This window comes from Eucyclogobius newberryi, unplaced genomic scaffold (assembly GCF_026437365.1).
Source record: "Eucyclogobius newberryi isolate DKJ021-1_F unplaced genomic scaffold, fEucNew1.0.hap1 SCAF_17, whole genome shotgun sequence".
Lineage (NCBI taxonomy): Eukaryota > Metazoa > Chordata > Actinopteri > Gobiiformes > Gobiidae > Eucyclogobius > Eucyclogobius newberryi.
In genome coordinates this window covers 18,194,192-18,265,315 of record NW_027315801.1, presented here as the reverse complement: position 1 = coordinate 18,265,315, position 71,124 = coordinate 18,194,192, and the positions used below count along the sequence as shown (strand labels likewise).

Sequence of the window (71,124 nt, the reverse complement as noted above, 5' to 3'; positions counted from 1 at the left end):
GGTGCCGGGGGGAAAGGGGGGGGGGGGGAGGAGTTGACCTGGCATCCCGGTGCCGAGGGGGGAAATAAAGTAGACCTGGCATCCCGGTGCCGAGGGGGGAAATAAAGTAGACCTGGCATCCCGGTGCCGAGGGGGGAAATAAAGTAGACCTGGCATCCCGGTGCCGAGGGGGGAAGGGGGGGGAAAGACAGTCGACCTGGCATCCTGGTGCCGAGGGGGGAAAGAAAGTAGACCTGGCATCCCGGTGCAGAGGGGGGAAAGAAAGTAGACCTGGCATCCCGGTGCCGAGGGGAGAAGGGGGGGAAAGAAAGTCGACCTGGCATCCCGGTGCCGAGGGGGGGGGTTAGAAATGGGGGAAATAAGAGACCTGGCAACCCGGTGTCAGGAAAGCATGAGAGACTGAGGGGGGGGAGGAGATCTGGCATCCCGGTGCCGAGGGGGAGGGGTTTGGAAATGGAGGGAATAGAAAGACCTGGCATCCCGGTGTCATAAGAGAGGGCATGAGGTAGAGATGTTTAGTAAAAGGTAGTGTTCATTGTTAGGGGGAAGGGCGAAAAGGAGATCTGGCATCCCGGTGCCTGAGGGGGAGATATTTAGTAAAGGTAGTATTGACGGTTAGGGAGAAGGGCAAAAAGGAGGTCTGGCATCCCGGTGCCTGAGGGAGAAATATTTAGTAAAGGTAGAGTTCATGGTTAGGGGGAGGACGAGGAGGAGATCTGGCATCCCGGTGCCTGGGGGAGAGAGCATGAGGGGGTAGAGAGCGAGCATGAAAGAGGGGGCATGGAGAAGAGACATACTTGTTCGGATTTGGTTTAATCTAGAAATAAATGAGAAAAAGTGAGGCCTAGTGATCCAGGAAGAGAAGATTGCAACCTTTCGCTGGATGAGAGCGGGGCCTGGCATGAACCCGGCGAGAGGGAGGTAGAAGGAGGAAGGGGGAGAAAGAGAGCGCGGGTGAGCGAGAGCGAGGGTAAAGGACGGGAGGAAAAGGAATGGAAGGAATGAGGCTGGAACCTGGCGACGTAAAGCCAGAGGATAAAACGCTAGAACCTGGCGACGTAAAGCCAGAGATGAAACGCTAGAACCTGGCGACGTAAAGCCAGAGATGAAACGCTAGAACCTGGCAACGTAAAGCCAGAGATGAAACGCTGGAACCTGGCGACATAAAGCCAGAGGATAAAACGCCGGAACCTAGCGACGCAAAGCCAGAGGATAAAACGCCGGAACCTGGCGACGCGGTGCCCGAGGATGAAACGCCGGAACGTGGCAACGCGGTGCCCGAGGATAAAATGCCGGAACGCCCGAGGATAAAATGCCGGAATGTGGCAACGCGGTGCCCGAGGATAAAATGCCGGAACGCCCGAGGATAAAATGCGGGAACGTGGCAACGCGGTGCCCGAGGATAAAATGCTGGAACCTGGCACGCCAAGCCAGAGGATAAAATGCTGGAACCTGGCACGCCAAGCCAGAGGATAAACCGCAGGAACCTGGCGACGTAGCCAGAGGATAAAACGCAGGAACCTGGCGACGCAGTGCCAGAGGATAAAACGCAGGAACCTGGCGACGCAGTGCCAGAGGATAAAATGCTGGAACCTGGCACGCCAAGCCAGAGGATAAACCGCAGGAACCTGGCGACGTAGCCACAGGATAAAACGCAGGAACCTGGCGACGCAGTGCCGGAGGATAAAACGCAGGAACCTGGCGACGCGGTGCCAGAGGATACAACGCAGGAACCTGGCGACGCAGTGCCAGAGGATAAACCGCAGGAACCTGGCGACGCAGTGCCAGAGGATAAACCGCAGGAACCTGGCGACGCAGTGCCAGAGGATAAACCGCAGGAACCTGGCGACGCAGTGCCAGAGGATAAACCGCAGGAACCTGGCCAGGCAGTGCCAGAGGATAAAACGCAGGAACCTGGCGACGCAGTGTCGGAGGTTAAAACGCAGAACCTGGCAACGCAGTGCTAGAGGATAAAACGCAGAACCTGGCAACGCAGTGCCAGAGGATAAACCGCAGGAACCTGGCAACGCAGTGCTAGAGGATAAAACGCAGAACCTGGCAACGCAGTGTCGGAGGATAAAACGCAGAACCTGCCGGAACGTGGCAACGCGGTAAAACTATGTAACTTGGCGACACGGTGCCAGAAGATTAACGATGAGGAAGGAGAGGAGGGGGGAGAGATGGCAGGGTAAGTTTTTTTTTTTAATGTACGTTTTCATTATTATTTTATAATATACATACATACGTTGTATTTATTTATTGTTATTTTGAGCGATGCGGGAGGGGTGAGCGAGTAAGGTGAATTAATTACTTGAAAGAGGTGAGAGAGTCTGGCTCCAAGGCTGGAGTGATGGGCAGCTCGGTGCGGGAGGAAGGAGACAACGGAGGAGGAAGGAAACGACGGAGGAGGAAGGAGACGAGGGTGAGGATACTTTACCTGGAGGAGCCGCTCCTGCCCGCGAAAGTGGGCGGGGCAGAGCGCGCTCCGCAGTGGAACGAGAGTTAACGGGAATTGTGAGCGCAAAAGAGAAGTTTAAAACATCATGATTTGATGACGGTGCCGTGGTCTGGAGACCTGCCGCCGTCCACACGGACGGTCAATGTAGAGAGAAATGACGAGCGCGTGCGGTGGGCGCTTAACGAGCGAGGCCGCGGGATGAGCGCTGGGATGATGCGGGCGCTGGAAAGACCGGAGCGCTGGGAGGAGGGCGCAGGACGTACGGCGATCTCAATACCGGACTAGCAGAAGTGATGCGAGGTGGGACGCCGGTCTGCTGACGGGAGCCTGGCCGTGAGCGAGAGCTGAGCCTGTGAGAACAGCTGATGGGACCGGACCGGTCCTAGTGGGACGCCAGTGGAGGATGGCCCGGTGTGGCTCGCCTGTGCTGGGCCGATGCATTGAAAGGAACGATGTCGAGTTGATCCATAGAAAGGTCGGGAACAAGTGTGTTTTCGAGCGAGGCTCCCGCCGCCATGGAGCGTGTGCACGAAAATCACGAACACAGGTGTGTGTGATCTGGATGATTAAGTAGTGTAGCCGCAGGAAGGGGCGTAGGAAGGGGCGTGGTCCTGCTCCCGAACTTAAGATAACAAACTTATCTTCATTTTATGGCGGTTGGCATCAGAGTGTTGCATTACCGCCAGACTTTATTCCTTAGACTGTTGTTGCTGTTGTTATTGTTTTATGGCAGTCGACAGCCGAGTGTCGCATTACCGCCAGACTTTATTCCCCAGACTTTGTTGTTGTTGTTGTTGTTTTATGGCGGTTGGCATCCAATTGTTGTTGTTGTTGTTGTTTTATGGCGGTTGGCATCCAATTGTTGCATTACCGCCAGACTTTACCGCCAGACTTTATTCCTCAGGCTTTGGAAGTACAAAGCCCATGAGGTCATGGGACGTCTTTGTTGTTTTACAAAGCCCATGAGGTCATGGGACGTCTTTGTCGTTTTATCCTTTAGAAGTCCTTCTTCCATCACTCTGTCGTTTCTAGGCCCATGAAGTCAAAGCGCGTTAGAACATCCTCTTGCTCCTCATCCTCGGCTCAGTCTCCAACACCCCCCACCTCTATAAACGTTTACCCAGCCCTGTGCTACATAAGTAAGCAACCACAGCCTGACACCAGTCTGAGGAAGAACAAGCCCTGGACTAAAACTGTGAGGAGACCTTGCTCAACACCCGGTCTGGAGAGACGGGAGATGGCGGAGGAGAGTGGATCGGTGGTCGAAGACGTTCTGGACGGCGTGGAGGAGCAGCCTTTTCTGCCTGCACGTGCCCGGAAACGTAAAAAGTCCCTTAGCTCGTCCGAGGGTTCTGGGAATGAGCAGCAGGATGAGGCTGAAGCTATTGATATCCGGGGTGAGAGCAAAGAGTGTAAGGTGATCATAAAGCTTGCACAGGATAGTGCATCCTTTAAGGAGTGGAATTCAGTGGCATTGTCAAAGAGCCTAACTGTAGCTGTGGGAGTGATCAAGAGTGCGAGTGTCCTTAGAGATGGCTCGCTGCTGGTCGTGTGCAAGGACGCGGCTCAGCAACGGAAGGCGATTGGAACTAAACGTCTGGGTGGAAAGGACATTCTTGTGTCTGATGCTGAAAGAAACACGGTCAGAGGAGTTATCGTAGGTGTCCCTACGGCGACGTCTGTGGATGAAGTTAAGGAGAATTTGACTGGAGTTACGGTGGTGGACGCTAGGCGTTTGAAGGTGACCCGGTTTGGGGTAAGATGTGACAGCTTGTCGGTAATGGTAACACTTGAAGGGAGGTGCCTGCCTAGTAAGGTGTTCATTGGGTACATGTGCTATAGCGTCAGGCCATATGTTCCGCCGCCCCTGCGTTGCTTTAAGTGCCAGCGCTTTGGGCATATTGCAGCGGTCTGTAGAGGGAAGCAAAGATGTGGTAAATGTGCAGGAGACCACGAGTATGGGAAGTGTGACGTGGGTGCAAAACTGAAGTGCTGTAACTGTGGGGAAGAACATAGCTCTGCCTTCGGGGGATGCAGGTTTAGCAAAAGAGCTGCTGAGGTGCAGAAAATAAAGGTCTCTCAAGGTATATCCTATGCAGATGCAGTCAAGAAAGTTTCAAGTAACGAGTTTAGAGTAAATACAGAGAGGGGAGCCAGCGCTGCTCCCAGCCAGGGCGAAATGAGAAAGGCCAGCGTGGCTCCCAAGAAGTGTGAAGGTTTCAAGAGTGGAGGTCCCAAGTGTGCAGGTTCCAGAATTAATGAGAATACCCTGGTTGTGGATAGAGAGGATTTTGTACTCTTTATGGTGGATGTTGTAAACTGTGCTGCTCAGACTCAAAGCAGAACTGAAAGGATCAGGATCATTGCTAAAGCTGCAGGGAGATTCCTTGGAACAAAGGAGCTTGATTGGGCAGATATAGAAAACAGGCTAAAGGCGCTAAATGGGAGTCGGAGTGATGGGGGTCTGCTTTTGGGGAGTCAGAGTGATCAGAGTGACGAGATGGGGGTGGGGGTGGTCTCCTGTCCTCGCCCAGTCTCGTAGACGCACGGCTACCAAGCAGCGACATCAGTGGACATATTAAAGCCTATAGAATGAAGCCTAAAGAATAAAGCTGTACGGTGGAAGCACCGAACGTCAAAGAAGGAGAGGAAGATGAAGAAGAGTCTCCCTGGAATAAAGCCGGTTGTTGTTGTTGTTGTTGTTGTTGTTGTTGTTGTTGTTGTTTTATGGCGGTTGGCATCCAAGTGTTGCATTACCGCCAGACTTTATTCCTCAGACTTTGTCGTAGTCCTCAGACTCTGTCGTAGTCCGTAAAAGTACTCCTTCCATTGCTTTGGTGTTACAAAGCCCATGAGGTCATGATATGTCTTTGTGACTAGAATAGTTGTTGTTGTTTCAGAGACCAACCGGCTTTATTCCAGGGAGAAACAACAACAACTATTCTAGTCACAAAGACATATCATGACCTCATGGGCTTTGTAACACCAAAGCAATGGAAGGAGTACTTTTACGGACTACGACAGAGTCTGAGGACTACGACAAAGTCTGAGGAATACAGTCTGGCGGTAATGCAACACTTGGATGCCAACCGCCATAAAACAACAACAACAACAACAACAACAACAACACAAACCCTGTGACTGGATCGCCAGAACGTTCCGCAGATTGAACTCCCGCCCATTATTCCGAAACCACAAGGCCAACCCGGCCCTTTCTCTATCATAAGCCTCACAGCAAATCAGCACATGCTCGACAGTCTCTGGCACCCGACAGTGACCACACAGACCGGTCGGATGTTTGCCTATCCTACTCAGTGACCAATTGAGTCCAGTATGGCCAATCCTCATGCGGGCGAAGGCCCTTTCCTCCCACGCGTTCCTGCCCATAGACCCGCAAGGACCCACACTACCCTGTATGTGATAGAGATGCCGTCCAGTAACACAGTGGCTCCAAAATTCCTGCCAAAGGCCGACCACATGACTCTTGATAACGGGCTTGATTTCAGATTTGCTTAACTCAACCGCCACATCAATTGATGGCCGCCTAAGGGAACCTTTTGCCAGTGTATCAGCCATTTCGTTACCATCCACCCCCACATGCGCAGGGACCCAAATGAAGGAAACCCTCACATCCTTCCTGGACAGGGAGAGCATCAGACAGAAGATGCCATTCAACACATCCTGTCTGCAATCCGATTTCCCAGAATTAATGCTTTGCAATGCAGAAAGGCTGTCAGAGGCCACCACAATGCCGCAACACTGCAAAGCAGATTCCGCCCATTCCAATGCCAACCGTATCGCTATGAGTTCCGACGTGAAAACAGAAAGGCGATCTGTCAACCTCTTCTTGACCGCCAGCCCCAGGTCAGGCACAAAATAAGCGGCGCCAGTACGCCCACTCTCAGGATCCCTAGACCCGTCGGTATAAATAAACACATCACCTGAGTGCTTATCGATGAGCGCTTGAACGGCAAACTGCGGTGCCCTCCCAGCGACTCCTCTAAGCTTGCCATGCAAGCTAACATCAACAGGAGCCGGGACAAACTTCCACGGAGCTATAGCAGACAAAGCCAACGACGGGCTCACACGCAGATCACCTGGCATTTCCTACCTGGCTAAAAACCATACTGCCAGCCTCATTCTGCCCCCCATCAACCCTGAGAAAGTCCCTCACCGGGTGAGAGCTCGTATGACCTTGCACATTCACCCAGTAAGCCAACAGAAGTTCTAGCCTCCGGAGCCGTAACGGCAATTCCCCCAACTCAACCTGCAGCGCCGAGACAGGGGAGGTCCTAAAAGCCCTACAGCAGATGCGCAAGGCCTGGGCTTGCTCCACATCAAGCTTCTTTAAGTTAGTCTCAGCCGCAGACATGTAGGCTATACAGCCATAATCAATAGCCGCCCTCATGATGGCCCGATAAATACCCAGAAGCGACCTTCTGCTGGCCCCCCAGTCCTGGCCGGATAGACAACGAAGCAAGTTATTCACCCTTTTGCATTTACCACTGACCTCATCAATGTGCTGACGCCAACTAAGCCTCTCGTCAAAGGTGACCCCCAAGAACCTCACCTCCCTGACCTGTTCGAGTACCTGCCCATGCAGTCGAAGGGAGACGTCCCTATGCCCATTGAAGAAACAGATCACTTGAGACTTCCGTACGGACAGTTTAAACCCCCACTTCAGGGTCCACTGCTCCACCTGCTGTATTGCCCTTTGCAGTTTCGCCTCGTAAAACCGGAGATTCCTCCCTCTCACCCATAGAGCGCCATCATCAGCATAAAGGCTCCTCCCAACAGACCCATCCACGTCGTCAAAGATGTCCTTAATCATAACATTGAACAAGATAGGGCTACACACACTCCCCTGCGGGATCCCATTCTCTACCTCATAGACCCCAGAGTAAGCAGCGCCCACTCTGGTTTGAATACGCCGGCCAGACAGAAAGCTCCGGACCCAGTTAAACAGTTTACCCTTCACACCACACTTCCGCAGCTTAATGAGGAGCCCATCCTTCCAAACCATATCGTACGCCTTCTCCACATCAAAGAGCACCGCAATAACCTTTTATTTCTGAGCCCTGGCCAGCTGGATATCAGATTCCAAACACAACACGGAATCCATGGTGTTCCTGCCCCTACGGAAACCACTCTGGTGCGCGGGAAGCAAACCCTGACTCTCCAAGAAGTAATCCAAACGCTCGGTAACCATGCGATCCATCGTTTTCCCGAGCTGCGACGTCAAGGCAATCGGCCTATAACTTGAAGGGTCAGACGCTGGCCTACCCGGCTTCAGAACCGGCACCACCGTAGACTGTTTCCACGCAGATGGAACACAACCTGAATCCCAAACACGGTTGAAAAGACCCAGGACTAGCCCAAGCGTGTCATCAGTCAAATGAGAGAGCATGTCATAGCACACCTCATCTTTACCCGGAGCTGTCTGTTTCGCCTTAGAAAGTGCTCTCCTTAGCTCAAACAAACTAAACGGAAGGTCAAGGTCATCTTGAGTCGAAGGCTGGTGCCCAATCAGCTCAGAATTCTGGGCCAAAGTACTCTCCCTGTAGTGCCTTTCCGCAGGTGAGAGATTGTCAGAGCTGTGCACCGACACAAAGGTGCTGGCCAACAGTTCAGCTTTGTCAACGTTGCTGACTGCTTCAACACCATTCTGTATTAGGACCGGGGTCCCGTGACGGCGCTCAACTCCATGCATCCGCTTAATCATCCCCCAAACATCCCCGAGACGCGTTTTTCTCCCAATTTTGGAACAATACCGCCTCCAACAGGCACTCTTGGCCGTTCTTACAGTTTTCCGCACAACAGCGCGGGCCCTCTTGTAGTCAATGAGGGCACCCTCAGTGTGGGTAACCCTTAGCCGGCGAAACGCCGCATTTCTTGCCCTAACAGCATAACCACATGCGTCATTCCACCACGGCACCCGCTTCCTATGTCCACAACCACCACTCTTAGGAATCGTGCCTACCGCCGACTGCGTGATGAGCGAGACAATTGCACAATTGAGATCATCCACCTGAGTCAATCCTCCTTCCTGCAGAACCCTAGAACCATCATCAGCTTTCCTTAGGAAAGCCCCCCAGTTCGCCCTTGCCAACTGCCACCTCTGGATCTTCGTCCCCCTGACCACACAGCTCCCAAAGCCAATCTCGGTGCGGACTAGATAGTGATCGCTACCAAAAGAAAGATTACCAAGAACCTCCCAACTACAAACACCAGCTAACTCCTTGGACACAAGCGTAAGATCTATTGCACTTTCCGTACCGGTCCCCATATCATAGCGGGTCCCACTCCCATCATTCAGACAAACCAACTCCCTTTGATTGATAAAACCCTCTACCACCTGCCCATTCCTATCGGTACCACTACCGCCCCATAAAGCGCTATGCGCATTAAAAGACCCTCACCGCCAGAGCCTCCGGCGCTTTACTCACACTGACAACAACGTAATTTAGGTCATCTCGGACAAACACAGCCACACCTCCGCCTCTACCCTGCTCCCTATCATTCCTAACACACACATACCCTTGTATCCCAAAAACCCACCTAGGTTGTAACCAAGTCTCCTGCACGCACATAACGTGAGGCTTGTTCAACAAGGTAGAGACAAAATGCTTAAATTCCTGGCCATTAGCACGAAGACTACGCGCATTCCATTGCAAGACAACCACCGCCATTATGAGCCCCCGGAACCTGACGGCGCATCGGGAGCCCCCCCCACTCCGACTGCCAGAATGGGGCGGGGTGCCTTCCCGCAGCGCATCCTATATCTCCGCCCACTCAGGACCCCCAGCTCCAAAGTACTTCCCTGCACCCTCAGCGATGATCCTAGTCTTTTCGAATTTCCTCTCGGTTTGACCAGTACAGTTAATCACTTCCAACATAAAGAGGAAGAAATCTTTCCTCTTCACAACCAGTACATCCTCCGCACCCACAGGGCCTCTGCCCGTGGAAGCCACACTCACAGGGATCCCAGTGGGGACCTCCCCCTGGCCGCGGGCAACGCTGCCCCCTCCCCTGTCGCCTAGGTCACCAGCAGCACTGGCAGCCCGCACTGCATCCACCTTCACCTGACTACCAGACACCTTCTTGACCGTATCCGCGTAGGATATGCCTTGAGAGGCTCTAACTTTTTGCACCTCAGCAGCCCTCTTGCTGAACACGCATCCCCCGTAGGCATTCTCCCCCACAGTTACAGCACTTGAGTTTTGCTCCTTCGTCACACTTCCCATACTCGTGGTCTCCTGCACATTTACCACACCTCTGCTTCCCTCTACAGACCGCTGCAATATGCCCAAAGCGCTGGCACTTGAAGCAACGCAGGGGCGGCGGAACATATGGGCGTACGCCATAGCGCATGTACCCAACGCACACCACACGAGGCAGGATCTCACCTTCGAATCTAATCATTATCGACAGGCTGTCACACCATACCCCATCCCGGGTCACCTTCAACCGCCTAGCATCCACCACCTTAGCTCCAGTCAAATTCTCCTTTATGTCATCCACAGATGTCGTCGTAGGGACGCCTACGATAACTCCCCTGACCGTGCCTCTTACAGCATCAGACACAAGAATGTCCTTCCCACCCAGACATTTAGCTTGTCAGAGCAATTAATGAGCCGCGGCCCTCAAATCAATGCGCCAGCGGGACAACTGTATACTCACCGGAAGAGAACGCGCTTTGAACTCATGGGCCTAGAAACGCCAAAGTGATGGAAGAAGGACTTCTAAAGGATAAAACAACAAAGACGTCCCATGACCTCATGGGCTTTGTAAAACAACAAAGACGTCCCATGACCTCATGGGCTTTGTACTTCCAAAGCAATGGAATAAGATTTTTTAAGGACTACAACAAAGTCTGAGGGGAGGAAGAACTTCTATAGGATACAATGTTAAGATAAGATAAGATAATCCTTTATTGTCCCACATGGGGAAATTTCATTGGTGCAACGCATTGTTGTTTTATGGCGGTTGGCATCCAAGTGTTGCATTACCGCCAGACTTTATTCCTCAGACTTTGTCCACAAGCAGAGCTGCTTTAAAGTCTCTTCTCTGAGCCACAGGGGGCAGTGCAGAGACCTGAGAACAGGACTAATGTGATTGTACTTCCTGGTTCTGGTCAGGACCCGAGCAGCAGCGTTCTGGATGTACTGCAGCTGTTTTACAGCTCGTTCGGAGAGGCCAGTGATCGGCCGTTACAGTCTAATCTGCTGGAGACAAATGCATGGATAAGTCTCTCCAAGTTTTTAGATGGTAAAAAGCTGCTGATGTTATTGATTTGATGTGGCTGTTAAAGTTAATAAACACACGTGTAGCAACGAGTGCACATGCGAAATTCCGCTTGAGTTCTCAAATTGGCGAAAAATCCTCCATTATTTCTTTAAACAAAGGGTAATTTAGCAGGCTGGTATTGAACCTCCAAAGAGTGTCCTCCAAGTCTTCTTTAATGTAGATAGAAACATGGTCACTTAAGTCTATTGTGCCAATATCTGCCTCAGTGATTTCTGATCTGTCTGTATGTAAAATAAAGAAAAAATATTTTCTGGAGTAGATTGTATGCTTGAATTAGAAAAAGGGGTGTACTGGTGTGCACTGGGGTTCATCAGTCATATATTCCTCATAAATTCACGGAATTTGCCATTTATTGTTCCTCCAGTGCCTCTTGAATTTGATATGTCTAATGTAGGTTGAATGTGAAGATTCAAATTGCCGCCACAAAATCCCTCAGAGTGGTTTGCAATCAGGTCTGTAATATTGGTATAGAAGGTGGCACTCTCTGGTGGAGCATAGACATTTACTAAAGTAAAAACATTCCATTAATAGTTCCTTTAACCAGTACATATCTGACAATGACAAAGGCATCTCATGACCTCTTGGGCTTTGTCAAAGCACTGGAAGTCAAAGCACTGGAAGAACAACTTTTAGGACTACGACAAAGTCTGGGGAATAAAGTCTGGCGGTAATGCGACACTCGGCTGTCGACTGCCATAAAACAATAACAACAGCAACAACGGTCTAAGGAATAAAGTCAGGCGGTAATGCAACACTCGGATGCCAACCGCCATAAAACAACAACAACAACAACAACTTCTATAGGATACAATAACAAAGGCATCTCATGACCTCTTGGGCTTTGTCAAAGCACTGGAAGTCAAGGCACTGGAAGAAGAACTTTTAGGACTACGACAAAGTATAAGGAATAAAGTCTGGCGGTAATGCAACACTTGGATGCCAACCGCCATTAAAAAAACAACAACAACAAAATGAAGTCGAAAGAATAAAGTCTGGCGGTAATGCAACACTTGGATGCCAACCGCCATAAAACAACAAATAGCCCAGCAGTTTCACCGAGCAAGCTCCCTGAAGGCCACAGCAAAGATTCACCGTTACGCAGACACGCAGACACGTCTAGCAATATAGGTGATCAGCTGCAGACTTCCATCTCTGCAGGACCTGTACGTCTCCAGGGCTCTGGGACGAGCAGGTCAGATCACAGCCGACCCTTCTCACCCTGGACACGTCTATTTGAGCCACTCCCCTCAGGCAGGAGGCTACGGTCCATTCGGACCAGAACCTCTCACAAAAACAGTTTCTTTCCCTCTGACATTGGAATCATGCACTTAATACCTGCCACACCTTCAACATTTAATTAATCAATATTTTTTTTTCGCACAATTTCGACCAACAATTGTGTATATTATTCAGACCAAGACGTTTTATATCTTATTTGCAAACTCTAAATTGAATGCATGATCTTTATATATTTTGCTTATTCATTGTTGTATGTTGCACCTTAATACCAAAGGAAGTTCCTCGTTTGTAATTTCTTTTCCCCGACAATGGCAATAAACCCCTTTTCACTTATCGGCCTCTGAGGACCTCAGGGGGCGGCCTCCTCCTGGTGCCCAGAGCCAAGACCAGACACGGAGAATCTGCGTTCCAGTTCTATGGGGCAAAGGTCTGGAATAGCCTTCCAGAAGTTACCCCAGCTGTGTTTAAATCTAAGCTAAAGAATGTTTTGTTTAGCCGGGCCAAGACATACTTTTACCTGGGTTTTAATAGTTTAAATACCACAATAATTTGTTTTTATGTTTTTAATTTATCCATTTTGACATACACTGTTCTATATTCTTATAAATTACATTGTTTTTATTTTTTTAAAGTGTCTCAACATTATAACGTACTTTGAATTGCGCTTTGTATGAATTGTGCTTTATAAATAAGTTTGATTGATTGAGACATCAGTTGTTTGTTTCAATAGAGAAATATCAGGCCTTTTTGTGCCACAATTGTTTATTAAAAATACTCACATTTGAGAGCTGCCAAGAGCTCTTAGAATTCACCAGAATGCAGGAAATATTGTCTGCTCTTTTACACTTTTCCTGGGGAAGCACAAATGTTGAAATACAATAATCAGCCTTTAAAATGCCATAAGGCATGCTGCCCAGTGTCATTGACCAAAAATCTACTTATTTAGCGTCAGATAAAGATCATATTTTAAATAGAATGTTTTCTACAGAGGGCAATTATTAACATGTGGAGGGTAAAATAGTATTAAATTATGATCGCCAATGTCAGAATAATTTTTACCAAATTCCATAATCCAGTCAAGTGTTTGCATGGACACATCTGAACTTAGTTATACAGCTGTACTTCAAACAGTAGTACACCTGAAACAAGACCACATGAAATGGAAATGCATTTAAATTAGATGTTATGTATACAACTAGTGGTTGAACTGACAGAATACGGCGACTGCCATGTCTTAAATCACACTGGTGGCACTTTAAATTCATTTTACACAAGCATATCGTCAAATTTTTAACCACCCAAATCCCAGGCTTGAAAAAAGAAACAAGACAACGTTTTACTTAGATATTGAGTATATCAACTGTGAAAGGCTTCGGTGGTTATGACGCTTATGACGTGCAGTGAGAAGCCCCCCATCTATCTGTACAGTCGAGGAAAAGGATGGACTGTACTCTTAAAAACTGCAGGAAATAAAAAAAAACAACTTGGGCACATGAGGCACCAATTGCACTGTAAGGTCAAAAGCTCTGAAGTAGATTTTCCATGATATGGGACATTTAAGTTGAATTCTTTCTCTGAAATCTTTAACTTTCCCATAGGCTTTTTATGGAGAAATGAATTAGAATTCTATATCAGTTTATAGACTGAATAATATTTCTGCTGTAGCAGGTGAACGGTTTGAGACGGAACCAATCTAGGGTTCTGTGTGGAGTTTGCATATTCTCCCCATGTCCGGGTGGGTTTCCTCCAGGCACTCCGGTTTCCCACATCAACTACTCCAGCTAAAGTCCTGGCACAAAGATCTGGAGATAGGCCACTGCTCCTGAGGAGATGCCCCAGCGGCAGTGAAAGGGGGGGGTCTAACGCTGAGGACAAATTTACCCGGAAAATAAAGTATACAGGTAGGTTTTATACAAGGACATTTACAAACAAGCCACAGGTCACTTCACATTAGCATTTATTAAAAGTCAAATGGAAACACTGTAAAATACACAATTTTACTTAAAAAAAAGGGGGGAAATACAATTTTTAAGATTTACATGCGGAAGCGGTCAGAGAAGTTGGGTGACTGGGGGACAGTGAGTGGCATCTCGCTCTTCTTCACCTTCACACATCTGTAGTGTTTGATGGGCTTTGCCTTGTGCACCTGGAGAACACAAACATAGAATTCAGTTAAGCCCAGAGACAAATTGAACTGTATCTTGAATCACTTCAGAGTATGGATCTTGAAGTTAGACTTTCCTCTCCTGGCTGGCTTTGTTATTCATTTAATATATTTTTTCCAAGCCAAATTTTAAATTACAGATATTCTCTTCAAAATGAAAATTCATGTCAACTAAAAGTACATTTCTGGAGGCAGAAAATCACCTGCATGATTCCATGGAAATAGAAAGTTCAAACAATACTTCAGAATGTTTATAGAGGAAGGTACGTTTTATGCAATACTGTTGAATATTTCCACAGAAACTACCAGAAACTGAGTCAGGTTTGTTGGGGGGCACAGGGCAAACATGTCTGATCAGAAGAAAATTAAACTTGATAAGTGTAGGTTTGAAAAGCTGGTAGAGACAAACTCCAAAAAGGACTTTCAGCTGTAATTGTAGTGAAACAAAAAAACAAAAGTGCTTTGTATAAAATGGAAATCATGTATAATTCTTGTCTGCTGCTTTATGTTGCCCTTTCACAAAAAAAATGACAATCCAACTTATTTAAGGGTGTTTTGGTCAAACACTGGGGTTTCATTACAAGTCAGAAATCTACAGATTTTTTCCAGTTCCAAAGAACATGCGACTAGTTCAGTTACCTGCTCCTGCCGCATCCTGGTGATCTCATCCTTCTCCCGCTCAGTCTCCTCCTTGCGCTGCTGCTCCTCCATGAGTGCCCTTAGAGCCTCCTTTTCACACACCAAACGGTCAAACTCCTGGCGCTCCTGGGCCCTGCGCTCAGTCAGCAGCTGGAAGCCTGTGGCTGTGGTGCAGGCTGAAGAGAGACAGGACAGTCAGAATCTCATCACATCATTTCAGGCACAACTGGAACACGTGTTGGACTTTTATCATCCTAAAACAGGCATCATATTAGATCTGGAAAAAAAAAAAAAAAAAAAGACAAATTTGACAGCATTTTTAAAATGGCTCACATGTCTCTGCGCGGTCCTCCTTCTTGGGTTTGAACGGTTCTTTGTGTGTGACCACATTGGGTCTGGCTTTAAAATGTGTGGCTTCTTCCTGCTGTTTCTTCTCTCCTTGGACCTGCATAAACAAGATTATATTTGTGACAAGCAATTAGACTCCAAAGGCCTTGTTTACGCGACACTAAACTTACTAAATCTGCATCGTCTTGTCCACACAGGTGTTTTTAAGAGTCTAAAAACTTAACTATTTGAAACCAGGTCACAGTGCAGAGATTTGAAAATGCCGGTTTGGCGTCTCCCCTATATACAAAAAAACCCAAAATGTGTCTGAATAAAAAGCAGTAGGTCTACTCTACCCTTTTAGACCACCAGATGGCGCACAATCACCAACAGTATCAGATCTATAATTTACACATCACTGGTACAGGGCCCACACACAGTACGCACCATGCTCTCCCAGCGGCTCGTCTTTTCCACTCCTCGTGCGTCTATCAGCAGGTTAAACGGCTCAGGCTTTGTGGGCTCCAGCCTCTTCTTCTCTGGAAGCACCACTGTGCTGAAGTCTGGAAGTGGCTGGGCCTTGAACTTTGGAGCCTGAACACAGGATTTAAAAATTATATTTATAGCAAAGAGCAAATGAAAACACATTTGCAGTCTGATTCAGTCACAATCAAAAAATATAGCAAATTCTTACACACTTTCTAAGATGCATGCAATAATCAGTTTAATATTTAAGCACCTTTGCCAATGTTTTAAAGCTGTTCAATTACAATTACAATTATTTTTGCAACACCCAAAATCACAACAGACGTTTCCACGCAGGGCTGAAGAAAAGGTTGATTTGAAACAATGGAGAAAGTACGAGTCAAGATTGTACGTACTAAGCTGTGAAGAGCAGCCGGAGTTGGTAATCAGTTATTTAGCTAATGGTCAACTAATTTAGTATGGTAATCAAATAATTATTTGAACAATGCACACTTTAAGCCATAAAACTTCATTTTTAAAAGCATATGACAAGAATTACAATGGAAAGACAAACATTTACATTAGGCATTTCGGGTACTTGAATATACTCGATCATGATGTACTCAGTTTTTTTTTACCTAACCGGACCCAAACAAAGCTAAACATTGTATCAATTAATTGGAAAGAATAATTGAAAGCTGATCTTCAAAAATCTCCTTTGAAAGCTCCCATTATTTGATCAAAGTACAGGTGTTTAAGGCAAAATTTAACCAGGTTTACAGCAATAATTAGTACAAAAAAACACCAAAAAAAACCCTAGTATGTGGGGGTCTGGCGCACACTGTTATTGTATGAGTAAAATTAAATAAAACTCACATCTTCATTTCTCAACTGCTCCAGCTTCTTCTCCTTCAGCGCCCGCCTCTCTTGCTCTCGTTTGTCGAAGGAGAATGGACACACCTCCATGTGGTGGTGATCTGGGAGTTTGGGCTGGAAAGGCAGCGCGAAGTGAGGAACAGGCGGAGCCTTGACGGGGGAGGGAGGAGTCACCTGTGGGTTCAGATCAGCACAGGTAAGAACATGGTACCGAGGATGAGGCCTAAAACTAACCTACAACATGTCATGATTTAGTCTTCCACGTTGGACATGGATAGTAGGACCACTGTTTGAAAATGGTGAAAAACATTTCCATTCCGCTGGATTTCAGAACTATGCATGTGGGCGTCAGGACTCCTGCCATGGATAAAACCACCCGATATCGCTGGAGCATCCTCCTGGCTGCAGCAAAAAAGGCCCTCTCAAAAAAAAAAAAAAAAAAAAGACACAAAATGTACCAACAATCATGGACTGGACTAACATAATGGGGGAAAAATACATTTGGACTATAGATAAATTTAACAGACTTTGGACTAAATGGGCAAATTCCACTTTAGAATTCTCTAGGCCATGATTTTTTTCAATTATTGGTTGGATGTTAGCTGTTATTTTGCGTTTACTCTCTCTGGTCATGGTTCCCCTTCTACGAGTTTGTTTTTTATGTGTTCTAACATTCAAAAATAAAAATAATCTAATTTAGAAATAAATGGGCAGACTGCATCTGACAAGGCAAGTCAACTTGATAGCCTTTCAGCCTCTGTTCTGCTAAGACAGCTTTGTCTATAGCCCCATTGCGCACCACAGTGCATTTACAAAACGTCCATCACGTACAGCAGTGGGGGGAGTGAATGCGTGCCGTTGCAACAACGTTAAAAGCTCATTAAAGAGGATTTTACATGCATGCACAAGTGTATGTGAAAGCAGGACTCACCTGGACCCGAGCAGGCTCCATCCGCACCCTCTTCTTCAAAGCAAACGCAGGTGACTCTGGGACAGTCAGAGTGGGAAGTTTCTTCTCTGGAACGCCCTGTGAACACAGATGCTTTTAGGACCTGTAGTAGGTCAACTCTCTGCAGACTCCACATGTCACAGGACATTTCTACACTGCAGTCATGTGGTATCTGAGAGAAACATTAGCTCAACAGTGTCATCTTCATTATAGTCTAAAAAAAAATAAATTCCCTCTCATAATTTTCTAACAAATACTTTAATAATTTTGCTTTTGTCTTTGCACTTTACCTACAATTAAAAGAATGCATTTTGATTGATCATTCTTCATTCATAGTAATGGTCATGAAATAAAAAGTCCATACGGTGTAGTAACACAATATGCATTAATTGACTTTAAAAAGTACTTTGTATTTACTGCAAATGTGTAAATTGTATGCATTTTCAATTCCATGTAAAAAGCTTTGATTTGTCTGTGTGCATGAAAAGTGTTATACAAATAAAATTGACTTGACATACAGTAGTTCAGGTCTGCATAAAATGAAGACCAGGGCAGTGTTTGAGTAAATATTCAAGAGCCGTCTAAGGGTTCGGGTTGAAGCATTGAACACCAGGACACCAGCTGGTCCACCTCCCTTCTGTAGACAAACTCAACCCCCCCCCCTGCAGGTGGAGTAGTCAGTGCTCAAAGGGCCAATTCTGCAGCAGATGCCAAAAAACTGTTGTGGTTCTGATGGATAAGCCCTCTTCGCGGGTGTAAGAGCACCCTGACACACAATTTACAAAGAAGCACCGAAACAGCCTTCAGCGGCGCCATCTTGATCATCATCAAGATTTATTTGGAAAGGGTGTTTATTGAAGTAGTTAGTGCTCACCACAACTCCCTCTAGGATCTTCTTGGAAACTGGGTGAGACTTGAAGTTGTGTGGAGGCTCCTCTTCCTCCACTACAGCGGGCTTTTTGGCCCGTCTGTCCTGGAGCCTCTTCTCAATCTGCAGGTGGAAGCCTTCAGGGATAGTGGGCTCCTTCACAGTGGGCTTGTGGAGAGCGCTCTTCTCTGGAGACGGGCCTGAGGACAGAGGAAGTCAGACCTGATCTCCAGATAGTGGCTTTATGGCCTCACCTCTCTCGTGCGTCTGTCGGCTGGGCCGGTGGAAGCGGTCGGGGGTCTTCTTCTGGAACTGCTGAATCTGCTGGGCCATGGGCACATAAGGCTCGTGCTCCTCCCCCTTCCTCTTTCTGCCGGTCGACAGGTTGAAAGGTTTGGGCACAGTGGTTCCTCTCACCGCCTTTGACTGAAAAATGGAGGAAAGAATCCGCATTTGTACACTTTACAGGAAAACCTGTCAGCAACCCAGATCTTGAGTCCAGAATGGCCGAACTTGGAGGATAAGCATGTTATGAGTGTTTTAAAATGACACCGCCACACACTCCCAATCTCGTGAGATCTTGGAAGCCAAGCAGGGATGGGCCTGGCTAGTACTTGAATGCGATCACTGTAATGTCAGGAACCACAGGGAGGCAGTAGTGCACACGTCGTTGTGTCATTGGGCAAGACCCTTCAGCCGCCTGCTCTCCAGTGTCCAAGCATGATGGTGTATGAGAGTGTGCAGGACAACGTGTAACTAACCATGGCTACAAGCCGACCAAAGGAAAAAAAAAAAAAAAACACTAATGATATAAATTGCCAAAAAGATTCACCATTACTACCTTAAAAAACAGGCATGAAATGCCAGCAAACTATTTTTTCTCATGTTAAAAGCACTTCTATTAGATCAGAAGGAAGTATTTCTTATTTGAATATAGGCTTGGGCAATATTAACTAAATTAAACCATCTTTTGGCATATCCTGATAATAATATTCAGATAGTCAAAAGTAAATGCAACAGAATTGTAAGTCTCAGAACAGTGTATATAGACTATAGTTGCAAAATTGGAATATTGTGCATTCATTCCAAATAACGTTCACTCCATTATGACACATATTGCCCACCATCATCTGAATATCAAGCTTTTAGCGCATGTTTAAGTGTGAACCCAGAGCCAGGCTGCAGAGCGACATACTCACGGGGGAGCCGGGTTTGCGCAGCTGATCTACGAAGTTGACATCTTTGGCGACGTTGCTGGAGGAGGTTGAATTAATACGCGAATCAGTCTCGAAAGTAAATTCTCTGGGCACTGTTGTGGTGAAGGCCACACTCTTTGCTGGTGGATCTAAAAAAAAAAAAAAGGGTCAACGGCAAATACAGCATATAGGTTCCATTCATGTGACATAAAAACATTCTAGAATCCTAGTTTAAAACTGAGCTGGAGGGGAAGCCGTTTCACATTCGCATCTCTCATAGCCAAGACTATCCACATGAAACAAAAACGGGTTGTTCAGCATTGATGAAAAGGGAAATGTTTTGTTCACATTAACCATGGAAAGTGGTGCCATTATTCAACTCCAAAAAGGTGTGATTACTGCCAATCGAATGAATTCAAGAACTGAGATTAATATGACAAGTCTCCAGAGCCAATCCCAAACAAACAAGGGCTTAATGGATTTTCAATAAGGAGATTGCTCATTGGATATTTCTTCCAAAAACTGAGGGGTTTTAGCATGGCGGCCCACCATGCAACAGCTGGTCACAGCCATGCCCAAAAGATATCGCCAGGTATTAAGATCACGGCACGTAGGCGCTCGCTGCGCAATGTCATACTCTGGGAGTATGACATCACATTCTAGAGTCTGAAAACCACCAAGTGACTATTCTCAGAGACATTTGTACTGTACTTTGTAAGTCACGGGATCAGGGATGAGGGTGAGAATGGGCCATCATCCAGGATTATGACCATTCAATTCTGGAATGTGAACGCCAGCAGCCCCATTACCACAGGTGACCGGTTTAAGTACAAAGAAAACACTCACTCCCAGCCAAAGCCGCTTTGTAACTGGCCTCATTTTTCTTTCGGTGCAGCGCTACCTCCTTCTGCAGTTTCTTCATCCTCTCCAGCTCCAGTTCTTCAGACGATGGCCTGAGACAATAATCACACGGGCCCAAACAAACGAGTCAGAACCATTCTAACCACGTGACAATTGACAAACCAATCCTTCAATAAGGTTGACTGACTACATCATCACACCTTTGTATGCAATTGTTCAAATATTAAGGAACAAAACTGTGGGGTGCATGAAGGCATGGGTTACATAAACGATCGGAGCATTAATGAAAAAATGAATATTGCAAATGCTGCTTTGAAGAGAAAAGTTAGAATATCAAGTCTAGTCTCTCTGGTGGGAGGTCTGAGGAAAGTGTTCATCCATTCCCAGATTTTAACTTGAAGTTTTCCATAGCAATTTCCCAACATTCCACAACCTTGAATAACTTATTCACGCAAAATGTTCAATTAGCTGTGAGTATTTATTAGCGGACCAGCTAGTATTCCAGATTCTATTGCACTATTCAGACCATCTTTAAATTGTGTATATACACTCAAAGTTTAGTTTAATAGTTAAGGGAGTGTCTGCAGAGCCGCGGCGCGCGGCCGAAACTGCCATGTTATTTTTGTGCCAGCAGCGCCTCCTGAAACTGCGCCGCTATTTGACCGCATTTTAGACCGCGCCGGGTTAAGGTTAGCCATGAGGCTATAAGGGAAATGCCGCAGTCCCTGAAACTGTGCGCCTATTTGACCGCGCCGCGGCTCTCCAGCCACAGCCATTAGTTAATGTTATGCATGCACCATTTGATACATTTAGCTGAAATTGTTCCATGTTGCTCTGGGTGGAGTCTGCATGTCCTCCCCGTGTTACCGTGGGTTCTCTGGCTTCCTCCCACCGTCCAAAGACAAGCATGTGTTAGGTAAAATTGGTAACTCTAAATTGGCCCTAGTGAATGAATGTGAGAGTGAATGTAATGTCCATGTCTTTGTGTTAACCCTGCGACGAGTTGGCCACTGTCCTGAGTGTACCCCGCCTAAGGCCCGAAGTCACTGGGATAGGCTCCAGTCACCCGCGACCCCGAAAGGGAACAAGCGGTAGAAAATGGATGGATGTTCCATGTTGCACCTTAATGCCAAAGCAAGTGCATAGTTTGAGAATTTTGTTCAAATGGCAATAAACTTTTTTCCCGATTCTGATTGAGTGCACACAATTGTTTACAGATTTCTAAACACAGAACAGCAAATGTTTTTTTTTTTTTTTAATGGAAATGACAATGAAAAATGTGTATTTTAAAAACAGATTTCGTTACAACTATTTTTGAATATTACTATGATTTCATTGTAGAGCTGGATAGGGGGTCCTTGGAATATTTCATACTGAGAAGGGCTGCAGCCCTGACGTAAACAGCCAGAAATGAAAGCTTTTTATATATGTGATGGTGTGGATAGTTTTTAATCAAATTGGCAGCAGGTGTCACTCCTCGTCCTCTGTATAAAACCCCCCCTCTATCACTTCTTCCTCTGCTGTTCCCACTTCCGCTTCAGATTGGGCCGTCATAGACGCCCTGTTCTCCTGTCCCAAGTGCCGTGGTAAGGCTCACACCCCATGACACGCCGCGCTATGGGTTACTCCTGGATTGTGCTTAGACGACTAGTAGTTCTGGAAATGCGTGTGTAGCCGGCTGAACTAGCCACATCCGCTGCCCGTCAAGGGTGCGCAGCAGAAGTTTCACAGCAGTAGGTAAAAGGAAAGCTGCATTTTAGACCCATCTCATCTGTACCGCTCTTTAAAATTAGATCTTTAACTTTTAGGTCACGGGGGATGGGACAAGCATGCTCCTTCACCTTACCTTTTTCTTAACCTCAACGGGATTGTTTTTATAGACAATGTTTAATTTCACAGAGACCTGTTTTTATTAAAAGAACTTATCGTTCATAGAAATACATTTATAAATAAATCATATTCTGTATTAAAAACGTCTCTTGTCAACAACGAATCAGTGCGCCCATCTTTTAATGTGTTCAATATGGTCCTGGGCCCATCAATGTCCAGGTGGTGTTGTTGGTCCTTTAATTGGGTTTTAACAGGAACAGCTAAAGTTAATACAGCCCTGACATGCCACACATCATCCATCCATCCATTTTCTACCGCTTGTTCCCTTTTTTGGGGTCGAATTTTTAGTTGTAACAATTATTTGAGCTCCTACATAGACAGACACGATTCACCGAATAATCTCGACATCCTCATTACCAGCAAGCATGCATTTTAAACAAACAGCAATTGTGGTGATCTTGTTCCCATACACATTATTCATTTGTAGCTTTTGTGCAATATTGTACCAAAAATAGAAGCTAGTTATAGGGCTGTTTTGGTTTGGTAGATCATCGATTAATTGCCAGATAGTCATCGTCCGTATCCAAAAACCGATTTGTGGATTCCGTTTTTATCATTATAGTTTTTTTTGCAGAACTCCCTCCGGGGAAGCTTTGTGGAGGCTGGACGCACTGATGCGACTTGATTTTTTTTGGACTCCTACAGAAGCTTAGCCGCTCAGAAAAGCGAGTCGCATAGAAACCACCCGATGGCCCGGCCGCCGTACAATGCCACCTACTTTTTCTGCTTCTTCACTGGAGGTCCACATGTCTCCATCTTCCGTTTAGTAACCCTAAAAAAATAAAATAAAAAAAACACATAGAATTAATTACAGTGGGGCAGAGCACTTAGATCCCCTAACATGTTTAACCCTTAGAGGACCACCCACTGTTGGCAGGTCATTTGCAGTTACAGAACTCAGTGCACTATGTAAAGTTCCTCGTGGAGGTCTGCCACCTGCTGGTCTCTTGAAAACGTTGTAGCTTTGCTTGGAATAGTTTAAATGTTCAAGCTTTTCATATATTCATTTATTGAATTGCAGACGTGTTTTCTGCAGAAAGATTCTCTGTATGGTAACCTGCTGGTCAACTTTCATGCCATTTTGTTGAAGATTACAGGCAAAACAGTCTACGACTTGCCTGAAACCTGTTCTCATAAGCCAGGAAAACAGGCACTTCAGTAGTATTACTACAAGTACAGTAGAACTGGGCAATACAGAACTTGCCAATACATCAAACTGGAAAGCTACTCTTCTACAGTAATTCCAATATGACAAAAGGTCCAGAAGAAACCCCTGTACCCTCTAAATCAGAGGGGTCAGAGATGCACCCTGCAAAGCATTAACACCGCAAAAACTGTTCCAAGTTATGTTTATTCATTTTCAAATCAATATACACTATTTTAACTGCTAGAACTGAGTAAGTGTGGAGACCATTTATGGACTTTAGAGCTGTGGTAAAAGTGGCACTAATGTGAATTTGACATCTACAAGCAAGTATAATAAAGCATTAACATGCGAGTGAAGCTGCAGTGTCCACACTAATGTTGACAACGTTGAAGAGCTGCAGTACGTAGTCGACTAAGCTTAAACTTAAACTGCAGATTTGAGCAAAACTGTGTCCAAAAATATCAATTATTATTCAAAGCTATTCTATGTTTTTCATATGACCTTCTGTCCGGCCCTCAGCTCATGAGTGGACACCTCTGCTCTAAAGGAAGGCCTCTGTGCAGAGCATACCTGCGGGGCTGGGTACAGACCGTGGTGGCTTTGGGGTCGCCCCACGTCGTGACAATTTTTGAAGGAGGAGCGGTATCTGAAACAGAACAGTTAAAACAAAGCCAGCATGCGAATGCATAATTTCCATATTCAACAAACCTTTTTCCACTTGTGGACAAGGTTCTTCGTGTGGAGCTTCGGTGAACACTTCATTCAAAGATGAGCAGAAGCTTCCACTCTCCCGTTTCTCTGTACAACAAACACCAACAACTCTCAGTTTAAGAGCAAGAGGCCTCGACCACGTTACAAAAAGAGTATTAAACTGTATAAACAGCCAGTATTACGTATTACTGTATTTCAGCTGCATTCACTCAAGAAAAACAGGATGTGACTTCCCAGTTTCAGGCCCATGTGCTGAGCCTCTTGGATAGGCTCACTGGCTAGTGCAGTAAACGATCACATGAGTTTTGTTACAGGGGTAGGAAAAAACAACTAGAGGAAAGAGATCCTCCGGTCTCTGAGTGATTCAGACATAGTCTTGGTCTGGCATATGAACTGATCAAATCTATACATAAAAGGCTGGAGCACGTAACAGTTGACTGCATGAGCCTCGAGTTTAACCATGTTATAAAGCAGCACTGGTGTTGAGTTGGTGAATGATCGGTCCGAGGCCTTTACCAAACCAGTCGTCCTCGCACGGAGCGTTGTGGAACTCGGCCAGGTCCACCACTTGGCTCGGGGCGTCGAATACATAGCGGTCCGACGTGTCCGGCTCGTTCTGGTCCATAGCCGTTGGTCGAAATAAACCTAATCCAGTAGCGCCAAGTCTGCCAAACGGACTGCGAGCCTCACCGTAAACAAAGCTCACGAGCGCAGACTAAATCAAATCGTTGTGGGCCGTGTTTAGGTTAATCCAGATGAAACTGCTAAATATCAGTCTGCCCTAAACACTGCGCGCTGAGCTAGTCCGCTCCGCTGCGATGTAGCGGTTCAAATGAATTCCCTCTTGTTCCCTCGGTTTAAATGGGCCAATGGCAGAGCACGCAGGACGGCTCTGCCACCGCTGATTGGACCAAAGGTGCCGCGTCACATCACATTTCCGGTGGTACGTGACATGCCCGGATGTGAAGTACAAATCCAATAACAATGCCGCTGGTTCGTACAATGTAACTTCTGTGTCCATATCAAATAAATCATTCAAATAAGTGATGAAAAATGGAGAGATACCGAAGTATTTTAGAAAAGTAGTAGTTAGATAAGTAACAGGCAAATGCCAATAGATTGCACTGGACATTTAGTAAAGATGACAAGAGGGCAAGAAGAAAGAGTGTGGGAATTAATATTGGGCTTTTAGAGCAGTGGCTAACAACTGTGAATCGATTATAGTTTCCACGCTCCTAACATGTTTTGTCACCAAAGTGTTGTCCCCGGGCTTCTGGTTGGGAAACACTGAGAGGATATGACCAGAGCTGTTAGACTGACCAAAATGTGTACTGAACTAAACAAGAAATACTCAAGGAGTAAAAAAGGATTTGGAGAATGACCCAGTGATGGGGCGGGAAAAACAGCCTGGAATCTCCTGGAATTAGGCTGCCCCCATGTTGTGTCTGCATAAGCCGCAGTAGGCCTACCATTTTTAACCAACCAGAGTGGACAAACAGTGTCAATAATAGACCTGTTTAAGCAAAGATCAGTCTCTGGGCTCGAAACATGTGTACGACCATCACTAGAGAGAACATAAAAATCTGTTTGGGCATTGCAAGAAGAGACTTTACAAGGAGAGAGGAGCACGAGGAGAGGAGGGAGGAGACTATTGTTGTTACTTCTAGACATTTTCTTCACCCGGTATGTAAAACGAAATAGACCAAACAGCAAATAATGGTGTAGTAGTCTGAGTTTATTATGATGCGTTTAGGTCATTTTGTAAGTTCGGTCAACAGTTAACAGGACATTGTTGATTCAAAGAGTGATCATAGTCGAGTTATTTGACATGATAAATCTAAATGGCAGCGCTGAACTCTTGCCGTTTGGGGGTATATGACATTTCACACACACACAATGCTTCATGTCACTCCCAAGGATGCTATAGTTGGTGTAGTCCAGTCACAAATTCCTGATAGAACGGTTCTGAAAAATACAATTTACAGTATCAATTTAAACATGTAAGCAACAATTCTCATTCAATCAATTTGGGATCTGGAGATATTTGACTTTAATATTTAAGTTCTAAATTCAAAATGGGACATAAAATGTCCCACCCACATTGTAGCCACCTTGGGTTCCAAACATAAATTTCTCATTAATAAAAAAAAAATTGGCATTGCAAAAGAAAACTATGCGTTAGTGTCAAAATAACATACACAATTCTAAAGTTTTCATATACATATATGATGTGTATACACATACTATTTTCATTTTGTATTTACAAATACAAACAGTAACAATAGTGATGATAAGAACAAAAACAGCACAGACGTTAGACAAATAGAGGGACAACAGTACTCAGAAACTTCCGAGGGGTGATTGTGTGGGTGTGTCTCTATACACACACACACACACACACACACACACACACACACACACACACACACACACACACACACACACACACACACACACACACACACACACACACACACACACACACACACACACACACACACACACACACACACACACACACACACACACACACACACACACACACGCGTAGACAGGGTGATTATTCAGTTTTCATCAATATTACTATTATATTATTGTGAAATTAAAGCTAATCAACAATAACATTTCTGGATGTGTTATTGCACTATGCATTAAGGGGTGATTCCACTGCATGTCTGCACTAAGCATTTAACTTGTACAAGTCCAATCAAAGTGTTCTCATATCTGTGTTTCTGTGATGTAGAGTGAGAGGTGACAGCCAACTGAGTCCAAATAAAAAAGTAGCAATACCCAACACGATAAATTAAAATGAAAATAAAGATTGTTCGGAGTGTATTTACTTCCGGATGCACGTAAATACACTCCTTTTGTGTGTTTGTGCATTGTGATCTGTGGAATTTGATCTGTGTGGACTTTGCCATAAAAAATAAATAAAAAGACTTAACAGACCTAATTTTGTCAGAGGGCGGAGCAGTGGCTGAGCACCAGCATGCGCAGGAACTGCTCTCATTCACTGCAATGGGAGTACAATTACTTTTAGGCATGTAAGCACAGCGGAGCTGCTCAGCCCATTGAAAATTAGCTTACAGTCACAAGTTGGCTGCCACCATTGCCATGGCAACAGTGTGCATGATGTCCCTATTTTATAACCAATTATACACCTTTGGAGTGAAACAAACTGCTTGTTTGAGATGGTGCAGAATCAGAGATTGGGACATTTAAAAACTATTAAACATCCAATGTCATTATAAAATGTCAGTCCGTTTCATCATTGGACATCATAAAAATGATAAAGACCTTTATCTGGGTGGATGAAAGAATGGCGGATGAGAAAGTCCAGCACCACCATGGCAGAATTTGGTTTGAAGTCATCTGTGGCCAGCAGATCTTGAACCTGAAAGATTTAGGCTCATTAGCATTCAAAGTACGTCCCAAAGTACATTCAGGGTCTTCTATCAGTGTGAGGACCACAACACACAGAACACACAGTCTGACCTCATTGATGGGTAGGAGGTAGAATTCTTGCACTTCTCCATCACCTACGGCTGGTGTGAAGTCATGAGGAAGCTCCAAATCAAAGACAAACTGGCTCTCAGCAAACACGCCCTCCTCATCTTCATATGTATAACTGGAAAGTAGAAAAATGTCAACTTCTTTATTGATAACAGTGATACACGGCCATCACAATTTGGGCAGAGACTGTAGTTTTATTCTTTTATCTGTTTACCAAATATTATTCAAGCAGCAAGCAAGAAAAAAAAAAAACACATACTTACTGTAGGACTAGTAAGAATAAAGTCTAAAGAATAAAGTAGATGGCAGTAAATGCAACAGCTGCCATTAAAAGCAACAAGAACAACAACAAACTAGAGTGTTTTCAGATCTAAAATAGGCAGGAGTGTAGAAATGTCACTTATGTTGCTTAACAATTTCAACAGGAAAATACCATTTGTGTTTCAGGTTTAGAAAAATATAATGTGTAGTAAAATATGCAATATATTTAGATAGAATAACAACTATGGTGTTCGTCCAATCTAAAAATCAGGATTGTGTGTCATAATCTCCTATGACATAAACTTTGATATCACTCACATGTAGAGCCGTTTTCATTTGCCAAAGCTACATCAATTTTAATATTTTGTCAGTTTTCTGTGGTTAATCATAGTTTTCACCTTAAGAACCACTTCATTCTTGCCTGCATTCTGGAATTTAGCATATTTGGCTTACAAACTCAAAGTGCATATACTATTCAAGGCTTACCTGACCGTGCTCACCGGCTGAGCCTTCAGAGCCAGCTCCTCTGGGACACATGCCTCCTCCGCACACTCTTTGACAGCCGTATGTTGGATGGCCACACCAGCGGCTACGCCCCCCGCTGCCTTTGGACAACACAACTGTCAGAATGGGGCCTCTCGGTCCTCTCTCTCGGCCCTCTCTCTCTGTCCTCTCTCTCTCGGTTCTCTGGGTCCTCTCTCTCTCGGTTCTCTGGGCCCTCTCTCTCTCTCTGGGTCCTCTCTCTCTCTCTGGGTCCTCTCTCTCTCTCTGGGTCCTCTCTCTCTCTCTGGGTCCTCTCTCTCTCTCTGTCCTCTCTCTCTCTCTGTCCTCTCTCTCTCTCTGTCCTCTCTCTCTCTCTGTCCTCTCTCTCTCTGTCCTCTCTCTCTCTCTGTCCTCTCTCTCTCCCTGTCCTCTCTCTCTCTCTCCCTGTCCTCTCTCTCTCTCCCTGTCCTCTCTCTCTCTCCCTGTCCTCTCTCTCTCTCCCTGTCCTCTCTCTCTCTCCCTGTCCTCTCTCTCTCTCCCTGTCCTCTCTCTCTCTCCCTGTCCTCTCTCTCTCTCCCTGTCCTCTCTCTCTCCCTGTCCTCTCTCTCTCCCCCTGTCCTCTCTCTCTCTCCCTGTCCTCTCTCTCTCTCTGTCCTCTCTCTCTCGGTCCTCTCTTTCGGAGGTCCTCACAATCGCATTGTAATTTGGGAAAGGACAAACCTAAACCAAATGGCCGCGCCGACGTTTTTGTCCTTGTGTATTTGTGGACGGGGAACAAGTCTATGCTTTTCTCTGACTTGATTTAACAAGAGTTTGATTTCTCAGCTTGTTCATGTTGTTGTGACGTTTTGACCAATTAGATTAAAATATTTGACATGACGTTATGCTCTTTCCCGACTGCTTTCAGCGAGAGCCTTTCCGGATTGATATTGTGTAGAACTCAATTCAGAGTTATACACTTACCGGTAGTCTGGCAGAGCCAGTTTACCTCACCATGTTGTCCAGGAGTCCAGCGTAGGTTTGCTTTGTGGGCGAGCGCCGTGCCAGCCACATTCTGACCTCTCCGCTGGCACCGACTGTGTAGCCGTTGATGTGCACCCCGTACCGCTTCACCCCGAACAGACCTAAGACACAGGAGATGGAGTCCAGCAGTGTCCAGGCCGTTATTCATTTTCAGGAATTGTCAAAATAACCATTGACATAGAATTATAGTTTCGATTTTTGTTATAGATTTGAACTATTTAGGTTTTGAATGAACATGATTGAGTAAAAAATATCTCTGTCACGTTTAATAGCGCAACATGAATCGGAAATCGGAATGGGCTAGCACTGCTGAGTGCCACAGCGCATTAAGGGAAGGGTATGTAGCCTGCTTTAGAAAAAATAACTACTGCCGAGTACCTTAACCAGCATTTAGCGGACCGTTTTTCTAATTGTCAGTATATGGACAGGCAAGGGATGGCCACCTTTTTTCCAGGGTTAAAATTCAACCTGACCCACAAGGCCCAAAACCATTACACAAAATTGTGACCCCACTGCTGCTGGTCGTGATAACTGTGGCTCTATGGTGTCATGTGGTAAAATGACGGTTTTACAATAACAGTCAAACTTAAGGAAATGGCACAAATCTTTTCAGATATCATGAAATACATAATGTAAACACACCAGATTAGCCATGGACCATTGTTTAATATGTCTCACAACACTCTCATTCATACACCAGCGTACATGTTTTCAGAGGAACCCTAAGCAGACACGGGGAGAACAAGCAAACTTTACACAGAAAAGCCCAGCACCACCCGGTAATCGATCCCAGAACCTTCTTGCTGTGAGCAAGAGCACTAACATGACACACATAACGTGACATTCGGTGCCTCTAATGCTGGAGCATCCTTTGAGAAGTCAAGATGTTTTAAGACTTTATTGTTAACATGCCTGCCCTGGTTGCAGACCATGCATTTTTTTTCTCTTCTCTCATTTTTCATTGAATGTATAAATGAAGTTTCCCTATTTGCATGGTTAAACACATGTAATTACAAAATTCCTGTGCCCTAGATTGTTAAACAGGGCTACAGAACAACTAATAGCGGAGACTTATGGTGCTGACTTGCAACATGTTCTTCTCATTGAGCAATCCGACCCAATCCATCCCAAAGGTTATGGGGTCAACCTGTGCATGGCGCATCACTAGGACAGGCCAATATTTTTTCATTTCAGAATAAATCCAAATTACAATTGTTATCAGTAAAAGCTGCATTTGATTGATGTTTATCTGGTATCTTGGAGCACAGATTGGTCATGTTTATGACATTTGAAATAAATGTCTACATACCCTCCCTGTAGTGTCAATCTTATGTCCAGGTCTTACTTGTAGCTGCTCTCTCCATCCACAAGAGGGGAGGGTCACAAAATCTGTTCATGACACTGTATTTCTTGCAAAGGGAAAAACATTAAGGCAATATTAGTATTATGACTTGGTTGATGTGTGTAATTATGCAATTAAACATTTATCATAATGTGCAGGTGTTCACACTACACTACACAGAGATCAAAACATGACATTACGTACTGTATGAATGCACATAGTCTATTGGCCAATCTATCAGCTATCTCAATCTTGACCCCAAAACTTACATAACGCTCCATGGTTATGCTCTTGCCTCAAGTGATTGTTGATCAAATGCATTGAAATTCCTCTACAATGAAGAATTTTTCCTTCGAGTATAGAATCCGCATATTTGCTCCACCCCAGCATGAACTAAATTTAATAAATATGTAGGAACAGTCAAATCTGAACAACATAATCCAAAAATGTAATACAATTTGAGAAAGTTTTTTTGAAATGTAATGCATTGATATTTTGCAAATAAATCAATAGTTTTTGCTACCTCAGTCAGTATTGATATGGATAGTTTGGTATAGTTCTGCCCATCACTACTAATCTATTCAGAAAACGATATTGGTCATCTACTTCTTATTTATTACAACAAGGGAATCCAATTTTCAAATTACTCCATACATATCCTTCCCAAATTACCTCAGGCCTGTCCTCTCGGACTCCCATCTTCTGGTATCTTGGAGCACAGATTGGACAAGAACACTGCTATAGTACAGTACAACTAATCTGCTCAGATTTAAAGTGCTCATATTCTGCTTTTGTATCAGGACATCTTTGTATCCATTTGAGCTCTTTGTTTTTGTGACTCTCTGTAGCAACATTGGGGAGTGAAGAAAAAGCATTGTCGTCACCTCGTCCCTCCATCCTTTGAGACACTGGAAGGAGCCTTGTTTCCTGAAACTCTGCAACACAGCATCCACAGCCTCAGACCTCCTTGTGTAGGAGTCCAGACTGTTAGACAGGGAAACAGCGCCCCCTGGGGACATATTGAACACCTTCGGGTAAGACTTCAACTGGGAGGCGACTTTGGGGGGGACCCAGCCCACTTGGACTCCATCAATCTCAAAGGGAAAGCACCAATGGCGGCATGAGCCTGGGAACAAGAGCATCAAACTTCAGTGCTTTTTGCATGTAGGAATTGTATCTTATGTATCATAAACATGTGTCCCCACATACAATATTACTGACACACATATTTACTGATAACAATTCTGATTGATTTATTCTTCATTATAAAAAACATTAGACATGAGGGAAGTTTATGTTGATGACCTAACAGCTGCTGCTATATGTGCACTGTATTATACAATGGGATAGGGAAAATGACTGCTAGAAAATGTTACACTGTAAAATTGCAGATTGAAAATAGCCTCAGATAAGTCTCTCATTTGGGTTGCCAGTTTGAAGTCTGAAATCCAGTTGGTATAAACCAAAGCGGCCCCTCACTAATCTGAATTGTCACTACCTAGCCCAGCTCCTGCAACCAATCACAAATCAGTGCTAGTGCAGCCTCTGCAGCTCAGTGAGGGAATGCTGGAGGTTCTGAGCTTTCACGTGAGGCATAGCCTGTCCATATACTGAGAAGGAGAAACATTCATGTGTCCTCTCTCTGCAGGTTAAGGCCCTGGCAACACGGGCTCAGTAGTGATTGTGGTCCCTTTGAAAGTGCACAGGGAAGAACACTGTTCCTTTAGTACAAGTTCAAATGTATTTTTGTTTTCGTTTAGCCCATAGCAAAAAACATGTCACAGTCTTTTACCTTACTATATCAGTGACTGTAACTACTCCTACATCGCAGCCTGAAGGCTACCTGCTGACCAGAAGCTGTTCATGAGGCTACCTACTGACCAGAAGCTGTTCATGAGGCTACCTGCTGACCAGAAGCTGTCCATGAGGCTACCTGCTGACCAGAAGCTGTTCATGAGGCAACCTGCTGACCAGAAGCTGTTCATGAGGCTACCTGGCAAGGCAAGGCAAGGCAAGGCAAGTTTATTTGTAGAGCACATTTCATACACAGGGCAATTCAAAGTGCTTATCACAGCAGGAAAAATGCATTAAAATTACAGAGAAATTACAGAAACAGAAATACAATCAAATTAACTAAATAAAAATAAAAAACACCTAGCCACAAAGGGTAACGTGTTTTCAGAGTCCAACTCCTTTTTAAATCATTTTTAAATCAGTCCAACTGATTGTACGTACTTTTACACGTCTAATGTGTTTCGGAGTCCAACTCCCTTTTAAATCAATCCAACAGACTGTCTAAACTAATGAAATCACAAACATAAAAGAGAATAGTGCAAAGAAAAATCCTTTCAGTCATATGCGCAGCTAAACAAAACTGTTTTTAGCTTAGATTTGAACATTGTTAAGAGTAGAACCCTGTCTCACATCTTCAGGAAAACTTTTCCAGATTTTAGCTGCATAAAACTGAAACGCAGATTCCCCATGTTTAGTCCTGACTCTGGGCACCAGCAGGAGGCCGGTCCCTGAGGTCCTCAGAGTCCGAGATGGTTCATAAGGCACGAACATGTCTGAGATGTACTTTGGTGCTAGGCGATGGAGAAACTTTTACACAAACAGATCTACTGGAGACAAACGCATGGATAAGTTTCTCTAAATCTGGTTTAGACACTATATTTTTGATTTTGGCAATGTTTTTAGATGGTAAAAAGTTGCTGATGTTATTGATTTGATGTGGCCGTTAAAGTTGATAAGATAAGATAAGATAAACCTTTAATATCCACACAAGGGGAAATTTCATTGTTACAACGCAGTAGAACAAGAGGAAAGGACAGATTATAGAAGTTTCAAAACACACTCTTAATAGAACTCTTATGAACAAAACAAAAAACTCTTATTAACAAAACTCCTCTCCTATCTTAATAGGGAATGGAGGGGGGGAAATAAAATAAAATAGATAATAAAAATACAAAATAAAGATAAAAATCAGATAATAATAATAAAATAATGACAATAGAATAACATAAAAATAACTAGCACAAGACTAGGTAATACTATTAGCAGGTAAGTAAACCGTATAAAAAACAAAATAGAACACTCTTATTTACAGGTATTGCACATGGTTGATTCAGTATTGCACATGAATATAATGGTATTGCACATGGTTACATCAGTATTGCACATGTTCAGGGCTAGCAGTGTTTGTTGTAGAGTCTGACAGCAGCAGGAAGGAAAGACCTGTGAAACCTTTCCTTCACACAGAGAGGGTGGATCAGTCTCTCACTGAAGCTGCTCTCCAGAGCGGACAGAGTGTCCTGCAGGGGGTGAGACTCATGGTCCAGCATAGATGTGAATTTAGCCAGGACCCTTCTGTCCGCCACCTCCTGCACCGAGTCCAGAGCACAGCCCAGGACGGAGCTGGACTTCTTGATGACTTTGTCCAGCTTCTTCCTCTCCCTCTCTATGATGCTGCTGCTCCAGCAGGCCACACCGTACAGGAGGGCTGATGCCACCACAGAGTCGTAGAAGGTCTTCAGGAGTGGCCCTGTCACTCCAAAAGACCTGAGTCTCCTCAGAAGGTAGAGCCGACTCTGGCTCTTCCTGTACAGTGCGTCTGTGTTATGAGTCCAGTCCAGTTTGTGGTTCAGATGAACACCCAGGTACTTGTATGAGTCACTCTCTCAATGTCCCGTCCCTGGATGTTCACTGGTGAGGGGGCAGTAGAGTGGCGTCTGCGGAAGTCCACCACCATCTCCTTGGTCTTCCCAGCGTTGATGAGGAGGTGGTTCCGCTAACACCAGTCCACAAAGTCCTGCGCCAATCCCCTGTACTCCGCGTCATCGTCGTCCAATTTCAATTTTAAATTTATTTTTGTAAGGCCCAAAATCACAACAACGGTTGCCTCTGAGGGCCACAGTGAGAAATGAAAGAGGCTACATACTGACCAGAAGCTGTTCGTGAGCCTACCTGCTGACCAGAAGTTGTTCATGCGTTGCAGAAGTTGGAGCACACGGTCAGCCCAGGCACCGCCCGCCATGTCAGCAGACGCTCCACGCGCGGCAACTTACACGCGGTTCAACCAAAACTGTGCGTAGATTAAAATGAACAAACGATGGATCCACGGTTCAAACAACAAATAAAGAGTACTAAGAGGACTCTATCTGCGCATGTGTATTTCCTTGACTTCTTCTACTACTTGTGTGTGCAAAACAATAAAACAAACAACCCATGCATCTATTAAAATAACATTGATATAATAAAACACCGCTAGATAAAAGCTAATGCGATTTCTTCACAAGCAGAAGGTCAACATTGTGGAACCATCTTAAAACACACGAATATGAAACGCTTCGCTTGTACCTCTTGTGATGGTGCGATGTGGACGGTAGGGGCAGTGTGTTTGAGCGCATGCGTAAAGGAAAAGACAAAGAAGCGCCGTTTGTTGTTGGCATAGTTAGCTACCATAGCATCAAACAAAGAAGATGATCTAATTCTTTATAGTCCAAGTTTAAAATCATGTATTAACCCATCTCTTAGAGCGAACTCCCTTTAACAAATGATGGTGTTTACTTTATCCAAACTTAAACAGGTCCGTGACAGCTAACGATAAGATAACACGGCTAGCTAGCGTTGTGTTTCCCATTCTCTCGCTGCCCTCAACATCCAGTGACCTGCGTTAAAAGGTATGAGGAGGTATGAACATTTAGCATTATTTAATCACTGTCTTTTTTGTGTTACTTTATATTTATGCTGTGCATATGTGTGTATTTGAGCTTCACAAATACACACATAAATATATTTGTCCAGTAAAGCCTATAACCTATAAGTGTCTTATCACCTCCTATTCAAAAAATATTTATGTAAAATACTGGTGTAAATGTCTTGAAACTAATCCCTGATATCATGTATCCGAGTACTTTGACAAAACCACCTTTTAGTTTATATATTATGCAATTTTCTTAGATTACTCAAGAGTTTCTTCATTGAAATCACATCATGTTTGATTTTGCCTTAATTCTGGAATTTAGACTGGTTTTATTTACAGACATTTTAAAGGAAAATATTAATTTATGGTAATTGTTAAAGTTAGGGGATGTGTTAAGAGGTAGTAGCAGTAGTAATAATTAAGGTTTGAAAATGGGCAAGGTGTAGGACAAGATTAGGATTTGGGTTAGATTTAGGAGCGTGCTAGGAGGTTACGCTAGGGTTAGAAAACAGTTTCGGTTAGTTAGTTGATGTGATGGCAGCAGAAGCACACAAGGAATAAAAAAAAAAATTGTTTGGGTCTATTTCATAGCAAAAAAAAAAAAGGCTGCAATTGAAACACTTTTTCGTGCATTGCCCTGACAACCATCAACAAAGAAAGTTGATAGTCATAGACAGTGCACAACTTCTGTTAATCTGAATGAAAATGACTCTGGCCTGTGTTTGTCCCTGTCGCAGTGCGCTCCTGCAGGATGCACCTGCCCTGATGTCTTCAGAGGTGAATATGTCAGAAATAGAGGAGGTGGTGTTTGTAATCCCGGAAGCTGTAAGAGGAGAGGTGCCCGGGGAGGAGGAAAAGGCTGCGCAGCTAGTCTCTGAACAACTTTCCCCAAAGCCAAGGTTTCCTTTAGGACAGGATAACACTTGTAATACTTTCTGTGGCCAGTTGTTTGTTTACTATTTATGTTCTATCCTTCAGTGAAGAGATGCCCACCGATACCCCAGAGGAGGACCTGAGTAACACCACTGCTGCCGACACTCTCACAAAAGAGGCAGTCATTGGTCAGTGCTGCAGAGTCCGTAATATTCAGCGTCAGTGTTGGGTAGCGTTACATTTAAAAGTAACTTGTTACGTTACCTTGTTACAGCCCTGGAAAACAAATGTGTTATATTATTGCCCTACTGTGTTATAAAAGTAACACGTTAGAGTACTCTTTTGTTAACCCATATCGTTTGCCGACAATCCCTTTGCGTTGCTGAACACAGGAACAAAATCATTAAAATATCAAATAAACAAGCAAAGTAAATGCGTTTGACTGAGCTTTATTTATCTTTTATGTTGGCAGATTACCACAATACAATGTCATGCAATAAGCAGGTGTAGGCCTGTCCTCAAGCAAAGAAAAGCATCACTCAAACAAAATTAATGGATTAGCATCAGAACGCGCTTGTTTTAGCTCTGTAGTTTATTTAAATCAAACTCGCCACATTGCTGTGACCCTACATTTACTATATACAAAATAGTTGCTATAACAAAGGAGAATGATTTTTTCAAAGCGTGCATCTGAAAGTTTATTTATCTTTAGCGTGAGGACAAAACTCAGTCACACTAGTGTGCATGTTCACAAAGCACGAAAACTACTCTGCGACTAGGAAACAAACCTGGCTCGGGGATTGCCAGGGGGTTACTGATTTGAAAAAGTAACTTGAGGAGTTATAGATTACATGTGTGCACAAAACTAACCTTGTTACTCTAAAAAAGTAATTCTACCTGCGTTGCACCAATGAAATTTCCCCATGTGGGACAATAAAGGAATATCTTATCTTATCTAATGCATTACCCCCAACTCTGCTCAGCTTTTTAGCTAACAAACTAACAATAACCTATCGAGGTTATGCAGACGATTCACAACATTCAAAATTTAAGTAGTGACTGGGAAAAACAGAGCACGGTGAATGGAACGAGAGCTGCAGATGTACCCCCTAAAAGAGGTGAAAGAGACATAATGTGGGTCAGCGGCAGGGGACAAGTGCTTCTGGTAGCGTAGTTGCAAGGGTAGAACACGAACACACGTAAGCACGTGAAGCCCCATCAGAATGTGCTTATTCTACCGTTAGTTTACTCATGCATAGACATAAGCAGGGAATTATTCAGGTTTGAACAGTACGCAGGTCAAGATGGAGTTTTTGGGGCCAATCTAAACTCTAGTTTGTACCTGACATCTAAAAAAAGTAAAATGGTAATAATTTATCACTGAAACGGACTGTGGGATTACACACAGTTGAACCGATTACCTTCCTCTTCTTAAATAACATGTTTGTGAGCCGGTGTGTTCTTTATCTCCCCCTGCTGTTATAAAACAAGCTAACTTAGCTGTGCACAGCCTGAGCAACAACGGAGAAAGTACTTTCCAATTATAATGACTTTATGTTGTCTCACGAAACGCATCTCTATATCACAATATTGATATATTGAATACAGCCCTAGAAGTGATGTAGCTCCACTTAAGACAGACCCTTCTCTGTGTACAGTGAAACTCACAGAGGAGGTGGATGTGGAGACGGATGTATTCTACTCCATAACCTGTGGGGACGCCAAAGCTACACTGGTCTGGAAGAGGTTTGTCTGCCCTGGGATCAATGTCAAATGTGTGCAGGTACAGTCCTGGATCTCTGCCCTAACAATACTACACTCTAGAATAGAGCAGAGTACTTTGAATCACACTGTTTATCTTGTGTACCTGTGTTACTGGTGCAGTTCAACTCGCAGCTTATCAGTCCAAAAGAGTTTGTGTGCTTGGCGGGGAAGTCTACTCTGAAGGACTGGAAGAGGGCCATTCGCCTCAACGGAACCATGCTCAGGTAAGGGCCTGCTCTATCAAAGGGAGATGTTACGATTCTTTATCATGGAAGGTCAAGCCATTAGATAAATAAAAAAATAAGTGTTTTCCTGCTCCAGTGAATTTCCTTCCTATCCTGCAGAAAGATCATGGACTCTGGAGAGCTAGACTTTTACCAGCATTCCAAAGTGTGCTCTAATACGTGTCGCAGCACGAAGATTGATCTGGTGGGAACCAAAGTGTCCCTGAGTGTGGACGGGTCCTCGGAGCTCCTGCCCTGCACTCCTGCAGCTGACTGTAAGTTTTTAGTATAATCTGTTTAAACTGTTTTTTCTCTTTATGGTTTCCCTATTTCCCTACATGAGTTGTCTGTTGGCACTGCGAAAATATTTTTTGTTTATGTCCATGTGAGCCATCTGCATCATGAGTTCGAATCCAGCAATGTCCTTCCCCAGTCTCACCCTCTTTTTACCCTATGTTGTCCTATCTAATAAAGCCTACGGACCAAAAAGTTGTGCTTTTAAAAAGCGACTGAAATTACATCTTCAGTGAGCATGAACTCTGCGAGAACAGGAGAGGGCAGTATTGTACATCTTAGTACTTAACGTACAACACAGGTCAGGGGTTGGTTTAGCTTGGCGTCTCCCAGAGGGCATGAGTCTGAACGGATGGTTAGCAGGTTGTGTGAGATCCGAGGTGATGCATGACAAAAGCGTTCCATTCCAGTCCTACTAGTTACTCATTTAAAACCTAAACCCAATTATAAAAATATGCACTGGATTAATGCTGTCCACGTTTCCATGTTGTGTTTAGTGAATGGAATGGCTCTGTCATTCTCCGAGTCTTCAGACGAAGCCTCAGAGTGGGTAACGGCCATTGGAGGTAAGGCCTCATGTGGACTCCTGGTGGACGGGTGGTGGGGGAAGTGCTTGTGGCTGATGTGCGTGTTGTGTGTTGTTCTAGAGGACTCTGTGACCTTCTGGAAAGCAGTAAAGGAGGCAGGAATGTTGGACGAGGTGGTTCAGGACTTTGAGAAGGAGCTCCAGGATGTTCTGAAAGGGCTGGAGGAGAGAGCTGGTGACCCGCCACTGCAGGTCAAAGGTCAGACTACAACAACTACATCACTTGATCTACATTCTTCTAGGGTTGTCAAAAAAAAAAAATCAATATCCTGATGCTAATTGATACTTGACCCTTAAAATACAAGCACATGGGTCTATCATCGTACCACCAGACACCTACCACTTTCAGACAATGCAGCAGAAAGATGAGCAGGGGCCGTCAACATTTTTAGGGCTGAGGGCTAATTCAAGAGCACAGAGTTGTTTGAGGGCTGCCAGGTCTTTACCTAAATGGGTCTCCTATTATGATAAGATATTCCTTTATTGTCCACACATTGGGAAATTTTGTTGTTGCAACGCAGGTAGATGGAGAAAAATCAGAGGAAAAGGACAGATAACTTATTGGAAGTTTAATAGGAGAGCTCTTATAAACAAAAACTCTTATGAACGAAAACTCCTATAGACAGAACCTCTCATTTCTTAATAAGGAATGGAGGGGGAAAATAAAGATAAAATAAAATATGAATTGCCTTCATCATAAATAGTATAAGCAATTATTTGATCAATCTTGTGTGGGGCATTTGTGTGGAGCCATCACACTCTTTACTTTGTAAACTTAATCTTAATACACATTTTCAAAGAGTGTGGTATAAGGACAAAACATCAGTTTAAAATCAGATTGCTTTGAACTAAATCCTAACACTAACTCATTTATGTAAGGCGTTAATCTTTTTTACCCTTCTGTAGCTCAATGGTTTGATATTGGATTCAGTCCTGTATGAGTCCTCATTCAAAACTTAAGTCATGCATGATAATATTAAAGTTTACTGAATCTCTTGCCGATTTTCCCCAGTTTATCAGTTTTGTGATTGTACATCCTGACTAGATAAGGGCAGCAGATATGAGGTAATTCCTCAACTGTTACATAGCAACCAAACATTTGTGGGCAAACATCCAGATAAATTACACTATAGATATGATTTGACAAATAATAATGCTCGATGACACCTTTATTTTGGCAAATTATATTTTAATTTGTCAGATGTGTATTTTGTGTTTAAATTGTCCCAGTACTACACACTTGAAGTGTGCATTTTCTAAAAAGTGCAAGTGTTTGAGGGCACAAGGGTGCAGGAGAGGGAAATTTTAGAATTAGTGTGTTGATTGAGTGGGACGAAGAAAAATGGCAAATTGGCAGATAACGAAGAACTCGTATGCATTTTTTAATTAACCTGATTTTATTTTATTATTTTGTTTAAAGGTCCAAATACGGCCAAACCAGGAGTTTTAAAACTCTGCTCTACTTCCTGTATTTTCAACTTTTATGCTTTATTTTTCCTTGACAAATAGCAACTTGACTGTTACAAATATTTACCAACCAGACAAAGTCATTAGTGTGACAAGTTCTCATGTTTTTCCGATTATGAAATATTCATTTTAAAGACTCTTGATAAGAAGTCTTATGATGATAGAAGTGCACATTTGATCCAAAAAATAATGAGTCTGTGTTTTCACTGTGATGGTTTAAACTGGTGACTCTGAAACTGTGCTATAAGGCGGCCCATAAGGTTACTGGTTCTCTCCTTGTTTATTGATTTCAAACTTCTAAAATAAGTAATGGCATAGGCCATGGATTGGCCATGCTAGATGTGTGAAAAGTTCCCACAACAATACCATGGTTAAGCAAGCACCACTGAACCACAAGAATTCACTGGAAATCCCATGGGTCAAAGCACGCTTGGTCCAATGACAAAAATAAAGACCATTCTGAGGCCTGTCCTCCTCTGGAACAGATGTCATGACGTTACTGAATATTTCCAACACGTGTTCCTTGTTTAAGGGGCTGCTTCTTCAAATAGACACCTTTTTGAGATGTGTTTCTTGACTAAAGGAACACGAGTGAAAGAGGGGAATAGACTTCTGTAACCAACATATCAGAAATGCCCTTGTTTTTTGTGTATTCATTTCAAGGCTTTTTTACAGTTAATTCAGAAGCGTAATAGCAGAACATTTTGCCGTAGACATCATGAATGTTTTTTAAACCAATTTTAAAGATGTTCCCTCATCTTACCCAAAATGTTATTTTGATTGCTTTATACACATTGTTCTCCTACACCCTATGTTTTCTAAATCACTTATTTTCTTAAATAAAAACTTATAAATAACAATAATAATAATAAATCTTTATTTTATATAGCGCTTTTCAGGGACACAAAGACGGACAACCTGCTGCTTGTTAAGGTCAAATGCCACTGTGAAGAGGCAGGGTTTTTCAGCTGTGCACTTTTGTACAGAAGGCAATGTACCTGTTTCCATTAAAGTGCATATGTCAAGTTAGACTACACATTTCACTAAAATGTAGTGAACATCATCACACTTAAAGGTCCCATAACATGCAAAATTGACTTTTCAGAGCTTTTAACCTTCTTACATTGCTATTTGTGCTTCATATATGTACCCAGAGTGTTTTTTTGATTGATTCCCGCAGTTTTTAGCTATAGTACAGAATATCTCCTTTCCGCGAATCTCCAAATTGACAGGCGGTGGCTCCAAGACCGCGTCATAACCCCAGGCACGGGTCACCATCCCCCCTCCCCCTCCCGCCGGCTCCGCGCTGTTCCAGGCTAACCCATGTCTCCCCATACAAGCCCCGGAGTTTTTCTGCTTCGATTTACGACAAAACACGGCTCAAAGAGGCCCAAAACTATATATAGATCTATATAGATAGATAGATAGATACATAGATACATAGATAGATAGATAGATCTCTCTCTCTATCTCTATCTCTAGATATTTATAGATAGATCTATATATATAGATATTTATAGATAGATCTATATATATAGAGATATTTATAGATATACAGATATTTATAGATAGATCTATATATATAGATATATATCTATATATCTATATAGATATATCTATATAGAGATATATCTCTATATAGATATATCTATATAGATCTATATATATATATAGATATATATATAGATCTATATATATATAGATAGATCTATATATATAGATATAGATATATCTATATATATATCTATATATATCTATATAGATCTATGATCTATACATAAATATATATATATATATATATATAGATCAATATATATATAGATCAATATAGATCTATATATATAGATCTATATATATATATATATAGATCTATATATATAGATCGATATATATATATAGATATATAGATCTATATATATATAGATCTATATATAGATCTATATATATATATAGATCTATATCTATATATATAGATCTATATATATATATATATATATATATTTATGTAGAGAGAGAGATCTATATAGATCTATATATATATATGTATATATAGAGAGAGAGAGAGATCTATATAGATCTATATATATATATATATATATATATATATATATATATATATAGATCTATATATATATATATATATAGATCTATATATATATATATATAGATCTATATATATAGATCTATATATATAGATCTATATATATAGATCTATATATATAGATCTATATATATAGATCTATATATATAGATCTATATATATAGATCTATATATATATATATATAGATCTATATATATATATATAGATCTATATATATATATATATATATATATAGATCTATATATATATATATATAGATCTATAGATATCAGTTTTATTTAGTCTCAAAGTAGACTCTTTCTCACTCACTCGCACGGAGCGGCGCACGGCGGAGCAGACAGCTGTGGGGCTACGTCACGGGTACGCGGGGCACACACGCGCTCTGAGACTACTTCACGGGTTGGGCGGGGGAGCCAGATCGCTCTTCGCAAGGGTGGGGGCGAATATCAAACCAAGCCGTTTGCATTTCCAGGTTGGTGAGTGGGGTCCAAGGTATGGGTGATATTTCTTAACTATTATGTTAAGGGTGTTGCACAACCCTTATTATTATCAATTATACACTTAGGATAGACTACGAAACGTGAAAAAAAGGATGTTATGGCACCTTTAAGACTTTACTCAAGTCTTTGTCCATTTTTCCACATTTGGACTATTTTGGTGACGTTTCTAATTGTACTTCCTGGTAGGACATGTGCAGCGTGTTAGCGGGATTACATAGGTAGAGGGAATTCTAACGTTTACCTTGCAACTACACAGTAATCAAGGGCCAAAATCCATTTCAATTACACAATATGTATGATTTGAGAAAGAATGATCCTTGATAACATTTTAATTTTGTTAAAATATTGGATAGCATTGTCGCTTATTATTTATTTATTTTCATTCATGACATTTAGAATTTTTTCCCACATAAATTGCAACTTGACTGATGTACAACTATGACAATCCCACCCAACCGAGTGATAATTAAAAAAACAGAAACCTATCATAGGTAAGACCCATACCCATATTAAGATGGGTTAGATTAGTAATGCAATTTACAATTGTGTAAAATGATGATCTACTGATGGTAGTTTAAAAGTACTGGTAAGGACCAGAAAAAAATATGTCTTTAACAAATGCATTTGTTTCTTTTGTTTCTGTAGATGCTGTGTTACTGAATAACATAGTGCAAAACTTTGGAATGTTGGACCTGGTCAAGAAGGTTTTGGCTAGCCACAAGAACCAGATGGACCGTTACCGCGAGCAGTACACACGCAGCCTGGCAGGTCAGTCACTGAGGCACAGAGCTACAACATGTGAATGGTGATCACATCATTAGCAAGATAATGGTTTGCTCTCACGTTCTACAATTCATAATCATAGTCTCATGGAGTTTGGTTCCACATGGGGACAGATTCTCTACCATGAAAAAAGGTCACTTTTCTTAATTTAACTAATGCATGGTACTTCGATTAATCCAAAATGATTACGACTTTCAAAATAACTAAGTCATGTGCCTACTGAAATTTAGCTGCAAAGCTTCCTTTCCCAGCTCCTCTAGGAAAGTTGTGATAGAACAGATGTAATTTTGTTTTATATGGGTATTTTGAGAGAAAAAAGCTGGCATAGAGTGTAGAGCAAAGGGAAAACAGTCAATTGCTAATTAAAGGATTCAAAGACATTTATTGTAAACAGTACACAGTAAAAACATAGTTTAAACTGTGCAATGAAATTCTTCCCTATAACACTGAGGGCCATGCATTATGCAGTTTTATCATACACACACTACCATGTTCAGCGGAGTAGTGTAACTGGTGTGGTTATATAATAAGGAGTAATAATTGATCTGTTTAACAACATGAGACCAGTGAAGTAAAGGTATATGAGACATGTGTGTTGAGCGTGTGTCCTCTCTGTGCCACAGCCCTGGAGCAGCAGTGTGATGAGCATCGGAAGAGGGCCAAAGAGCTGAAGAGCCGCTCGCAGCACCTGAACAATGTACTGATGACTCTGACCCCGGTGCCCTCTCCCCCAGTGGCCAAGCGCCCTCGCCTGACCCGGGCAGTGTCGGGGCCTGCAGTGGTCGGGGTCTCCCCACAGCAGATCAGCCCGCAGCAGATCAGCCTCCCTCTGAGCCAGCTGAGCGGACTGCCTCTGGGCAAAGTGCTCACGGTGGCAGGGGCCCAGGCTGGCTCTTCTCTGGGGGGATACACTCTGCTGACCTCCCCTTTGGCCGGCTCTGAGGTAGGCACTGATGCCTCCAACCTGACTGTGCTCCAGGACGGGGCCGCGGGGGGCTTCGTTAAAGTGCTGGGGACACAGTTTCAACTGCTTACTCTGCCCAATGCACTGCAGGGCCCCACGGCTCTCACGTCGGGCCTCACTGTGGAGGCTCTGCCCACCGAACAAGCCTCGAGCCCTGTGGCCGAGGGCCCCTCACAAGAGGAGCTGGAACAGGAGCGCCATATTCATGAGGGCCCCTGTGAGGAGGCCCCTGAGCAGACCACAGAGGCAGAGGAGCAGCCTCTCTCCACCACAGGCTGACTCTTCTCCTGTTCTTTGTAATCCTGTAATCCGTGTGGACTGGGTGTCATTGATCTGAGAGTGGCGCTGCCGGAGGCGCGCAGGGGCCGCGCAGGGGCCGCGCAGGGGCCGCGCAGGGGCCGCGCAGGGGCCGCCATGTGTGATTTGTGTTTTATACAGATAATGGAACACAAAGAAATTGGAAATGACTGGATTGCAAATATTTATTTTCAGTGACTACACACTGTAGACTTGTTGCCATAGATACATAGATAGAAGATGAGCACAGGCTGATGACACGTCACTCTTTACATACTGTGGGAAACTCCAGGAACATCTACTGCCATGCCTCACACTCACTCACTAATGAAAGTCAAGTATCTTCTCTTCTTTAATGTCCCTCCATCCCCCAGCCCCTGCACAGATGTCAGGTTTACTAAGTGTTAAGCCCCAGGATGTGAACATTTGAAAGCGGTAATAAAATAATTTAGAATCTTAACTGCTATATCTGTCAGAAAACCATGATGGAATCCAGGAAAATCGTCAAAACATCAGGGGTTTCAATGATAAAACTGTACGTAGAATTCTAACTAACTATATGTAGAAACCAAACACAAAACTCCCTCATACTTGTAGACTAAGAGAGAATATCTCCTTTTTGAGTTAATTTGCCTCCTGGTTCATATAGAAATATCCATATGCAGAGTTTTGAGTTTTGGACCCGACTACATTGTCTAGTTAGTCTTTTTAGTCTGTTATCAAATGCAGATCCACGTATAATACATATAACATGAGAGTTCCTCCGCCTCTGACCTACGAGAGCCGTAGCCATGGTGTTCCTCTAGAGAGCGCTGTTTGATCATTTATGAAGAGGGCGCTCCGCAGCCGAGGCTGAAACAGGAGGAAGGTAACGGGCAGGTTCATTTCAGTTTATTTCAGTAACGCCCGAAATCATAACAGTTGCGTGATGGCCGCAGCCTCATTATTTTATCAGAGGAACAGTCCGCACAAGTTTTTCTACATTTCAACGTTACGTTTTGTCCTATTTCAGTTCACTGAATTAACTTCACAATATAAGCGTCAAATAAATAGACGCTTATACTGTATATATATATATGTGTATGTATATATATATATATATGATATTCCTTTATTGTCCCACATGGGGAAATTTCATATATATATATGTGTACATATATACACATACATTATATATATATATGTATATATACACATACATTATATATATATATATATATACACACATATATACACACATATATATATACATATATATATATATATATATATATATATATATATATATATATATATATATATATATATATATACACATATATATATATATATATATATACATATATATATATATATATATATATGTATATATATGTGTATATATATATATATATATATATATATATATATATTATAGATCTTTTTCAGCTAAATTTTTAGCCCTTAAAACGCTTGGACACTTTTGCCTCTTGTGCTTTCTTGTCCAAGACCACTGTGGTCCCGCTCCTTGTGCACGGTGCGCGTGGATCTATGACAGTACCGAGAGGGGCAGAGGGCAGGGAGGTGTGTGTGGCACAAAGAGACACGCTTTTATGAAAGGATTTGGTTTATTGAATGCAGCCGTGAGTCACGAACACAGGACAGGACAAAGGCTTTAGCACAGCGGGTACAGTGCAGTCCCGGGACTTTAGTGTCCCGCTTCTACCGGCTCCACGTGTACGGCTCCTCTGCAGAGCGCACGGAGAGCTTGAAGTGGCGGCGTAGAAAGCCCCCGTAGCGCTTGTCCCATTGTAGGTTGTGGAGTTTAGGTCGGATCCGCCTCATAAAGCCCCCGTAGCGCTTCTGGAGCTCTCCCGGTTCCTCGAAGTTCTCCTCTGGACTCTGCTCCGGGCTCTGGTCCAGATTTGGATCCAGAGCTTCCTGTGCACTATCTGTAGAAGTGCTCCTCCGGGTCTTGGGGCCAAACTTTCGTAGGAATCCGCCGTAGCGTTTGGTGAGCTCCAGGCCGCTCTGCTCCGCGTCAGCGTGTCTCTGCAGGCGCTTTAACAAATCCTCATAAGTGTGTTCGGCCACCGCCTTCAGCACGGCGTTGTCGCGCCACGGCTGGAACGCCTTGTTCTTGTTCCGGTCAATTCTCTTGATGAAGCCGCCGTAACGCTTGACCACCCGTGACTCTTGGTTCTCCTCTTCCGCCGCCGTGTCTTCGCTCCAGTCCGCCAGAGCGCGTCTCTCACGGCTCCAGTCTCCAGTCTGAGCGCAGTCACTCCGCTGCTCCGCGCACTCCGCACTGCACTGCGCACAAACACACATGCAGCATCTTTATTCACTTCTTTTCATCGGGGGACTCGGTTTGTCAGAGGGATTCTGCGGAGTCCTAATTAAGACAAGTTTACTGACAGCCGTTTGTGTAGACACGCAAAGTCTACAAGGAGAGCAGCATAGTATTAATGCCTTAAAAAGACACCTTTTGGTAGGATTTATCTGTTATTGTTGTTATTTACAATGCGATGTAACCAATACTTTATCTTATAATTTTAGATAAAGAGATCAGTCGGAATAATACAGCAAGGCGAGTCCAGGGTTTAGACTAAACTCCAAGTGAGTGACTCCTGACTCCGCTGTCAGTTTCACTCAGCCCCAATGTTTGTGCCTGTGCGTTAACAAACACATGTCCCCTTAGCCACGTAGTATTATTTAAAATACCGTGACATACAATACTTTACCCTAGTGTGTGAGTAGTGTGTGTGATCTTACCAGGTTGAAGGCAGTGCCAGGCATCAGCGCGCACTTCTCACACTGGGCCGAGCACAGAGCGCGCACAGAGGGCGGCAGACTCAACACTAGCGCCAGGACGAGCCACTCCATCATCTCTGGTTCCGGGCACACGCACCAAACCGGAGAGGCTTTTAGTGATGGACACCTGTTGCTGCGGAAAGAACTTCAACTCCGTCAGCTCAGTGCGTAAAGGCGCGTGCGCTCGTCAGGAGGGGAGCACTTTCAGTTGGCACAGGTTGAACAGACGTACCCGGGAGTTGAGCAGATTGTTCCCGTGTCTAGGACTCGTTAAGGTGCATCTACCGCACAAACCCTGGTCCGCCTCCAGCACTTGTGTCACGTCGTAAGTGCGTCTGTAGTTGCGCTTTTAAGGCGGGAGCCGCGTGCGTGTCGCTCTCAACAACCAATGAGTGTTCGTCACAAGTCCTTCTGAGCGCAGCAACGCCCACATACAAAATACAGACCCCGCTCCAGCCTCCAGTGCGTCACGAGCCGTGCCCGGGGCCTCGAAGTGGCCCGGGCCCAGGCGGAGGGTCAGTGCTACAGCTGCTGCGAGACCAGAGCGGCTTTATTTATGGTAGACGACGTCCTGAAATCTTTTGTAGACACTCGTGGATGTATTGTAGTGCATCAACTTGGATAACCAACCAAGGCTATATTATTAGAGTGTTATCAGATGCAGATCCTGTGCGAGCTCACAGTGACACTCAATCAACGCTCGAGCCCAAAGTGGTTCAGACTGGACTTTGGCCTACACTACACAGGTATGACCATGTCACATTACAAGAAACACTAGCCTCTTACTATTCCATGTAATCCCTCAGCCATCCAGGAGTAGTCCATGGCAATGGTAGTCACTGGGGATCTGCAGCCCGGTGGCCTGGCACGCATGCCAGGTTCCACGTGCTGCCGCAGTGTTGTGAGTTCTATTTCTATCCAAAGATTAGCTGAATGTCCTTCCTTCTTTCTACTAACAAATATTGTCTATTTAATAAAGCATCGAGCTTAAAATAAATGAATAAATAGCAACAGAACTATTTATACACATTGTTCTCCTACGCCCTATGTTTTCTAAATCACTTATTTTAAACAGAAGTAAAAAAAAAATGTACTTTTACAATTTTAATTCTACAGAGATAATACAGAGACTGAGATGGAGAGAACAAAGATATCCAAAGGGATTCTAGCGTGTCATCTGGCATAATTGTAATAATGATCCATAAATGGCTTTGTGTTTGCTGTCAATGTGTCCAAGGACCTTCACCGGTCACAAAATGTTTGCGTTGATCAAAGCACACACCACCCCCTCACTCTGCTCACTCTACCACTGCTGCTGTCCAAGGTCCTGGAGAAGGCTCGGCATGATAGCAGACGTCAAGTGGACTGGATCAATGCACAGGTGTCACTATACTATTTAAAATGCTCTGTCATCACAATGTTCACAATTTCATAATAGAGGTGACTGGTGACTATAACATTTTCAAAGATTAAGCAACATCAGATATAAATACAAATAATTTTCAATTCAATTCACTTGTAATGCCCAAAATCACAACAGCAGTTGCCTCGAGGGGCGAGAGTGAAAAACAGATTAAACAATTGTCATAGGGACTTGGTAATGTCAGAGAGTCGGCCAGGAAAAACTACCAAACCTCTTTGGGAAACAGTAGAAAACTGGAGGAGTTCCACAGTGTAGGAGAGATCCAACTTCCTCAGACGGACACGAGAGAGACAGTGGAGCTGGACCCACCAGAAGGAGAACCAGTTCTTCCAGGCAGATGAAGAACCATTCATATGTAGCAGAGACCGCTTCTTCCAGTGAGTCGAGGATCATCTGGGTCCACAGGTGATCGATGTGACTGTCCCACTCCCCGCGGGAAGTGGGAGAAGAAGAAGGAAAAGCAAAGAACAGATTGTAATTAATTATTAAATATTGTTTGATAGAATAAGTAGTCAGAAGCAAGTGCTCAAGCTGCCATACTTCCCCCAGCATAGTTGCTCCCAGGGCAGCGTAGCTGAAACTGTAGGTTCTTAAGTCTTTAACAAAAAATGTTAAATGAGCAACTATTTAGAATTTCCAGGTTGGAAATGTCAGTTGACAGTTTACATTTTCTTTGACATTTGAGCTTTACATCTGAAGGAAATTAAACATCTTGGGTTCAACATTTCTTTAAATATTTGTCGAGTAAAACCTAAACATCAAGGTTCTGTCTTCTTGTTTTTTTTCATAATCTTCTAATAAATGATTAATGTAAAGATACAGAGTACAAATCTTGATTCTTGACTTGAAAGAATGAATGGATGAATGAATGACTACAACAGGCTGTTTCTTTGGTTTGGGCTACACCTAAGTTGTGCTGGTTCATACAAAGCCACTTGCTGCCCTTTGGTCGACCACATCCTGCACCATGGTCACAGCGATACAGAGTAAAGCCCAGAGCAGGTTTAGCAGTATGTTTGTGAAGCGCGGAATAAAGCATGAACTAACTAATTGTGTTGCCATGGTTTCTGGAATCTGCAATCCCTCTTGATTGCCACATATGTCCTTGCTCTTATCGGTTTTAAAAGTGTGTGCTACATATCAGACTATTTAATAGTTCTGGCTGCAAACAATTTATTAAGTTTAAAAAATCAAACCAAACCTCAAAAGTATGAAAGGGCCCCCTCAATCCCACTTTGTTGGCTAAATCTGGTTTTGGCCATAAACTCAATTACAATCTTGAGGCTAAAGAATGTTAATTTTTTCTTCACTCTTTGTAATACAAAGACACTGAAAAATACTATTACACTGAAAACTATTAGCTTTTAGATCAGATGTCAGTTAAAGGAATAATGGAGGAGTTTTCACCGATTTGAGAACTCAAGCGGAGTGCGCACACTCCCCCCATGCGGAAGCAGAGAAAAGCCTCGCGGCTACACGTGCGTTTGTTTATTAGCGCGACGGATGGAATCGCATCTCTCGTCTCCGTAGATTTCCGTCTCTTCTGAGCCAGCTCGAACTGTCTTTCTCTGTCTTAATTTTGTCCCGTACACTGAGGGAACTATATTATGATAGATCCATGCGCTTAGACACAGGGAAACATGCTGCTCTCCTGGGGACGAGCCGACGAGGCTGCAGGTGAGCAGTGAGTGCGTTCTATGATTGATACGTGGCAGGACTAATCGGCTGTCCATGCCACGACGAAATGAGACTCAGATTTTAATAATTAAAAATATTTTATTTTATATTATGATCTGGTAACTTCCAAGGATGGCACAGGTGTTATCTGTTACGTTTCTCTGCCAACAGTTGCCTTAAAAATGTCAATTTCACCCATACAACCCAACAAAAATGGCATTGTTATTATCCTTTAAACATGCTTTTCAGTACCTTTTGATTTGGTGTGTCATGCTTTACTACAAAAATGTTATTAACAAACAAAATCATCTTTCGATCTCTGCCGTTTCCCACAGGGCTAAATGTGTAATCCTTTCTGTAAGCCAGTAGATGGCGCCAACACGTAACAGTAAAAGAAACATTTAAGTGGATTGCAAGCTGGCTCTCAGCACACAGTAGTACTGATTGTGATCAGATGGGAGAAATTGACTGCCACACCTCCATAGTCCAGTACTGACCTAATCAACACTATATAGATCTTTTTCATAGCCGCCCTACTAGCCCCCCAGTCCACCCAAGACAAGCACCTCATCACATTCAAGATTTCTTGCACTTGGTTAGCACATAAGAGATTTGGACATTCCATGTCAACCTTGGATCCATCCACACACCCAAACATTTTATTTCCTTAAAATGTTCTATTACTTGACCATACAGTTTAACTGCAACCTCAACCTGTCTTGCTTGATAGAACAGATCATTGCTTACCTCCTCCCATGTCAGATCCCCCAGTCCCAAATTACATTCGGCTGCTTGACTATGATTTGGGTTCTCTCTGATTTTGATTTCACCTCTATTTTTGAATTTATTACTGCAGTTATGAAAGTGACTAACCTTTTATTTTTTTCAAGTTAATCATAATTTCTTGATTGACATATATGTGGCGCCGCAGCCTTAATGCCGGTACATGTCGGCCTCGGTGAAACTGAGATAAACCCCAAAAAAGATTTTTTTTTTCAAATGTGTGATTTTTGTTTTTTTCCAGAATGTGCTAGTTGAAGTTGTGAATAAGCCCCTGTGTGCTTCAGATAACACTATTGGTTGTCTTAAACGTATACATTAAGCTGTTAAAAATGTGGAGTTTTCGGGTCTTTTTCCTGCTCTCCTGGGGGGCGTCACCTTTTTCTAGCCAACGTATTGTTTACATTTTCCACCAATCAACTGTGATCCGCATGGCAGCTGCGTGCTCCGTGTTTTCCTCTCATTACTCCAGACCGTCTTCAGAGCACAGTCTTCAGAGCTTACATTTCCTGGACTACATTGCAATGGAACTGTTTACTCAGGTACACTTTTACTTTACTACGAAATTATTGCTTTAACGCTGTGTTTTAAGGCGGTCTCGTGATCACTTTAGAATCTTACTTGTCTGCTCCGGTGGAGCTAATGCTAAGCTAACATGTTGCTTCAGTGCACTCTGCAATACGGGCTTAATGTGACTACTTGCTGTTATCACCATGTTATCGGGTTATTTTTCAGCGTGGGTTGACCCGTGGGTTGTGTGGGTCGTGCTTTGTGGCTGTTTTATGGTGCTAAACCGGCTGTTAGCCCCACAGCCCGGAGCTAAACGCAGCTATTCGGAGCTAAGTTGTAAGCTAAACTTTGCTATGTTATCGGGTTATTTTTCGGCGTTTTGTCTGTACAAATTATATACCTATGTAGTATTTCTTAACCCGTGGGTTGTGCTTTGTGTGTGTTTTTATGGTGTTTTGCGTTTTAGAAAATAAAAAATACCACCGATACCACTTCTGGTCACGTGGCTTACGTACGTCGCACGTCACGCACGCACTGCGTCACTCGAACCAATCACGCGTTTGCCTGGCCATTATCAGCTTCCTGTGTGTCTCTCTGTGCACTGTTGGGAGAGACGACAGGACGGCTGAACCAGGTAAGCTTTGCGACTAAAACAACCGTTTTTGATCACTTTAATGTGCGCCGGTTTTAAACTCGAGTGTATGTTCATGTTTTGGTGTGCTGTTCTGCAAGTGTTTTGCTTTTACGAGCCGTGTTACCTCAATTGAGCTAGCTAGCCCCGCTAGCCGAGGGCAGATGTCCCAATATCTCCACGTTTTGCATCTTAAATACACCGTTAACGTCACTGTGTGAACTGTTATCTGTGAAGCGTGTTATTCCCATATTATTGTTAACCCTAAACCTTTTTTTCCCCTTTTCAGAATTGGCAAAGACACCCTGACTGACATAATCAAAAACTATGACGAAAATGGAGCAACACCACGGTTGAGGAAGAAGCGCGCACAGCCACAGCCACGTTCACGCAGGTTCATCAGCCATGAAGTCATCCACACCGTTGTAGAGTTTATCAAAAACTATGCAGAAGTCCATTCCATAATGCTACCTGGTCGACATCCTGGCCATAAGGACTGGCATGTGAAGTTGCTCCCAACCCATGTGACTAAGGTCTCTACGTGAAGTCTGCTAAGGAGCTTGGTAAGTGTAAAACATTATTTTGGTGATTTTCATGTTTTAATGATTAGAGTATAATTAACCATAAGCAACATCTGTTTTTCAGGTGAGCCTGCAGTTTGTAAATCAAGCTTCAGATCACTGTGGAAACAGCTTCTCCCACACAGAAGCTGCAGGCCATGCACAGATCTCTACAACAGAATCTAATGTGCTGTCTTTCGGACCCTCACCGCCAGCAAGCAAAGACATCAGGATGCATTACAGCTTTGACTTTGCACAGCAGGTACTAATAATAGTGCAAATGCAGAATAGCAATTATAGAGACATATACGTCTTAATCAAATGTCATATGTATTAATCTAATCTCCTTTCTCTCTCTCTCTGTCTACTACAGATACACTTTCCGTCCAACCCTCTGCAGCCGGGGCCAAGCTTCACTACACAATGGACATCCACTTCCTCATTGCTGGCCACACCAAATTCTCCCCTGATTGCGGCTATGGACTTATCAAGCGAGCAAACATGAAGACCAGGGTTGACACTTTGGAAGACATCGCTGAGGTTAGTTTATATTATTTGACTACTGTAATGTGTAAACATTAGCCTGGCAAAACTTCAGTTCTGCTCTCTGCTTAAGATATGTTTCTTCTGTTCTCATTTTTTTTACATTGTCGCCCTTGTCATCAGGTAGTGGAAAACAGCTCTCCTGAGTCTCACCTCAATATCCCACAGCTTGTTGGAACGGCGGATGGCAAAGTGTTTGTCAAGAACTTCGACTGGCAGAAGCATCTGAGTCCCTTCTTCAGACGGCTTCCAAAGATCAAGAGTTATCAGCACTTCAGGTATTTATATTGAAACTCTCACATTGTGAAAAAAAAAATAGTTAATGAGTGTTATGTGAAATAGTTAGCCATTTCTTAAATGTCCTGTTATTTGTTTACAGCTTTGATGCCAAGAGACCAGGTGTGGTGCTTGCGAAAAGTCACTGTGAAGCAGAACCAGTGGAATTTCAGCTACTACGCAATTCAGCGGTTCTGCCTCCGGTTGACAATCTCCATGTCCTGGTCCCACCTGGACTGAACTTTGACAGGCAGACCTATCTGCATGAAAAAATCAGGCCTTTCTGTGCTGACGAGGCAAAAGACATCACATGCCCAGCGCCGAGAATCACAGCACAGAAGAATGTACAGACGAAGAAGAGGATGAGGATGTGATCTCTGATGTAATTGGACTCTGGTGGTGTACATATCATATCTATTATCTCATATCTCATACATTCAAAGCCATGGACCCGTTGCAGTTCGTATACCTGGCCCTGGCATCTGTTTATAAGAGTTCTTCTATTAAGAGTGTTTTTTAAACTTCCTATAAGTTATCTGTCCTTTCCCCCTGTTCAGTGTGTTGCACTGAATCACCTGTGAATTATGTTTATCGACAAATGCAATGAACCCTATTCTGATTCTTTGATTCTATTCAGGGCCTTTTGTAATCCAAGTATTTCCATTTTAACATAGTAACTTCTAATTCTGATTCAAGTCCAGTTACCATCAATAACAACACTCCTCTTGAGTCTTCAGTGACAGCTGTAGGGGGAAGGTGGTGTCAGTGTGACGGGGGAGGGCTTATCTCAATGAGATGCAAATGAGCCCCCCTGTGACTCTGGGCTCACGCCGGTGAGAAACTTTGAGCCCCGTTTTCTCAGTGAATGGGTTTGAGAGTTGTATACATTCAAATGACCACAACTTACTCAAATATTATCAGATCTACATGAGTGAGACATCATTGGAAAGCTTTGAATTCACACTTTCAGAATCTGTGAATAACTCAATGTCTCCGGGTAGACATGTAACTGGTTTAGCCACGGTCAGACACATATGTATAGGCTTGTTCAGACATCTCCTTTGTCTCTCTCAAAACAAAACCACTGCACAGATGTTACCTCCACTGTAACTCACCACACACTGAGGCAGAGCTGAAGAGCTCGCCTTTAAACCCCCGTTGGCCCCTCCCACATTACAAACGGACATATGAAAAACAATTTTAGGTTTATTCTTGGCTTGGGAAGTTCGACAACTCTTGACAACCCTTGACAACCCGTGAGAACTGGGCATAAAAGAAAAATACAATAAATACAATGAAACACATTTACACTTTACATACATTCATCAAATTGCACAATAAAGTTACACAAACCTCGTGAGCTGACATCCACGAGGGGCTAATTACTTGGTTTGGGCCTTGATTTGACTTCTTTTATATTCTTAGTTGTTCTTTGATTGTTTTTCAGCTATTTCTTTGACAATTTTCTTTACTCACGCTCAAGATCGGTGTAGCGTGGCAGCATCGCGCAGCAGTCTAAGTGCGTCTCTAAATTAGGTCCGGGTGGAAACTTAATTTTACGTTATTTGGTTCCGCATTAAATTTCACCACTAGATGGCAGAAGAACAAAGGCTAAACGAGCACAAACACTTTTATAACAAATAGGAAGGACTGTTACAATATGGACGAAACAAAGATAATTGTCTATGCTCACATGACCACCTAAGCCTGCGTGACTGACGCGTTCAAACCCAAACGCGGATGTGTCCGGTTTTGCCCAGAACGTACAATGGGAGGAGAGTGAGGAGACCGCAGTGCGCAGGTACGTGGATGTGTGGATCTGGCGTGTTTGGTATTGCCAAACTGACGCTTCTAAGTGTGCACTCTTAGATGTGGCAAACGCGCTGTCGGAAGTGTGGTAAACAGGGTTAAAAATGTGTATTTGCAATTACTTGATTTGTCGTTGCGCACACAACAGGGAAACGCAGGGACCACGCAGTTAGGGACCGAGCCGCTCCGTCACAGTAGCTTCTGCATATGTGACTTTCTGCTAAATCCTCACCTGCTAGATCTCCCTTTGCCTTTTTAACTCCTCACAGCCCCGATAGGCTGCACTGTGATCCTCTCCACAGTTAAAACATTGAGGGTTCTCTCGCCCACATTCAGAATATTCATGATCCTCCCTACATCTAGTGCATCTACGTTGTTCTTTACACACCTTTGCTGTACAGCCAAACCTCTGACATTTGTAGCACTGAACCGGACCAAATACATACTCTCGAACACTATAGCTTAGAAAGCCCAAAGATACCTTCTTTGGCAAAATTACCTCCTTAAAATCCAACAAAACACCCTCACTGTCTCTCCTTACTCCATCCCGGGTTGTCTGTAGAGGTTTAGCCCCTCTCACCTTTCCCCCTTGTAGGTTTGCCTTGACTTCCTCCATTGTCATTTCAGAAGGAACTCCCTATATAACCCTTTTAATCCACCAACTACCCACCTCTCCTACATAACTGGCACTCACTACCTCACGTTTCTCTATTGACTTCAGCCCATATACACGTTCCCTCTGCGCTCTGTCACAATCAACAAGTTTCCATCTCTCAAAACCTTTGCCAATAAGATATCTCCTACATTACTTCTTAGCACTGTTGTCAGCCTGACCGGGTTCATAGTCGCCATCCCTCCCTGTTCTGCAAATCTCAGGATAACCTTATATTCAAGTGTCCCAGAGTGGATCCCCACTTTCTCCCTCAGGTTTGTTAGTTCTATGTAAGTTCTTTGCACTGCTCCCTACATCAAGGCCTCTATTATCTCTCCTCTTCTTTCCCTGATTGCTACCCTGACTTATCTCCATAATTCGTCCACTATCACTTGAATCACCCTCTCCCTCCTCTGGTTCATTCACAACACAGTCGCACCTACTTGCCATAGGTTCTGTAACAGCAGTCATGATGCTCCTCTTTCCTTTTCTCTTCATCTTGGCAGATCCTCGACTTGTACCTCCAGCGACATTTGGTAGTTTATCATTAGGATCATCTGCAGAGTCTCCAGGCAGCCTGAGCACCTTAAGAAGGTTCCGGGGCAGAACATGTTTGGAGAATAGGAGGGGTGTTTTGAGAATTAACAGTTTTAATATGTAACGTGAGGATCAAAATGTGCACAGTAAATTAAATAAAGAATATGTCTTGTATTAAAATTGAGGATTTGTATTGGCACTGTTTTTACAGTTAGCTTTTACTTTTGTTGTTAAGATAAAGATTATGAATTTACCTTGTCGTAAGATTGAGATGGTCCAGATTAGCCCAGTGACCTATAATCTCATCTGCCTGAAGAGTGGGTCCAGCTCGACTCCGACGGTCCCTCATCTGCCTGAAGAGTGGGTCCAGCTCGACTCCGACGGTCCCTCATCTGCTTGAAGAGTGGGTCCAGCTCGACTCCGACGGTCCCTCATCTGCCTGAAGAGTGGGTCCAGCTCGACTCAGACGGTCCCTCATCTGCCTGAAGAGTGGGTCCAGCTCGACTCAGTCGGTCCCTCATCTGCCTGAAGAGTGGGTCCATGTTCCAGTCTCCCTCGTGTCCGTCTGTCCGTCTGTGAGAGTCGGATCTCTCCTTCACTGGAACTCCTCCAGGTTTCTACGCTTTTTTCCCAAAGAGGTTTTTTTTGTAGTTTTTCCTGGCCGAGAAGGAGAGTCTAAGGACAGAGGACCCTGGGACATCGTCCCTCGCCACCACAGACATTGTCTGACTCCATCGCCACCACAGACATTGTTGATTCATTTCTTCCTGTGGCCCTCAGAGGCGACTGTTGTTGTGATTTTGGGCATTACAAAAATAAATTGATTTGATTTGATATAAAAGGTGCCTGGTTGCAGTTACCCGCATGCCACTGGTTGGGTAGGAGGCTGGTTCAGCCTGTTGTTCTCTCCCATCTCTCGCTGGTTACTGCTACCAAATTCAACTTTTCTCTCTGAGATTTACGCGTTACACATCTACTCACACTGCAAATAACAGAATATCGGACAATATAGTGGCATGTAAACTACCACCTTTCGCAAGATTCTCGAACTGTGACATTTGGAGCAGAACTTTGCCTACTTTGGAACTGACTAGTCAAAAAATCTGAATTTAAACTGTAAATCATTTTGGGGTTAATTGTTTGTATTGTTTGTAATTCACAATATATGGTACCAACACCTAATCAAACTCTGCTTTTGTGTGTTTACTGTCCAACACCCTCCAGTAGTCGAATTGAGGTCTTCAATTTTCCCTGTACTTAGTAACAAACTAATGAACTAATAACCTGTCACACAGCCTCCATACCTATTTAAGAGTTTGAACAATAATATTAGGTTGGTATAACATCAAAATGCTTGCATTTTTCCAATTTTACAGTAAAAAGTACAACTTTTTGTTGTTTGGACCAACTTAGCAGGAAGCCAGCTGGCCAACAGAAATTGGTCTGAGGACCGCATTTGGCCCCCTGGGCCCTACTTGGGTCTGCATCATTGGAACTTGTCTCAGCTCTGCTTTGTCCTCTCCAAAACCGCCAAGGTTGCTATCCGGGTGATAGTTTTTTATGGAAGGATTCAAAGGCTGATTTAATTTGGTATTGTTTGGTTGAGATTGTATTACTTTGTCTGTCCCGTAATTTAAAAATTGTTCCCTCTAAACAGTCTTTGTTTAGTAAAGAGCATTTTCTGAACTATTTCCTGTGAGGTCAGGTCATCAATCCCTCCTATCTTTTTAACTTCCTGTAGCCCTTGAGGACTCCCCTTTCTGTCATGATCCACTTCCAGCAATTTTATATTTATCTTGCATATCAGGTAGCTCTTTCCTCCATTGTTTCTTCCGTTCCAAGGCTATGAGTTTAATTAAGCATCCCAGAGGATGAGCGGGGACATTTCCCCATCATTCAATTCAATATATTTTTGTAACGCCCAAAATCACAACAGCAGTTGCCTCGAGGGGCGACAGTGAAAAACAGATTAAACAATTGTCATAGAGACTTGGCAATGTCCCAGCATACCGTGTCCTTAGACAAATGTCCCAAGTTTCCCTGTCCTTAGATCCTACTTATCGGCCAGGAAAACTACCAAACCTCTTTGGGAAAAAGTAGAAACCTCGAAGAGTTCCACAGTGAAGGAAAGATCCAAATCAAATCAAATCAAATCAATTTATTTTCAAATCCCTCGGATGGACAGGTGGACATGCTTCAATTTGCAGATGCAGATTTACAGTAGAGCTGGACTGACTTAGGAGGACAACCAGTTCTTCCAGTCAGATGAAGAACCGTTCATATGGAGTAGAGACTGTTTCTTTGGGTAGTTGAGAAGCATCTGGTCCCACAGATCATCGATGTGCCTGTTCCACTCCCTGATGGGAAGTTGGAGAAGAAGAAGGAAAAGCAATGAACAGATTACAAGTGAAATTATATATATATATATATATATATATATATATATATATATATATATAATACAGACCAGAAGTTTGGACACACACTGCAGAGTGAAGGCAAAAGGGCCTAAAGTGCTAAGCATCTCTGGAACTCCTTCAAGACTGATGGAAGACTATTTCAGGTTTGAAGCTCATCAAGAGAATGCCAAGAATGTGTGAAGCAGTAATCAAAGCTAAAGGTGGCTACTTTGAAGAACCTAGAATACAAGACATATTTTCAGTTGTTTCACACTTTTTCACACACGTGTTCATTCAAAGTTTTGATGCCTTCACTGTGAATCTACAATTTTCATAGTCATGAAAATAAAGAAAACTCTTTGAAGTGTGTCAAAAAATTTTGGTCTGTACCGTATATAAAAAAATCTCAAACTCTCACCTCACCCTCTGCGGGTGGTCCCCTTTCAAGCTCGGGTCATCGCGGCCTGCTAGCTTGAGGGTTCTGCGCAGTATCTTTGCTGTTCCTAGCGCTGCACTTTTCTGGACCGAGATTTCGGATGTCTTTCCTGGGATCTGCTCAAGCCATTCTTCCAGTTTGGGGGTCACTGCCCCAAGTGCTCCGATCACTACGGGCATCACCGATACCTTCACGCTCCAGGCCTTTTCCAGCTCCTCTCTGAGGCCTTGTTATTTCTCTAGTTTCTCATGTTCCTTATTCCGGATATTTCCATCCCATGTACTGCAATGTCCACCACCACGGCTTTCCTCTGATCCTTGTCAACCACCACTATGTCTTGTTGGTTTGCCTTTACCATTCGGTCTGTCTGTATCTGGAAGTCCCAGAGGACCTTCGGTCGTTCTCCACCACCTTTGGAGGTGTTTCCTATTTTGTCCTTGGGGTCTCCAGCCCGTACTCTGCACAGATGTTTCTGTACACTATGCCAGCCACCTGGTTATGGCGCTCCATGTATGCTGTCCCTGCTCACTAGTCCTCGGCCTCCTTCCTTACGGCTTGTGTACAGTCTCAGGGTGCTGGATTTGGGATGGAACCCTCCGTGCATGGTCAGGAGCTTTCGTGTCTTAAAATCTGTGGTCTGTATCTCCTCCTTTGGCCACCTGATTATTCCTGCAGGGTATCTGATCACTGGCAGGGCGTAGCTTTTTATTGCTCGGGACTCGTTCTTACCATTGAGCTGGCTTCTGAGGACTTGCCTCACTTGTTGTAGGTATTTGGCCGTAGCCGCTTTCCCGGTTACCTCTTCGAGGTTGCCATTTGCCTGTGGGATTCCCAAGTACTTAATTGAACCTTGTCCTCAATGTCTGCTATCATTCCGTCTGAGAGTGAGACCCCCTCTGTGTGGACTATCTTCCCTCTCTTAGTCACCATCCGCCGTCACTTCTCTAGTCCAAATGACATTCCGATATCTGAGCTGTAGATCTTGGTGGTGTGAATCAGGGAGTCAATTTCACGCTTGCTCTTAGCATACAGCTTGATGTCATCCGTGTAGTGGAGGTGACTGATGGTGGCCCCATTCCTGAGTCGGTATCCATAGCCAGTCTTATTGATTATTTGGCTCAGGGGGTTCAGACCTATGCAGAACAGCAGTGGGGATAGTACATCTCCTTGGTATATGCCACATTTGACGGACACTTGTGCAAGTGCCTTGCCATTGGCCTCAAGGGTGGTTTTCCACAGCTTCATCGAGTTCTCTATGAAGGCTCTTAGGGCCCTGTTGATGTTGTATAACTCCAAGCATTCAATGATCCAAATATGTGGCATTGAGTCGTAGGCTTTCTTGTATCTCAATCCAGGCAGTGCTCAGGTTGGTGTGTCGGGTTCTACAGTCTCGTGCGACTGTTCTGTCTACCAGGAGCTGGTGTTTCGCACCTCTGGTATTTTTCAGGATGCCTTTCTGAGCAGTGCTCATGTATTGATCCATATGTCCACTTATCTTAGCCACCATTATGCCAGACAGAAGCTTCCATGTTGTGGAGAGACAGTTTATTGGTCGATAGTTGGACGGGACTGTACCCTTTGAGGGATCCTTCTGGATCAGGATCGTAAGGCCTTCGGTTAGCCATTTAGGGTGCGTTCCATCTCTTAGCAATGTGTTTATTTGGGCTGCTAGGCGCTTGTGAAGTGAGTTGAGTTTCTTGAGCCAGTATGCATATATCATGTCAGGGCCCGGTGCTGTCCAGTTTTTCATACCTGAGACTCTTTCCTGTATGTCTGCCGCAGTGATGGTAATTGGATTCTGCTCAGGGATGTTGCTGTGGTTCTCTTTCAGAGCCATCAGCCACTGTGCCTCTCGGTTGTGGGATGCCTCTCTTTCCCATATGCCTTTCCTGTACTGTTCAGTTTCCAGCCTTGGTGCGTCTGCTCTGCTGTTATTACCCTGCCATTGAGCGTACACTTTCGCCGGTTGAGACAAGAACAACATATTTATTCTCCTGGCTTCATTCTCTCTCGTGTACCTCTTTAGGCTGCTGGCTAAGGCTTGGAGCCTTTGGTTGTGAAGGAATTAATAAGCATTTAATATTGTAATGCATTAATATACCTATCATTGTTATTGCAGACTGGACACACACACACACACACACACACACACTGCACATTCTTTGCTCTGTCTGGTTGTGTCTGTCTCTGCTCCCCCAGCTTCTCTGTCTGGGTCAAGGGTCGAATCTCACGACCATATTAGGATGTCCTGGAAGGTACAGCCTTTTCTGGTACCAAGAGGTGCCAGAAAAGATCCACCTTCTTATGAATATTCATATTCTTTGTCCTGTGTGTGAGAAGCCCCCAGATGAGGACCACAGATGTCTGATGGGAACTTGAGGGACATGACATGCGTTTTAATCTGTTAGTTTTGTAATCGTAGGGAATAAATACTTTTATTATAACGACCAGAATCTTGTCTTGTTATTCTCAGTAATGTAGAACCAACAGTTGGCAGTTTTGAGAGCATCTGGTTGTACCTCTTGGGTACTTGCTTTCGCATTGCACCTTTCTGGGCCTCAGACAGTTGGCTCACCTCTCTCCGAGCTGTCTTGATTTTAGCCTCCAACCTTCTATTCCATGGTGGTTATTTCATCTCATGGTTGTTCTAGCGATAGCCGTGTGTCTCAAGGATCACTGCTGCTGAGTTGTATATCAGCTGATATATATAAAAAAAAAAAACTTTCTCACCCTCCGTGGGTGGTCTCTAATTATCCCCCTTTCAAGCTCGGGTCCTCTACCAGAGGCCTGGGAGCTTGAGGGTTCTGCGCAGTATCTTTGCTGTTCCTAGCACTGCACTTTTCTGGGATCTGCTCAAGCCATTCCTCCAGTTTGGGGGTCACTGCCCAAAGTGCTCCGATCACTACGGGCACCACCGATACCTTCACGCTCCAGGCCTTCTCCAGCTCCTCTCTGAGACCTTGGTATTTCTTTAGTTTCTAATGTTTTTTCAGGATGTTACATTACCATGGTACTGCAATGTCCAACCACCACGGCTTTCCTCTGCACCTTGTCGACTACCACTATGTCCGGTTGGTCCGCCATTACTATTCCGTCTGTCTGTATCTGGAAGCCTTGGCTCAGTTGTTCAGATGGTCTCAGGCTCCCTTGGGTCTTGTCTGGTCTTTCCCCGCCACACGAGGCTCCCGCCGCGCTTTGCCCGGGCTTACCGTGCTGCTTGGAATACTTACTTTTCGTCCCCGACTTTGGGATTTACCTCGCGCCTTGCCTGCAGCGTCTGTGGCAGCGGTGAAAGGCGCCGGTTTAGATGCGCTTTCTGGCTCTGACCCGTGATGGAAACGCTGATTCCGGTGTTCGCCGGAATCAGCTGTGGATATTCCGGTGCAACACCAGGGCAGAGAGCGGATTCCATCAGCCACATCGGTGAGCAGCAGCACGCAGGGGCACTTTAGAGAATGCTATTATCGGACTAGTAATTTGCAGTTTCGAACTAATACAGTAAGGAACCTCGTCAACATTGTATTTCACATAATTTCATGAGAAATATTCCAGTTGATCACGCACTATTCAGAAAGTCTGTCGATGTCCAGTCGCCATCTCATTCTCGTATCCTCGTCATCATTCTCATCCACTCTATTTTCATCTTCCGACGAGGCGTCAGGCTCAAATATATGAGACAGCAGTTGCTGGACCTGTTCTTCAACTGGATGCTGTTCATCATCCGTTGAAATCCGCTCACTTGACGAGGATTCACTCACTGTCCACTTCATTGTAAATATCCTCAGTGCTGGCTAGAAAATGTCCCGGTGTGATGTCACATTTCCAGGTTAGGTGAAGGCAAAAAGACGGCAGCAGCAAAAGAGCGTAATTCTTTTAAATAATATTTTTTTTATCAATAGTATCTGAATATATTGAGACTTGTATGCTAACGGCCAACGAGAGCTTGAAAGCATAATTACAAAAAACTTTGTAGCCCATCTTTAATGCTTAGCGTTAGCATTATCCAGGTAATAAACTAAACAAAAAAACACTCCTCTTTGTTGTGTTTGCAGTCAAGTTAACGGAGCGCGGAATTTGACACATCAGATTAATGTCTCATTGGTTCGGATTGATACAAAATCAGCTGCTTTCACGTCATCACGAATATAGTTTTTATTCATCCCAAAGTGACGTAGACCTATTTTCCTCGAAATGTGATTGGCTAAAGATTCCCATTGCTTTTCTTTCTTTCTCTCTCTGCATGTCAATGTGCCCATTACTCACAGTGAAATTCAGACTGTTGGAGAGGATGTGGCAGCAGGAGGCAAATCACTATCATGTGTTTTGAGATTGTCCTGTTGTTCACAAGTTTTGGACTGAGATCAACAAAGCCTCACAGGCAATTTATGACCTCACCATCCCAATGGATTTCAGAACTCTGTGTTTGGGCCTCAGGATTCCTGCCATGGACACAACCAGCAGTTATCTCCTAGCAGCGGCAAGACCCTCACAGAAAAATGGATGACACAAAATGCACCAATGTTAAAGGACTGGACTAACATTATAATGGACATAAGTAAAATGGGAAGAATTACATTTAGACTCAAATTGAAAATGGACAAATTTGACGGGCTTCAGACAAAATGGGATGTGTTTCTTTTAGGGGTTTTGATGTATTCACTGCTTTTATTTTGTGTCTGATCTCTCTCTAGTCGTGTTTCTCTTTCTCTGTGTTTGTTTTTATATGTTCTTTAATTTAAAAAATAAAAACATTGAGCAGACAGAGTGTCCTGCAGGGGGTGAGACTCATGGTACATCATAGATGTGAGTTTAGCCAGGACCCTTCTGTCCCCCAACTCCTGCACCGAGTCCAGAGCACGGCCCAGAAAAATACATCTCGTAAATCAATACATAATGTAGGGTTGATTGATATCTGGAGAGAGATGAATCCTAATGTTTACCAGTGTACACATTTTTCCAACCCACATTAGATCTATTCTAGAATAGACTACTTTTTTTTAATTTTCAACAAAGATAGGTCCAAAGTTACAGAGGCAGACATATATTATAATAGACCTTATGCTCCTATTTACATCACTGTAGATCTCAAACAGGGAAAAAAACGCACACCTCCTTTGCTCCCAATCAGCGCACATCCTGCCCCATTTAAACCCTCATGTAGCTGGTTCGGCCACTTTAGACCGTGCTGTGACCCATCACCTCCCCTTCTCCTCCTCTGCATCCTCACATTGTCCCTATCATCATCTCTACCCACTCCTCATAACTACCAGTCTCTGGGCCAGGGCCCAGAGACTGGTGGTGGGGGGAGACATCTACGGGGGGAGACATCTACATACAATTAGATTATGGATAAGATAAGATAAGATAATCCTTTATTGTCCCACATGGGGAAATTTCATTGGTGCAACGCAGGAAGATACAGAGGCAGATACAGAAGAAAAGAACAGATCAAGTCTGAAAAACACTTTCAGTAGAAGATCTCCTATAAACAAAAACTCCCATAGACAAATAAATAAATAAATACATAAATACCATTGCATGTGATCACGACAGTAATTGCACATGAATATGTGTCACGACAGCACATAGATTGCACATGAATTTCACAGTAATTGCACATGAATCACAACAGTAATTGCACATATGACGGAATTGCACATGGTTAGGTCAGTATTGCGACTGTTCAGGACTAACAGTGTTTGTTATAAAGTCTGACAGCAGCAGGAAGGAAAGACCTACGAAACCTCTCCCTCCCACAGCGAGGGTGGATCAGTCTCTCACTGAAGCTGCTCTCCAGAGCGGACAGAGTGTCCTGCAGGGGGTGACACTCATGGTCCAGCATAGATGTGAATCTAGCCAGGACCCTTCTGTCCCCCACCTCCTGCACCGAGTCCAGAGCACAGCCCAGGACAGAGCTGGACTTCAACTCACTCCAAAAGACCCGAGTCTCCTCAGGAGGTAGAGCCGACTCTGGCTCTTCCTGTACAGTGCGTCTGTGTTATGAGTCCAGTCCAGTTTGTGGTTCAGATGAACACCCAGGTACTTGTATGAGTCCACTCCATCAATGTCCCGTACCTGGATGTTCACTGGTGAGGGGGGCAGTGGGGTGGCGTCTGCGGAAATCCACCACCATCTTCTTGGTCTTCCCCGCGTTGATGAGGAGGTGGTTCCGCTGACACCAGTCCACAAAGTCCTGCGCCAGTCCCCTGTACTCCGCATCATCGTCGTCCGTGATGAGTCCGATGATAGCAGAGTCATCAGAGAACTTCTGCAGGACACAGCTGTCCGTGTCGTGTCTGAAGTCTGCAGTGTAAAGGGTGAAGAGAAAGGGCGCGAGGACAGTGCCCTGGGGCGCCCCCACACTGCAGGTGACACAGTCCCACCCAAATTAACCCACCTCTTAGTACCATCATTATGATGCCATAGCTCTAGACACTATACATTTAGAAACGCAGTTTGACTAGGCGTTGCGTCACCTTGAAATCAACATTTCTATTCAGAGGATTGCAGGGGAAGAGTACAATACAGTACAGTTCAACTAAGTTTCCCTATTTTTCTTCACCTTTTCATTGTGCAGCTCTGTTGTCCTGTGCGCTCCGTCGTTGCCCTGTGCGCTCCGTCGTTGCCCCGCACGCTCCGTCGTTGCCCTGCGCGCGTGTTTGTTGAGCTGTAGATCCACTCGTCCCCAAAAGTTTTCCAAAGCAACATTGCTTGTAAATACCCAGCCGTACTTTGGAGTCTCGTTGACCAAATCGATGACTTACAAATCGGCATTTCCAGCAGTACAATTGCAGAGCTTCTCGGAGCCTGTGAGCCATTGATAGCGTTCGTAGTTGGAACTTTGAAACTGTCAAACGAACCCGCCTGTGACACGCTTTGTAGCGTCGGCTCTGCCTCTGCTTACAATGTCTAACTTTTCTTGAAAAGTTTGTCTTGAGAAAGGTGTTATGATTATATTCTCAACCAAATCTATATATTTTCCTCCTTCTGCCATTGTGGGTTGAAAAAACAGCTTAGTAGTACGTGAATTAAGTTTATCAAATTCAGTTTCCTCATTCTGCATAGAGGTTCTGCATAGACCCATAGGACCCGCCTCTCAATATTGGTAATCCAATCAAAAGACGTGCAGGTGTGGCACCTGCACGTCACAATAGCACAATAGCATACAATAGCCAACTCTAAAGCTGATTGATTGACACATCCTTTTCATTTCCATTCACTTTGATTCTGAAGGCCTGAGGGCAGATTTCAGACCCCTGGCAATACATGATGGCTGAATATGATTGGATAAAAGATCTACCATAAAGACCAGCCCTCCAAATCTCAATCTGGGGCTGGAAGCAGTGCAACCAAGAGGAAAGCCATGAAATGAAGACTCTGGGGAATCATTTAATACATATTTGTGGGAAAATATATATTTTTTAAAATCATATTCTGATTGTGTTTAGGCCAGCAGAGACGGCCCACCACTGTGTCTGAGCAAACACACAAACTCACTGAGCGGCCCCTTGGACCTCTTTGAGCAACATCAAACATGTGCAAAAATTATAAAATTGGGCTAATTTCATGTACTTTGGTGTGTGTTTTATTTTATTTTTTGTAATTTATTTTATATAGTCCATAGTATGAAATCCTCCTATATAATTTCAGCTTGTTTCAATATGTTTGTTATTTAAAAAAAGAGCTGACTATTGGTTTATGTGGATTTAAAAAAAAAAATCTTGATCAGCACCCATTTTATTTGGTACAGCATGTAACCAAGTACTTTTGAGGCAATAAAAAACCCTTTTACTAGATAAATAAAAGATGAAGTTGAGTTTATATCATACTGTGGAACCTTCTAGGCAAATCAAGAACACTTTTATGAGAAAAGGACCCTCAACTAGAACTATGTATATTGTGCACCTTTAAACATCAAACTGCCTTACCTGAGGAGCCTAATGTTTTGTGGGCATATAGCCATACTCTCTGTGACCCATTTGTGGCCCCTCACCCAGTGTTTGGCCAATGGGCCATAGCCCTCAAATACTAGGCATATTTGAAGCTGTTCTCGCCTAAATTCTCCTCGAGGTTTCTACTTTTTCCCGAAGAGGTTTGGTAGTTTTTCCTGGCCAAGAAGTAGGGTCTAAGGATAGGGGAACTTGGGACATTTGTCTAAGGACACGGGATGCTGGGACATTGCCAAGTCTCTATGAACATTGTTTATTGTAATCTGTTTTTTCACTGTCGCCCCTCGAGTCAACAATGCACCGATTCGCTGGGTGGCCCGAAAACGTATTTAGGCCGTGTAGAACTTATTTTCTCTCAAGGTCTGCAGCCCTAAGTTCACTGATACAACTGGAAGAAGGATTATGTGGAATGGCGGCGCCCAGACAGGCTTCTGGAATAAGGTGAATAGGTACTTAAAAATATGTCGGTGTAATCCCTCATTCGTCCAGGCGTGTTCCATAGTAGAAAAAGCTTCAGTTGTAGTCATCTGGACTCAGTTTGAAAAAATAGACGTTTCGACTCTCATCCAAGAGTCATTGTCAATAAAAGAATTTAGATCGAGAACTCCGATATTAATACTGTTCTGTGGTAAGACCCATCCATTGGGAGGAGCCTTCCTGAAGTAGAAAGAGTTGTTTGTTTCAACAGAAACTTCCCCCTTGTATCTACCGGGCTAGCCTATTCAGAATCTTAATGGGCTATTAGAATCCTCTTTGTCTTTGTGAGACCCTGGCTCAACCACCCTGAGTACCTGATTAGCATCTAAATGTCCTGGTCCTCTACCTTTCCAGGGGTTCAGTAACCCATTATAAATAACAGGAAGATTAAACCTTAGCCCTCCATTTCTGTTTAAAGAAGGTCTTTCTTTTTTAACAAAAATAGCTTCCTTGACTCCTCTTTCAAACCATCTTTTCTCCCTGCTTAAAACCTTCACCTCACCGTCTTCAAACGAGTGATTAGAGGCTTCAAGATGGAGATGCACGGCACTCTGAGGTCCTGAACTTGTATTTCTTCTGTGCTGATAAAGCCTCTTGTGTAGAGGCTGTTTTGTCTCACCTATGTAACGTTCTTTACAGCTTTCTTCACTGCATTGGATCGAATAAACTACATTGCTCTGTTTTTGAGTCGGCAACTTGTCCTTAGGGTGAACCAGTTTTTGTCTTAAAGTGTTTCCTGGTTTAAAATAAACAGGGACTTCGTGTTGTCTAAAAATTCTCTGCAGTTTTTCCGACAGGCCAGACACATAAGGGATAGAAACACCCTTCCTTCTCTGTTAAGTTTCCCTTTTGTCCTGCTTCTTGGTTCTCTTCACTCTGTTGAGAGCCCAAGCGGGGTAACCACAGGCTGAGAGGGCATTTCGGACATGTTTTTCCTCCATTTCTGTTTAAAGACCTTCTTTAAACAGAAATGGAGGGCTAAGGTTTAATCTTCCTGTTATTTATAATGGGTTACTGAACCCCTGGAAAGGTAGAGGACCAGGACATTTAGATGCTAATCAGGTACTCAGGGTGGTTGAGCCAGGGTCTCACAAAGACAAAGAGGATTCTAATAGCCCATTAAGATTCTGAATAGGCTAGCTCGGTAGATACAAGGGGGAAGTTTCTGTTGAAACAAACAACTCTTTCTACTTCAGGAAGGCTCCTCCCAATGGGTGGGTCTTACCACAGAACAGTATTAATATCGGAGTTCTCGATCTAAATTCTTTTATTGACAATGACTCTTGGATGAGAGTCGAAACGTCTATTTTTTCAAACTGAGTCCAGATGACTACAACTGAAGCTTTTTCTACTATACTTAAAAATAAGCAGTTATTATGACTAAGAAATTAAATAAAGCAATGACCACTTTAATCCTCTGACTGTGATATTTACTAAAGCATATAACTCACAAGGGGAATAAGATCTAAATTATATGTTACTTTTTTAACAGATAAAGAATGGGAAAATATATGTGTCTGATGTATGTGTGTATTTTTGGAAGGAATGCTGTTGGAAAACACCATGTTAAAATGCTCTACTCACAGGGATCTGCTGACTGCTACAGAAACGGTGGTTGTCAAGAGACTCCTCGCTACCGTGTGTTTTTCTTCACGTGGCCAATCAGAACCTCTGCATCTCGGTCGCGGTTCTGCGTGCTCAGGTACTGCAGCAGGACACTCTAGCGATGGCGATGATGAATGGATACGTGTAGAGTGTACTTTTGGCTGCAGTGAAAAAGGCAGTAACAAAGAAACTGAGCCAACTGTCAAGGACTGGACAGAAATTATATTAGACATTTATAACATAGAAAAACTTTCACTCTGGACTAAAACATGGTCCAATTTAACAAACACTGGGGCATATTGGACCAATACATTGGGGGACATACAACCAAATTTAATTTCTTTACTTGTTCCATTTGTTCCTGTTCCATCTGTTCCTTCTGTTTTATTTGTATAAATCATCCAAAGAAAAAAACAAAAGAAAAAAGAACATATATTATGATATATTTCACCTGAACTGTCTCCATTCTGAAATATCAAAATGGAAAATTGTTTTATCAAGTTTAGCGGATTTCATGAATAATAATGTAGAGGCTGGGTTTGGTGAGAGGGCAAACATTTGTGCTGCCCGGTGGTCGAGTAGTTAAGTCACAGCACACTTATCCCTTTGTGTAGTCGGCCGCAGTGTTGTGAGTTAGAATCCCAACTCTGACAATTGACTGCATTTACTCCCTTCTCTCTCATCCCCCATTTCACACTCTCCTCTCCTGTCTAATCAAGCCTACAGGCAAAAATATCTTTCTAAAAAACAAACAAGCAGAACATTTATTAGTTTTGAATTTGGCTCAAACAT

The 71,124-nt window shown here is 43.7% G+C and overlaps 4 protein-coding genes across 6 annotated transcripts; 1 reads left to right on the top strand and 3 right to left on the bottom strand.

Moving 5' to 3' along the window:
• Window positions 1-14,011: 14,011 nt before the first annotated feature.
• Window positions 14,012-24,754, bottom strand: tpx2 (TPX2 microtubule nucleation factor). Its single transcript, XM_072449326.1, has 14 exons — window positions 24,614-24,754; window positions 24,095-24,184; window positions 23,957-24,032; window positions 22,958-23,011; window positions 20,335-20,441; window positions 19,492-19,637; window positions 18,547-18,718; window positions 18,299-18,492; window positions 17,407-17,502; window positions 16,476-16,649; window positions 15,582-15,728; window positions 15,141-15,252; window positions 14,808-14,983; window positions 14,012-14,150 (listed from the first exon to the last, which is right to left on the bottom strand). Exons 1-14 carry the CDS (start codon window positions 24,720-24,722, stop codon window positions 14,040-14,042), a joined length of 1,764 nt encoding a protein of 587 aa, XP_072305427.1. The 5' UTR covers window positions 24,723-24,754; the 3' UTR covers window positions 14,012-14,039.
• A 1,199-nt stretch (window positions 24,755-25,953) lies between these two features.
• Window positions 25,954-34,819, bottom strand: tpk2 (thiamin pyrophosphokinase 2). 2 transcript variants are annotated; one of them, XM_072449315.1, is made up of 8 exons: window positions 34,683-34,819; window positions 31,604-31,845; window positions 30,723-30,786; window positions 29,348-29,478; window positions 28,358-28,476; window positions 27,593-27,725; window positions 27,395-27,491; window positions 25,954-26,062 (listed from the first exon to the last, which is right to left on the bottom strand). In XM_072449315.1, exons 1-8 carry the CDS (start codon window positions 34,750-34,752, stop codon window positions 26,019-26,021), a joined length of 900 nt encoding a protein of 299 aa, XP_072305416.1. In that variant the 5' UTR covers window positions 34,753-34,819; the 3' UTR covers window positions 25,954-26,018. The 2 variants fall into 2 exon arrangements, with proteins under 2 accessions (XP_072305416.1, XP_072305417.1); XM_072449316.1 differs by lacking the exon at window positions 34,683-34,819 and adding an exon at window positions 32,563-32,625.
• A 299-nt stretch (window positions 34,820-35,118) lies between these two features.
• Window positions 35,119-45,505, top strand: gmeb2 (glucocorticoid modulatory element binding protein 2). 2 transcript variants are annotated; one of them, XM_072449313.1, is made up of 10 exons: window positions 35,119-35,408; window positions 36,159-36,320; window positions 36,400-36,482; window positions 37,953-38,077; window positions 38,179-38,282; window positions 38,403-38,557; window positions 39,074-39,142; window positions 39,224-39,361; window positions 43,877-43,999; window positions 44,638-45,505. In XM_072449313.1, the coding sequence occupies exons 1-10, from the start codon at window positions 35,401-35,403 to the stop codon at window positions 45,255-45,257; spliced, it is 1,587 nt and encodes a 528-aa protein (XP_072305414.1). In that variant the 5' UTR covers window positions 35,119-35,400; the 3' UTR covers window positions 45,258-45,505. The 2 variants fall into 2 exon arrangements, with proteins under 2 accessions (XP_072305414.1, XP_072305415.1); XM_072449314.1 differs by having other exon boundaries at window positions 35,120-35,398.
• Window positions 45,506-46,863: 1,358 nt separating this feature from the next.
• pdyn (prodynorphin) lies at window positions 46,864-48,501 on the bottom strand. The gene is made up of 2 exons (XM_072449312.1): window positions 48,030-48,501; window positions 46,864-47,567 (listed from the first exon to the last, which is right to left on the bottom strand). Exons 1-2 carry the CDS (start codon window positions 48,141-48,143, stop codon window positions 46,977-46,979), a joined length of 705 nt encoding a protein of 234 aa, XP_072305413.1. The 5' UTR covers window positions 48,144-48,501; the 3' UTR covers window positions 46,864-46,976.
• Between the last annotated feature and the right edge of the window lie 22,623 nt (window positions 48,502-71,124).

What these genes read in the sequence shown, in the direction of transcription:
- tpk2 (XM_072449315.1), bottom strand. Translation starts at nt 34,752, where the DNA reads ATGGCGGGCGGTGCCTGGGCTGACCGTGTGCTCCAACTTCTGCAACGC. An exon ending in CTGGACTCCTGGACAACATG is followed by an intron (nt 28,477 to 29,347) that starts GTGAGGTAAACT and finishes TGTTGTCCAAAG; the next exon opens with GCAGCGGGGGGCGTAGCCGC. An exon ending in CAGCCGGTGAGCACGGTCAG is followed by an intron (nt 27,726 to 28,357) that starts GTAAGCCTTGAA and finishes TCTACTTTCCAG; the next exon opens with TTATACATATGAAGATGAGG.
- pdyn (XM_072449312.1), bottom strand. Translation starts at nt 48,143, where the DNA reads ATGATGGAGTGGCTCGTCCTGGCGCTAGTGTTGAGTCTGCCGCCCTCT. An exon ending in CTGGCACTGCCTTCAACCTG is followed by an intron (nt 47,568 to 48,029) that starts GTAAGATCACAC and finishes GTTTGTGCGCAG; the next exon opens with TGCAGTGCGGAGTGCGCGGA.
- tpx2 (XM_072449326.1), bottom strand. Translation starts at nt 24,722, where the DNA reads ATGGACCAGAACGAGCCGGACACGTCGGACCGCTATGTATTCGACGCC. An exon ending in CAAAGCGGCTTTGGCTGGGA is followed by an intron (nt 19,638 to 20,334) that starts GTGAGTGTTTTC and finishes TTTTTTTTTTAG; the next exon opens with ATCCACCAGCAAAGAGTGTG. An exon ending in GGAGGACCGCGCAGAGACAT is followed by an intron (nt 14,984 to 15,140) that starts GTGAGCCATTTT and finishes GTCTCTCTTCAG; the next exon opens with CCTGCACCACAGCCACAGGC.
- gmeb2 (XM_072449313.1), top strand. An exon ending in CACAAAAGAGGCAGTCATTG is followed by an intron (nt 36,483 to 37,952) that starts GTCAGTGCTGCA and finishes CTCTGTGTACAG; the next exon opens with TGAAACTCACAGAGGAGGTG. An exon ending in GTGGGTAACGGCCATTGGAG is followed by an intron (nt 39,143 to 39,223) that starts GTAAGGCCTCAT and finishes GTGTTGTTCTAG; the next exon opens with AGGACTCTGTGACCTTCTGG.